Raw genomic sequence first — 71,709 nt, forward strand, 5'->3', positions numbered from 1 at the left:
GAAGATGAACGTGGACAGCGAGCTCTCAGCGAAATCAAGCGGTTGCAACAGGTCGGTCGGAGGTGCAAGGAGCAGGCATAACTGGAACACTACTTTTTTGGGGCTATCTTGCGCTGAGGAGGAGAGGGGAGCTCGCCGGAGTAGAGACAACGGCGTCGGGAAAATAGAGGGAAGGAAGAAAAGCGAACGGCGATGTCTGGGCTTTATAGCGCGGCTAGGAGCGCGCGGAATCGACATGCAGCGTGCACCCCGTGCCAACGCGAAGCCGAGGGCAGCCACGGGCGCGCCTGGAAGGCCGGAGAAAGGACGCCGGCGGTGGAGCGGTGGCGCCCTGTTGCAAATCTTGATTTTTGAAAAATTTACAAAATTGCCACTGCGTTTCTTTTGCAAATTACTCACAATTTTTCTAAAGAAGTTGAAAATCTCCAAAAATGAAAGTTGCTCAACTTTTCAAACTCTACAACTTTGCTTCAAGGAACATTTTCAAATTCTAACTCCATTTTGAAATTTGAATTTGGGGTGCATTTGAGTATTTGAATCATTTCAAAATTACTCCAAATTTTATATGTAAACTTGAAAAACTTTGAATACCAAAGTTGATCCTTATAAAATAATCTTCAACTTTGCTTTTTGTCACAACCCCAAATTCCAAATGGATTTTGAATTAGACAAAAGGGGCAAAAAGGACTTTTATGATTTGAATATGAATTCAAATTTGATTTGTTTACCTTTTTACTTTAACTTTGATTTTTGACCAGTAACATGGCCCATTAGGGTTATTTGAGTCAAATGACACATGGCCTCACATGATCACATGAAATTTGACCCTTGTGGTCATGATCTTTATTTAGGGTTTTGAATCACATCACATAAAATAACAACATTATGAAATAAAGCTTATTTAGTGAATGCATTCAAAATTTTTCTACTTTATGAATGCTTTGCAATGCACATGATGACATGTCAAGTTTTAGTGCTAGGTCAAAACACCAGAGGTGTTACACCCAATAGGCTCTCGAAAGCCTCAAAACATCCCTGACGTCAGCCTCAATCCTTGTCGCTCCTAAACGGGGAGAACCCCTCCTCCTTTACGTCGTGGCAAGTAACCAAGTGGTTAGTGCCGCCCTAGTCATTGAGATGGAGGAATCGGGACACCAGCTCAAGGTACAGCGACCCATATACTTCATCAGAGAAGTACTTACCGACCCCAAGGTCCAGTACCCTCAGGTGTAGAAACTCCTATACGCCGTACTAATGGCGACCAGGAAGCTCCTACACTACTTCACCGACCATGAAGTCACAGTCGTCACTTCATACCCGCTCGAAGACATCATCCGCAACTGCGACGCCGCGGGACAAATCTCCAAGTGGTCACTTGAGCTCATGGGCCATGACATCAGATATAGCCCTCGCACCGCTATTAAGTCTCAGGCTCTCGCAAACTTTGTCGCCAAATGGATGGAGGTCCAGCTGCCGACTCCGGACGTCACCCACGAGTACTGGACAATGTACTTCGACGGGTCCGTAATGGCGCCCGGCTCAGGGGTCGGAGTGGTTCTGATCTCCCCGGATGGGAGTAGGCTCCGCTACGCCATCCGCCTCCACTTCTCAGCTTCAAACAATGCCACGGAATACGAGGCCCTTATCAATAGGCTCCGCATCACCGTCGAGCTCGGAGCTACACGACTCTACGTCCGTGGTGACTCGGAACTAGTCGTTGATCAGGTCATGAAGGAGTCCTCCTGCAAAAGCCCCCTCATGACAGCATACTGCCAAGAGGTGCGTAGGCTCGAGGACAAATTCTAGGGGATCAAACCGCATCATGTCCCCCAAAGGGACAACGATGCTACCGATTTCCTCGCAAAACCGATCGCCAGGCGGGAACCATCCCCAAGCGGGGTCTTCATCAATGATGTCCACGAGCCATCCATCCGCATCCTGGGAGGTCCGACCCGAACACACCCTGACGCCCCACCAGCACTCGGGGGCTTCGACCCCAACGCCCAACCAGCGCCCGGGAACTTCGACCCCAGTACCTCTACGTCACCCACGAACGTCATCGTACTGGCCCTCGATCAAACTGACTGGCGAGTACCACTACTCGCCTACCTCCTCGATGAGGTTCTCCCACCTGAAAGGGATGAAGCCCAATGGATCACTCGACGCGCAAAGACCTTCATCGCGCTCGGTAACGAGCTCTACAAATGGAGCCCATTAGGAGTACTCATGAGGTGTATCCCCACCGACTAAGGAAGGCAGCTCCTCCTCGAGGTCCATGCTGACATTTACGGGCATCACGCGGCCCTAAGGTCGCTAGTTGGAAAAGCCTTTCGTCAAGGTTTTTACTAGCCAACCGCGCTATGAGATGCGGAGGAGGTCGTCCACAGGTGTGAAGGATGCCAGTTCTATGCTCGGCAAACCCATTTGTTGGCATAGGAGCTCCAAACCATCCCCATCACCTGGCCGTTCGTGGTCTAGGGCCTCGACATGGTAGGACCCCTCAAAAAGGCCCCAGGCGGTTTCACTCACCTACTCGTAGCAGTCGACAAATTCACCAAGTGGATAGAGGCCAAACCCATCACCAACATGCGGTCGGAGGAGGCAGTCAAATTCTTCCTCGACATCATCTACCGGTTCGGTGTTCCTAACTATATCATCACTGACCACGGGACTAACTTCACCAGAAAAAAGTTCCTAGACTTCAACGACGGATACAGTATCAGGATCGACTGTGCTTCGGTTGGACATCCATGAACTAACGGTCAGGTCGAATGTGCCAATGGCATGGTCCACCAAGGACTTAAGTCACGCATCTTCAACCGACTCAATAAGTACGCTGGGCGTTGGGTAGCAGAGGTTCCAGCAATCCTCTAGAGCCTAAGAATGACCCAAATCGATCCACGAGATTCACACCCTTCTTCCTGGCCTACGGGGCTAAGGCAGTGTTGCCCTCCGACCTCGACCACGGCGCACCAAGAGTGAAGGCTTTCAACCACGACTAAGCTGCGGAGGGTCAACAAGACGTGGTCGACCTACTCGAAGAGGCCCATGAAACGATTGTCATCCGCTCCACTCGCTACCAACAAACCCTCCGTAGGTACCACGAAAGGAAGATCATGGAAAGGATACTCGAAGTCGGCGATCTTGTGCTCTGGAGGACCCAATCAACGAAGGAAAAGCACAAGCTCTCTCCACCATGGGAAGGGCCCTATACGATGATCGAAGTAATCCGACCAGGCACCTACTGACTGGAGGACAACAACGGCAACGCTCTCACCAACACTTGGAACATTGAACAGCTACGTCGTTTTCCCCCTAAATATGGTCTAAACCACTTTTAATTAAAACATGCTCCCGTAAGAGCACCCCTGTCCGAAACACTTTCAGCCCGGGTCGCTCGGGGGCTCCATAAGGGTACAATATTGTATATTTACCTCTTTTTTCTTTTGTCATCACATAATAAATAACTTTGCCCCCGAACGGAAACACATTCCATGTCCTTGATTACCCTATGTAACTCTGTTCTTACTCCCAACCGAATGCACCCTGCCTTTCCCTACGGACGCGAGCGGTCGAGCCCCGCGGGCCACGCCCCGGACTCCCAAGGTCGCACTCTACGGGACAAACGGGCAGGTACGATAGAGAAGGGATAAAAACAAAGGTTATGCTAGGATATAATTAGGGAAAGGAAGCGAAGGGACGCCCCATGTAGGCCATGCCGACTCCGTCGCGAACAACGAGCACGGGTCCCGGTCGGACTTTTTCGACTGAGGCTCTCCGAGCCCCGTCACTCCAGTCGTCAAGGTAAGTACTATCAAATCCCCTCTATTTCTTTACAAATCATTCATACATCCATACGCGCATTCATCTCATACACCTGAACCCCCCGGACGGTTAGGGCATGAACCGCCCGGGGGCTCGGGAACTAAGCATCGGACGTGCAGCGAAATGCACCAGAACGCTCCGTGTTACGCCACAAAGCGACATTTGCCTCATTCGACATGAGCAAACAAAAGAGCTAGGGGAGAAAACCGTAGATGAGCACCGTGCGGCCTTCGCCCGGTCTGGCAAACCGGGTCATCTCAACCTTCTTGTTCGATCCTGAACCTCTTGCCAAGCCTATAGAATCTCTATCGAGGGGAGGCCATTAGGCCACTCGGATCGCTCTCCAGAACGACCTAGGCATCTACCGGGTTGCAGGTAAAGGAGTAGTGGAATGCCACAAGAGGGCTATACCGACCCTGTCATGAACGACGGATCCAGATTCCGCTCGATCACACCAGTTAGCAAGCTCACCGAGCTAGTCTTCGAGCCCGAGCGATCGGGACAGGCGACGAAACTCAGCCCCTCCGGTTGTGAGGAACCGGATGGGGTAGCGCAAAACAACTCACATCGACCCCCACGAAGGCCCGACAAGGCTCGGGGGCTCAAATGCCAAAAACCTTGGGACCGTGACTCCGAACTCGCGTCGACAAGATCTATGACATCCGGCTATGGCTTGGGACCGCGACTCCGAACTCGCGTAACAGCTTCACTTTTGACTGCAAAAAAAAATCCAGGGACCGCGACTCCAAACTCGCGTAACAGCTTCACTTTCGACTGCAAAAAAAATCCGGGGACCGCGACTCTGAACTCGCATAACAACTTCACTTCCGACAAAAACCCTAGGACCACGACCCTGAACTCGCGTCGATAGGATCTACGACGTCCAGCTATGGCCTAGGACCATGACTCCGAACTCGCATAACGGCTTCACTTCCGACTGCACTCCAAGAAAACCTGGTCAGGGACCACAACCCCGAACTCGCGTAAAAACTAACTGAACTAACTATCTCGGCTACCCAGGCCGCACCAACATCAGGACCCACGGGCTCCGTCTTGTCCATCTCCAAAACTAACCATTTCAAAAACACGGCGCGCACCGACACCATGATCAGTAAGTTCTGTTTCAATCCGATCTTCGCGCCTAAAACGCCTCGACTACACAACGTCACCTTAGTTGACAAAATTCCATCTCAGACTAAAAACACGCACACACGCCCGCTAAAAACTTAACCCCCCAGACAGTTCTGCCCGAACCGTCCGGGGGCTCAGGGGCTACACCCGCGGGTGTGCTCGCGCATACCCGTCGACAAGACAAAAATCCCCCGGATGATTCAAACCAAATCGCCCGAGGGCTCGGGGGCTCCTGTCGGGTCCATAAACCCGGGGTCCCTTGGGGACCGGCTTCTACGCCAAGGCTCGGCCCAAAAGTCTAAAAACAATAGGGCAAGAGGGTGGTCCAGCAACCGACCGGAAGACCAGGCCCAAGAAGAGCAACGCCCGCTCATCGGCTACTTCGGCCCACCTATCCGATCGGATCGCTCGATTCGGGCTCCAGCCGGCCTCCGATCGGAAGGCCTGCCCCCAGCCCTACTTCCGACTCCGAACCCATGACCGGGGCTCGTGGGAACCCTGCTCACCGCTCTTCTCCGACCGGCGCACTCAGAGCCAACTAGAGCCATCCGACTGGGGGCGCCCCGTTCGGTAGGAACCAGAAGACGTGCGGAGAAAGGCAAGGCAAGGCTCACAAGTCAAAACCACTATACCAGGGACCATACCCTGCACGAAATAGTACTCTGCAGCCACCATGACACAAACAGTATTGTAGGCGCCGACATCTCCCCCTATAGTATTGTAGGGGCCGCTAAAACTCCCATATGGTAAGCCCCCCGCGTGTCTCTGGACATCGATCGCGGTATGGGCACCAGGATTTGCCGTACCGGGTGAACATAGCGCGACTCCTCACATGCCACTAGGCATCAAATAGTATTTGCAGGTACCGGCGTCCATCCTTCCTAAAGAAGATAGCACGGCCTCCCGTACGCATCTGACATTCTACAGCGACATCAACAGTGTTGGGAGCACCTACCATTATCCAATCCTCATCAGCGTGGGCAGCAAGGCTTAAAGACATCCGTACCCTCTCCCTCTCACCTGTAGAGCCATCCCCTTCATCTATAAAAGGGGATACGCTCCCTTCAACAAGGGGACGGATGAAAAGGAGGTCAGAGTTCCTTAGATCGACATCGACACCTCACAACCACACAACCACCAAGTTCCGACCGCAAGCACACGCTCGAATACCTAGCTCGTAGCGAAGTTCCTGTCACTCTCGGCCCTTTCGGTCGGAGCCGACCGGACCTCTTGTACACCCCATCTTTCTACCTCTCGTTTGTAACCCCACTACAAACTTTGAGCATCTAGGCTCAGGAATAAAGTCATCGACCGACCCTGACTGGACATAGGGCACGTTGCCTGAACTAGTATAAATCCTATGTCATTGAGTGCTAGGCCACCTCCGATCACAACATACAGTAAAACTACAAATATTCACTAGTTGGTCACTTTCTGCACCGACACTATGTTTCTATCTATCTACATATCTAACTATATGTATGTACATATGTATCTATGTTTCTATCTATCTACATATCTATCTCACTAAATCACTAACTAAATTAACTACCTAAGTCATCACATTAACTAGTAAATAATAAATAATCGAACTACTACATTACAATCAAAGCTAACTAAGCAACTACATTGTATATTCACAATTTTTATGGCCTATTTGGAACGGAGGAATACCAAACAGAGGAACGGGAAGAAACACAGGAATAGGAAAGGAATGTATGTGCATAACCGAGGAATGGAAAACATAGGAATTTTAAAAGATTTGGTGTTTGGAACAAAGGATTCTAAGTAGCATAGGAATTTAGGGGTTAGTGGTAAACATGATTACTTAGACTAAACAAGAATTGGATAAATATTTTTCTTAAATAAAGCAACATATATTAGTTAACAAAAAGAATTTCAAAATATTCTGATCAGCCATATATGGCGTGCTGATGTTTGCACAGACCATGGACCCTACTTTAGTGTTAATCAATGAGTGCTTTCTCCTTTGTCTTCTTGAAAGCCTGCACCAATTAGTATTAGTGAGCATGAGTGTCTTGGACTTCGTGAAGGAATGGAAAATAAGATATAACCGTTAATGTTTTCATTCCTGCGTTTTCTAGGTGAAAGGAAGACTTTCCTTTAGAATGGTACAGCTCGTTCCTTTGATCCAAACACCACATGACGTCATCAAGGTAAAGGATTTGCATTCCCGTGAAATTCCTTTGCCTATCCTACGTTCCAAACGAGCCCTTACCTGCCGTGGGCGCGGGCGGTGATGTCCGCCGAGGGCGTGGGTGCGGGCAGGGACGGTCGTCGAGGGCGCGGGCATGGCCGGGGACGGTAGGCGCGTGCACGGTGCCGCCGTGGCCCCGGGCGCGGCGGCGCGGGCGCGCGGGCGGGGACGGTGCGGCGGCGGAGGAGAAAGAGAGAAAGGAGCCCCTAGCCCATACGTAAGAGAGGGCTTGACGCCAAGATTGTTGGCGCTGAGCTCGGCGCCAAGATCCACGGCGTCGAGCTGGCTACCATGTCAGCGTCCATGGTGCCAACGTGGCTCCAAGCTCGGTGCCAGCAACGATGGTGCCGAGAGCAACGATGACGTCGAGTTAAGAGTCCAGATTTTAAAATCATAACTTCTTAAACATATTTGTGATTTTTTTTAAAAAAACTAAAAAATAAAAAATTCGGTCTGCCGGCTCTGCTTTCCCTAGAGAGTCGAGACGGCGAGCGGGAGAATAGAAAGAAGACGTCAGCACTGAACCGTCGCCCCTCCCTCGCAACGCAACCGCATCTCTCTCGGCTCTGGCCCCTTCCTAGTTCCTAACCACCACCGCCACCGCCGTCCCAAATCCGCAAACCCTAGCCCTCGTCACCGGCGGCCATGGCCGAGACCGTCGACGACAAGGTCAGCTACTTCCAGGCCGTCACCGGCATCTCCGACACGGACCTCTGCACGGAGATCCTCGCCGCGCACAACTGGGACCTTCAGCTCGCGGTGTCCTCCATCACTGCCAACCCCTCCTCGCCCTCCGCCTCGGCCTCCACCTCCTCACGCGGCGACGCGGCCCCTTCCGCCCCGCTGGCGGCTAATGCGGAGTTCGTCGCGCCCCCGCCGCCGATGCCGCTGCCGCCCCAGCAGCAGCAGCAGCCGGGGATCGCGTGGAGGCTGGTGACGCTCCCCTTCTACGTGGTCTCGGGCGGGGTCGGCCTCGTCGCCGGCACCTTACGCCTTGGCGCCTGGGTCGCCGGGGGCGTGCTGTCCCGCTCCCTCTCCCTCCTCGGCCTCGCTGGCCAGGCCGGCAGCGGCGACCGCCTGCTGGAGTTGCCGCCGTCAGCTGCCGAGGCGGCCGACTTCGTCGCCGAGTTCGAGCGCGAGTTTGGCGCTGGCCGCGGCCCGCGCTTCGTGGCCCAGGGGTTCGCTGATGCGCTGCAGCTATCGCAGCGGGAGTTCAAGCTTCTGTTCGTGTACCTCCACTCCCCTGATCACCCGGATACCCCTGCCTTCTGCGGTGGCTCCCTCTGCGCTGAGCCCGTCGCAGCCTTTATAGATGAGAACTTCGTTGCGTGGGGTGGTAGCATCAGAAGGACTGAAGGGTTCAAGATGAGCAACAGCCTGAATGCGTCCAGGTTCCCGTTTTGTGCTGTGGTCATGGCTTCTACGAACCAGAGAATCATGCTATTGCAGCAGGTATGATGTTGTAATGACTTTTGTTACGTCTGGAAATAAGTTTAAACATTCATCTAGGTTGGATTTAGCTGTTGCATTTGGTAGATTTGTGATTTTGGGTAATTTTGGTTACCACACCACATTAATTGCAGTGAAGGTGTTTATGTGAAACCAATAGATCCTGTGGACTTAGATCAGCAATGCTTAGTATTAATAAAAGGCTTTTTTGTTGTTGTTTGGTAGTTTAGATTAGACTTTAGAACCTTTAATTGCTGATGTTAGCCTATTGTTATCCTTATGGAGTTGGTGCTGGATATAATAAGAAAGGAGAGTGTTATTGCCTCCAGCAAGATAGTGCAAACGCTAAATTAGGTATTGGGAGTGTCTGCAGTTTATTTTCTTCTTGAGTTAAAATGTAAATTTCCTATCTGAGATGGCAGCTGTAATAACTTTCATGCTGCCCCTCTGTAAGAGAATACTTTATACTGTCCCTTTAGTTAGGCAGGTATGCATATCATGAAATGGTATTCACAAGATTTTGATCTGCTTGTCACTTTTGGATATGTTCATACTATGTAATGGTAATTGAAACCAAACTTCGGAGTTTGAGATCGGATGAATATAGTTTGCACTTCTATCGCTTAACCGGTTAGCATGAGGTTTGGGTGAGAATTTTAGTAGGTGTTGTTTTCAAGTTCAATTTCCAATCGCTTGAAACAATTGATAGGATCCTCGAGAGTAAATTTGTGGGAGTTGCACTTACCAATTCCAAATCCTGAAACCTTATCTTTTACACAATCCCAGCATATTTTAAGATCACTAGATGCAATCAGATGATTGTTCTCTATTTATATTGGACTTTTTTGCTATAATCTAATGAATTTTGGCTATGACTGTTCAAGAATCATGATCTGAAAGCTGATGTGGTGATTTTTTTTGTTAGAAGAATTTGACCAAACTGCTGCAATTGTGGCTTCTTACTAGTATTTGATTTGATTGTGCGTCCGGTTATAATTATTGGCTATATTTTCTCTAGAAGGCTGAATTTATATATGTATATAAAAAATCTGGTTCATGTCATCTGCTTGGTCCAACCGTCAGAGTAGCTATGGCTGAATACATTGCAACCTTTTGGTAAATAAGTGATTAGTGTCATTGTTCGCACAGTCAACAATCCTGTAATATAGGCACCCAAATTCTGATGATGCAACTTTGCTTCATTTTGAATTTCTGATGGATGATGCTACAACTTGTTTGTTTTGGTATGATTTTTGTTAGCATGACTTGTATATCTATAGCAAAATCTTGTTTGATATTCTTATGTGTATCCCTTTCCTCCATTGTCACTGGGGCTCACATCATTTTATTCAAAAGATTGATCATATGTTATGGTTGAGTGAAATAAAGCATCTAGTGAACACTACTCATTAGTCATTAATCGATCCAACCCCTTTAATGCTTTTGGTATTGCTATTGTTTATTTAGAAATATATATGACTGTATGGTATATGTTTTGCCTATAAAGCTGTTGAATGCGCTTCTTTTACCATATAGAGTTGATCAGCATTGTGGTATATCGTATATCAGCATTGTGGTATATCGTATGTTTGGCTTGTAAAACTGTAATAGTTTTTATTTATCAGTATTGCTAATAAGTTATATATTCATGTGCCAAAGGTTGAAGGGTCTAAATCACCTGAAGAGATGATAACAATTCTTCAACGTGTTGTTGAAGAATGCGCTACATCACTCGTTGCTGCTAGGATTGAAGCTGAAGAGAGACTAAACAACCAACGTTTGCGTGAGGAACAAGATGCTGCTTACGGAGCTGCACTTGAAGCTGACCAGGTATCTTAAGCTATATGGGCAGTGTGCATCACTGATTCTATTACTTAATAGTAGAAAAGTACGTATGCTTTATGTGTATAAAATAAAATGAATGTATGGTGGGGATGTTCATGATGTGGGCAGTGGGCTGGAAGGTGGTTATGTGGACAGCTCTTTGTGACTGATGACATTTCAAACTTTTATATGTTAGAATAGGCGCCTATGGGCTGGCCATGGGCCTGGCGCCCAAGCCTATCGGCTGGGCTGCCTCTAGGGATTATGGTAGGTGATTATTGATTAGGCAAGGATCACCGTTGATTGGGTGTTTCTATAAACCCTTCCTGATTCTTGCCTATATAATGTACTCCTTGTACCCATATCAATCTATCATAATTTCCCGAGACCTATTCACTCTCATGGTATCAGCTGCCTAGGTTTAGGTCTTCCCTTCTGCTGCACACCCCTGCGCGCTGGCCTCTCCTCTGCCGTGCAGCGCCATGTCTCCCACTCCCCCGCCCTCTCCTAGGTCTGGGGATGTTACCGCTGACGAGATCGCGGCACGCCAGGCCAAGGAGAAGGCGAATGACGCTGCCGCCGCCGCCCAACTTCTCGACAAGGAGCGCCAGGCCGCCCTGGCTCGCGCTGCCCAGGCCGAGGAGGAGGCTGCAGCCGCCGTCAAAGATCGCGATGCGGCTACTGCCCGCGCCAGTGAAGCCCTGGCGCGCGCAGCCAAGGAGCGCGCAGCCGCCGCCGCCGCCGCCCCCAGTGCACCTGGCGGCGCATCCTCCAGCACATCTTCAACGTCTCCTCCCGACCTCGCCTCAGCCATGCTCTCTCACCACAAAGGATACCGTTGCCTTGACCTCTCCACCAATAGAGTCATCATCTCCCGGCACGTCATCTTCGATGAAACGGCCTTTCCCTTTGCTGAGCGCAATGGTCCTAGTATTCCGGCGGACTTTGAGTTTCTTGATGCTACTGATGTTGTGCCCGCTCCTATTGGACCGTTGCACAAGTTTTTGTCTGCAGGAACACCATCCAACACCTCTGTCGTCACCAGCGCCCCTGTCGGTCCATCTGAGACTGTGCCTGGGGTGCCCCCGACGCCTCCGGTGGCTGCTACTAATCCCCCAGCGGACACTGCTGATCCCCCGGCGCCTGCGCTCTACATCCCGCCTGCGCTGCGGACACCAGGGACCCCTCTCGCGCCACGCGCGGCTCAGGACGCGCCCAACACGATTGAAGGCGCTCCACCTCGCCAGCTGTACATCCCGCCAACGCTTCGCGCGAGCTCGTAGTCTCCAGCACCGACCGCGGGCTCCACAGCGCCGGTGTCACCTCCTCAGGCACCCCGCGGGCCCTCGCCCGGGTTCCCGCCTCTTCGTCCAGATCGTGCTTTCGCCTACCACTACACGCGCCGGCCTCGACCACAGCCTGCTCCAACTGCTCCTGTCAACGTCGCCCCGGCTGCACCTGCACCAGCCGCGCCGCTCCCACTGCCCAAAGGGGCTGTTGTTGTCCCTCCTGTGACCAACCAGCACGCCATGGGCACACGTTCGAAGAGCGGTTTTCGGATGCCTGCTGCGTACCACGCTACGTCTATGTCACCGATACCGAAGACCTTCCGTAGCGCTCTTGTCGATCCCATGTGGCGAGCTGCAATGGAAGAGGAACACAGTGCCCTGCTGAAGAATCACACTTGGGATCTCGTGCGTCGCCCCCCTCGGGCCAACATCGTCACGGGCAAGTGGATCTTCAAGCACAAGTTTCAGTCTGATGGCTCCCTCGAAAGGCACAAGGCGCGCTGGGTTCTCCGCGGCTTTACCCAGCGGCCTGGTGTGGACTTTGATGAGACATTCAGTCCCGTGGTGAAGCCTGCTACTGTTCGCACGGTGCTCTCCCTGGCTCTCTCTCGCCGCTGGCCCATTCACCAGCTTGATGTGAAGAACGCCTTTCTTCATGGCAACCTGACAGAGACAGTTTATTGTCAGCAGCCGTCTGGGTTCGAAGATCCAGCTCATCCGGACTATGTCACCTAAAGAAGTCACTATATGGTCTCAAGCAGGCCCCTCGTGCTTGGTATAGTCGCATGGCCACACACTTGCTGTCCCTTGGGTTTGCTGAAGCCAAGTCAGACACCTCGCTCTTCGTTTACCAGCGCGGATCAGACACAACCTACCTGTTGCTCTATGTTGATGACATCGTCTATGTTGATGACATCGTCCTCACAGCCTCCTCAACCGGCCTTCTTCGGCGGATCATCTCAGCCCTTCAGTAGGAGTTCGCTATGAAGGACCTTGGTGAACTGCAGTACTTCCTCGGTATGCATGTTCAACGCAGTGGTGATGGTCTTCTTTCTCAGCGACAATATATGATGGACATTCTTGATCACGCCGGGATGGCAGTGTAAGTCGTGTTCGACTCCAGTTGACACCAATCCGAAGATTGCTGCCGCAGATGGCACTCCTGTCTCTGACCCTTCAGACTTTCGCAACCTCGCTAGAGCCTTACAGTACCTAACGTTCACTCGGCCGGATATTTCATATGCTGTGCAGCAAGTCTGTCTTCATATGCACGACCCTCGTGAGCCTCACCTTGCAGCTCTGAAGCGGATTATGCGCTATGTTCGAGGCACTCTCCACCTTGGTCTTCTGCTGCGATCGTCTACTTCGGCTGATCTTGTCGTCTACACCGACGCTGATTGGGCTGGTTGTCCAGACACCCGCAAGTCCACCTCGGGCTATGCTGTGTTTCTTGGCGACAATCTTGTCTCCTGGTCCTCAAAGCGCCAGAACACGGTGTCAAGATCTAGCGCTGAAGCTGAGTATCGCGCGGTGGCCAATGGAGTTACTGAGGCCACCTGGCTGCGCCAGCTTCTTCTAGAGCTGCATGCCCCTCTCCGGCGCGCCACACTGGTGTATTGCGACAACATCAGTGCCGTCTACATGACCTCCAACCCGATACAGCATCAGCGAACCAAGCACATTGAGATTGATCTTCACTTCGTCCGGGAGCGAGTCGCCATTGGTGATCTTCGTGTTCTGCATGTTCCCACTTCTTCACAATATGCGGATATCTTCACCAAAGGGCTGCCTTCATCAGTGTTCACGGAGTTCAGGTCCAGTCTAAACGTGTAGAGTGGCTGACGATTCGACTGCGGGGGCGTGTTAGAATAGGCGCCTATGGGCTGGCCATGGGCCTGGCGCCAAGCCTATCGGCTGGGCTGCCTCTAGGGATTATGGTAGGTGATTATTGATTAGGCAAGGATCACCGTTGATTGGGTGTTTCTATAAACCCTTCCTGATCCTTGCCTATATAATGTACTCCCTGTACCCATATTAATCTATCACAATTTCCCGAGACCTATTCGCTCTCATTATACTCCCTCCGTTCTAAATTATAAGTCACTTTGACTTTTTTGGTTCATCCATTTTGCTATGTATCTAGACATATTATTATATCTAGGTGCATAGTAAAATGGATGTACCAAAAAAGTCAAAGCGACTTATAATTTGGAACGGAGGGAGTAGTTATTAAGGAAATTGCATCTTCAAGTATTACATTTGTGCATGTTATATTATCGCATAATACATCAACAGAGTTTAGAAACATGCATCCTGATTTTGTGCTACTATTGGTAGTGACAACACTATCTAATCGCATTTTTTTTATTGGAAAACCAGGCCAGGGAACGTGAAAGGATAGAGGAACTGGAAAGACGTGAAAGAGAGGCTGCAGAGGCTGAGAGAAAGCGCAAGGAAGAGGAGGAAGCTTTAGCAAGGGCAGCCCAAGAAGCAGCTGAAAAGGAAGCTGCTCTTGCAAGGAGGAGGCAAGAGAAGGCCATGGCTCTTGGAGCTGAACCTGAGAAAGGACCAGGTGTTACTCGGGTATGTCTAACCCTCTATGCTCGTGTCTTCTAAACTACCTTTTTCCAATTCTTACTGCAAGATAACATGCTTCATGTCATTCTGATCTCAAAGGATGTCTATTTGAGTGCATCAAATTTCACTGTTGTACCTGCAAATTTCTGTTTCATATACGATATGTTATACAGTAATTGCAATTAATCCCTTGTTACTATCTCAGAATTAATTGTTAATTTTGGCTACATAGTGCCTGTATTTGATGTCTGCATACTCTGCATTCTCTAGAACAGTACTCTCTCCGTTCCAAATAATATGACGTTTTGGCTTTTCTAGATACATTGCTTTTAGGATGTATCTAGATGCAGTGTATATCTAAGTCCATAGCAAAAGTTGTGGATCTAGAAATACCAAAACGTCTTATAATTCACGTATGCAAATTCTTGTGAAACTAACTGGTAGACGCTCTGATGATGTTGCAGGTTCTCATAAGATTCCCAACTGGAGAGCGCAAAGAGCGGAGATTCCACAGTTCTTCAACCGTCACTTCCCTCTATGACTACGTCGATTCTTTAGATTGCTTGAAAGCAGAGAAGTACAGCCTAGTTTCGAATTTCCCACGCGTCACATATGGTCCAGAGAAGCACTCCCTGACACTGGAGGAAGCAGGCTTGCATCCACAGGCGAGCCTGTTTATCGAGATAGAACAATGATGCTGTAAGTTGAGAAAACCAAAACTCGAAAGTATAGGCGCTCCCTTTTCGCATTTGTTCAGCAACAGTTAAGGATTTCCAGATGTATTACACCACAGGTGCATCCTTCTTGTGTACTTGTTCATGAAATAAAATTCGCCTTCACCAAGATCAGTTGACTGCAGCCAGGTCTTGTAATTTGTTAAGAATTTGTGACTACGTTTCTCAGCCCCTGCAGTGCTTCAGGGAGGTAGGCAAAACTGAAAGGCTTGTTCCTTGGGTCGTGAAATATGTTGTGGATTCTGAAACTTCATAGTTAACGCAGTTTCTCTGATGCTCTCTATCAGAGCTGGGTTGTTGCAGCAGTCAGACCTGTCCGTATCATTGCCACGCCGCAAGTTAGAGACAGGCAAGGTTTTTAGACGCAAGTACAGTAACAACCCTGCCAAAGTATGATGATGAAGTATTTGTTTCCGTAAATGGCACTACTGTTAGTTGACCTGATTTGACCATTCCATACATCTGTTACTTGACCTGTTTGACCGCATCAGTAATTTTGAAGGAGGACCAAAATGCCTCTGGCCAACAAAGCTGAGGGGCGCGGTGGAGGCCTCTCCCAATAGCACCCTAGAGTAGTAGAGTGCTCGCGTGGGGCATGGTGCGGAGGGCGCGGGCGGCCTCGCCCTGGGGCGGCCCGTCCTGCTCCCGGCGGGGGCTGCGGTGCGCGGCAGCCTTGGGCCTCCCTCGCCTGGTCTCTAGCCCTTTCCGGTGAAACGGGCGAAGTGCGAAGGCGAGCGGTGCCCCTGGGCCGTGGCGCTGGTGAGAACGGACCTGGATGAGGCATACGAGCACGCTCGTGGTGGTGACGTTGCTCCCAATACACCGCTTGCAACCTCTCTGCTCCCGTTCCACAGCCTGTACTGTATTGTGGGTCGCCGGCCGAAGGCAACGACACGTACCGCAGCAATACGACATGATTTCTTCGATTCAGCATTCAACGAGTTTCATTTGTTTGCTTTGTTTCTGTTAGGTTCTGCTAGATTCAGCTACTGATTTTGCTTCTGAAATCTACTGGCAAATGAAATCAGCTATCTGTTCTTGAAGTTGTACTTGCAAAATGTTAATTTTCTGTTGTACGAAGTGGAAGGCTATTTTATATGCTTCTCCTATTGTAGATTCAAAACTTTCAGCTTTTTCGGTCAAGTTTGGTAAATTTCGTGTAATCTTAGAGACACATTCAAATTGGTTTGATCATCTTTTGCACCGAATTTTTCAGCTTAGTATTTAAAGTTTATTGAGTATTTATTTGTAGCCTTCATTTGTCAAAAATCCATGTGTTTATTTCAGAAGAAGTATATTTATGATATTACCACTATTCTCTTCCTTATTACACAACTAGGACATTCATGTTTTCCTTATTTGACAAAATATAGTTCTGATACAGAGAAGAGCATATGGGTCATTTTGACAGCCAATTAACACCGTTAGTAGAGGAAATGGACGGTATTGCCATTTAAGGAAGTAAATTTCAACTCGGTGTTAATAGGAAACTTTAATTTAGGGAGTGCCTTGGAAGGGAGGCCGACTTTTTCTCAATGCCAAATGGAGATTTCTCACAATACCATTTTATAGTTTGGGGCATAGTGATCGATTTATTCCATAATTTACAGAAATTAAAATATTTATTCAAAATAGGCGCTGCTTTTACATAAAGAATGTGGACACGCGACATCAATGCTAATTTCCACTATCAACAATTTTTCTCTTTCATCTGCATATCACATCTATCATTACACTTCACAGTTCTTCTCGGCGTTCCCACAAATGGCATTGAGTAAACCCCTATTTTGGGAAAACAGGCTCAAAAATAACTCTGGAAATGTGTCTATCCACCATATGTGGTGGACAATGAGTAGCATAGTAACAACTTTTCACAATACTCAAAAAGGTTTGCCTGGTCTCGCTGTTATTGGGTTTCTCACAGAATCTCAGAAGATATTGAACAAATTCTCGCATATGCAACTTTATTTCATCATCAACACGTCTTATTAATTCTCCATTCTTCTTGGGATCCTACAAAGTCATATATACATCATTAGTTCAGCACCTGTTCATATGAAAAAAGTGAAATAAAACTAGTATTGCAGAAATCTTAAAACAAAATTTACATGATCTAATTTTTCAACAAATGAATAAAGTTCCTCATTAACAGCATTCTCTCATTCTAATCAGGTATATATGTCCGTCCACTTTGTATTTTGTTTGCCAAGGAATTGTTGTTTCTACCATTGTATCCTTATTCCATTCAACATGGACCAAGTACAAAAAAAATGAAATTGGAAATACACTTTAATGATCCACAAAATCTATTGAAATATAAATTTATTATTGCATAGTTCTTAGTTCATTGAATAATGTGGTTAAGGCTATTATGGAAAATTTAGTGGTAAAATAATAAGCATGATTTTTGTCGCATGGAACTGTGTCACCCTCAATTATTGTAGTTGGTTATGAAGTCTAATTTTGGAGGTGATAATGAAGCTGATATCGAAAACCTCCATACATCGTCGGTGTGCTAGGCACTTATTGTTTTTTATGTTCTTGTCTGCAAGGAGTAGTCCTTCATACTTCTTCCATCAGAAGCAGAAATTGAAAGATGGGAAGCTAATTATTGGAGAAGACCTAGGGATCAGTTGCCCTTGGAACATAAACAAAAATGATCTAAAATGTAATATGTCAGGAAAAGTCTATTTTTCTAACTTCGACTATCCAATTTGTCCACTTAAAGACCTACACATCAATTCCCAAAGTTATTGGGACTACTTACACATTAATGAAATTTGTTTTTTTATTTCTCGGTGTAGTTCAATTCAGGTTTAGATTTTGTAATTGATAATCAACATCATACACTAGTAACGAAAATGCCAGAATTTTATGATTATTTTTGTAGATATGAAGCACCATGCAAAGTTCATGAAAATGCAGTTGCATTATGCAAAATTATAGAAAAAATTGTGTCTTATCCAAGAGATTTAAGGTACGACACAATTGCGTTTCACAATAATTAGCTTGCTAGTTTTTTTTTCTTGAAAACTAGGAATCCTAGAATTCATCGTATAGTATATAGCTATGTACAAAGGGTGGAAATAAAATTACTGTAATATTTGTTACCTGAGATAGTAGCATCTTTTGGTTAAGACTGTCACATATAGATCCTGTGAGTTGAATAATTCGATCACCATTTTTGTTGTTTATCAATGATCCAGCCTCACCAACTCGCCCAGCACAAATCTCAACCATTTGAACTAAAAGTAAACATGTTTGCTTGTCATGAACCATGCATGATCCTTGTTTCACAGTATTGGATTCATTATATACGTTGTCTTCTATATTTGTCTTCTCCGTTATCCATTCGGTCCACTAGAAAAGTTCAGAGAATGGTATTAGGATGACGGTTGAACAAAACGATATACTTGCTAAGTGCATTTTTTTTTCTGTTTAACTTACAGCTGATCTCAATAGTTTGTGGATGTACTCTGGACCTTCATGAATCGGTTGCGCTTCTTGTGCTAACGAATCAGTAAGCTGCAGAAGTGCCCTCACAAGAATAGCATCATTTCCATTTGTGTTAAGCCTGGATGCACCATTGGTCTCAGATCAATATGTATATATGCCATTAAAAAGAAGGTAGTGGTCAAAGTTTAAAATTTTCCATCAGTTGTAATCATTAAAATAATTGGTATGCATATTTTCATAGTTCATTTAGTCATGCATTACTAGAACCATTTACTTGTTTCCATTTTTCTTGCTCTTAGAAGAAAAACATCGGCTTGTGGGGCATGCTATTGATTGATGATTGATCGCTTGGATATAAATATATAGTGGATAACCAATATACAGAACTTACCCTGATCCATCCCTTTCTTCATAGGGACAATGCAAGGAACGTTCCAAGCATTCTCTGAATGATGAATTGTTATGAAGATGAGTAGAAATGGTGTTGGCAAGTATTGCCACTCTAGCCCATGCAAGTCGCTCCGTGGCACGACTTGGTTCATAAATGGAAGCGGCGGCCAGAAAATAAGCTCTCAAAACATCTTCTTGTGCCACTCCAAAATCCATAAGGCGATTCTCATTGTACCATCTAGGTAAAATATGAGAAGCCTTATCAAGGTTGATGCAAATTTTTTTTGTATTGAGAAATGATAATCACAAAAATAAATACCCAACCGGTTGTAGATCATTTTTTTTGCTTTATGCTACTTAAGATACTTTCTATATATATTTTTCTCAGCTGCATATTCACCAGCATGTCAATTTGGCCAGCCTTTTGTACTAGTCCCCATTAGCAAAAAAAGAAAGAAAGAAAGAAAAAAGAAAAAAAAAGTGCAACTACAAAAGAGGGCTGTGTCACTGTCACCATCATTCCCTTGTATATACATACTTTTTCAGCCCTTGCCACTCAAGCCGATGAAGAGCTTGGCAATAATTGAAGTCCATTCTTGCCAACTCAAGATATACATTGTTATTCACAAGAGGCATCCTGCCAAAGGTCGGTCATCACATTGAGGTAATTTGACTTTAATTGCATCAAAGAACATGAAGCATAGCCATGGGCCAAATTATTTGATCTGAAAATCAGCAGATAAAGTTACCTGTAGAGCATCTTTCCGATCCAGACATCATCACCACCACCATACTGTTCTAGATAGTCTCTTGCCTCTACACGTGGCAAGTTTCCATACCAAGGAAAATCCAGTGTATATATTACCTATGATCAGATTCAGCATTTCTGTTAGTTTATAGAAGACATTGAAACAAATAACTTTTAAGAAGTTATTTTAATGACACAAAAACATATTAATAGGACCAACAAATATTGACTAATAATGCATACTGTTGTGTTGTTGCAATCATTATGCCAGTCTCTCAAACATATTTCCTTCTTCCAAATAATCCTACTGAATTCTTTTGAGAATCTTGCAAGCTCAAGGTAATTTCTGGAGCTTCTGATATTTTTTATGATTCATAAAACATGATAATACTAGTAGATCAAAGGTGTAGTAGTATGCTATGTACTGATAGTAGATTGTAGATATACCATTACACCTAAGATAAAATAGAACTCAAAATTGATAAAACGAACAAGAATGCACCAATTAACCTGTACATCTAGTATATTCAGTTTTCAATATACAAATAATATCTGCCAATGCTAGCATGGATTGGACTACCTCGCCAGGTAGATCCTTAGATATAATCCATTTGTCACGAAGCGCTCCTTCGGCTTCTCTTTGCCTAAGAAACTCATATGAGAAAGTCCCAGCACGGTGCAAAATATCCTCTCCTGGAAAACTTATCTGAGAGGCCCTATTGAGGTCATACATCCCTGTGACTGCTTGAGTCGACTGCCCAACAACGCAAAAGAACTCCCCATCCTTCTCAAAGTTCTTGAACACATCTACAAGCAACAGCACATATGTTAGAGATGCAATATATGGGGAAAAAAAGTGAAATGGTTCAGGAGGACATGCACGAATATGATCTGTTTTGCCTTTTTACCTGGTGACACACTATATCCATGAAGCCGTAGCAGTCGGAAAGCCATAGCTGTGTCATCCACTTCCTTCACATCAGAGTTCCTAGCCCAGCAGATTCCTTCTTCAGTAAAGTGCCTATATAAAATGGGTTTATATATTTGTTATGTAGATAAAAGAAGATCGTTACTCGGAGTGACTGGGTTTTGCCACGCTGCATCTTCAAATAAAAAATAGTTTGAAAAGTTGCAAAGAAAAACCTGTTCACATAGTCCATGCATTCTTCAATCTCTTGCTGAAAGTAACGAGAGATCCCGAGACGCTCCAATCGATCAACAGCCCATATGGGCTCAAAAAGATCCACAGGGTAGACGTTGGGCACTGAAATGGCGAAGACAAACAATTAAAGAGAATGATGGTACAAAATGCTAAGCAATCTCGTGGACAACGGTGCATGATATGATTTATGCATGCATTTATATATAGCCATGGATGTAGCTAACCTCCTCCATTGAATTTCTTCACTGTCCTATCAATATAGTCGAAGCACTTCTTGTCACCAGTATTCATAAGAGCATATGCAGTGGCTGCAGGAGAAAACAAGAAGGATCCATCGCTTGATTGCAGCTTTAGAAGCTTTGCCCAGTCTAGTCCAGGCATTCCTTCAAGGCTATAAAGAATTGTTGTAGGAACTGTATGCATCACTTCCTTAGGAATCCTACATTATGTACAAAATTATTTTACTTAGAAAGGAAACCTAGAAAATTATCTCTAGGAAACCATCACATTGTATATTCTATATCTATATAGGAGTGTGTGTATATATATATGTACCTCTTCGTCTTGATTTCTCTACTCGAGTATATTCCCTGTAGAGCTTGGTGATCATACGGGAAGTCAACGCCCAAACTCTTTGCTATTTCAATGAGAGAAGGGAATGCAAGCTCGAAACCAATCGGCATCGACTCTTCGTCTTCCACCGCTAACTTCCACATGTTCTGATTGAGAAAAGAGAGCCCTAAAAGTAAAGCAGCACGCTATTTAGCAACGCCCATCATTCAGTTGAATCGAGGGTGCCCAAATTTGGTTCACTATACATACTCTGTATGTTGTAAATGGGTACCCAAATTAAAATTTTCTCAGTACCTTTGTTGCACATTTCAGGCTCAAGAGACCATTTTGTGAGCGTGACAACACACCCAAGCGTGTTTATCAGACGGTCGTAGGCGGAGAACAAGTCTGCATCGCCCCAGGAGCCATCCGGGAGCTGATTGTTTACGATCCACTGGACGGCGGCCGGAAACTCGGCGCCCTCGCCGCCGTCCAGCCTGGGTACCAAAGCAACCCAAGCCGTGTCGTATGCTGAGATGCTGATGTCCCCATCGTTCATTGATCTCAGCATTGCCCTAATCTGATCGATCAGTGGTCCAGCGTCTGTCCCATGAACCTGCTGATGCAATTTGTCATTTGTCAGCAACAATTAATATCTGGCAAATTAGTTATGCTTATGCACCACTAATATCGCTACGGAAGGAAGGTTCACCTCAGAAATAACTTGGTGGTTATCAAGGTCATGCAGATCCGCAGGCCATTTCACGTTTCCGATGATGGGTGTTAGTGAACCTGCAGGTGCATGCGTTACGTTGGAACTTTTTGCACTGGAATTAACAGATCACCAGCTAGGACTAGCTAGGATGATCCCAGCTCAAAGTGGATCGGAGCGATCGACGACGACTGATACCTTTGGCGACGGCTGATTCGCTGGTGTCCGGCACTTGGGCCCGGGCCCTCCACCGGCCGGCCATATGCACACCACATCGTTTTACATCCTTCTTGATGCGGGAACTCCATGGACCTAGTTGAATCGCAAGAGGTGAATTGAAGGTGGTGAGAACCAGCCAATTGCCTTGTTACTTGTTAGTCAGTAGCACGTACGATATATATAATGTAAGATGAAAGAGGAAGGAATCACAAGCAATACATACAAATATATAATGCAGAAGTGTATAATATGCGCAGCCATGCATGCTGGTTCGCCGATTCGTGCGTAGGGATCAGGAGAACCAACGCACAAATTCCATGGCTCTCTGCATCTTGTTTGAAGTACTTTTTGCTCTCTACTTGTTGAGATCTAACGATTGTTTTTTTTGGCAGAAGAGATCTATAAATTTTCCCACAGGAATTAAACGCATCAAACTATAAATTCAGAATCGTCTGAAAATTCTTTAATTGATACTCCTACTATGCTGACGAATGCTGAGCTGTTTAATTCATCATATATATGTCACGTGTTGGATGTATGAAATTAAGACCATCAGGTACGGAGTAGAACCATTTATGCATGCGTTTCAACATGGCACGTTATTTTCTGTTACTTTTCCAAAGGGAGGCCTGGGCGTGACGATGATTCTAACGCAATACCAAATTAAAATATCTTAAGTTTGATTAATATCATATATAAAAATATTAATGTTTATAATATCAAATCAGTATCATGAAATATATTTTCATAGTAATATCTGTTTGATGTTATAAACATTAATATTTTTACATATATATTTGGTCAAACTTTAGATATGTTAAGAATTCACTTAGAATTGCATTCTTTGTTAATATCTCATAAACATCAAGCATATAGCACGTTGATGTCTTAATCCCTCCTTGCAAAAATAGTGCAATTCTAGCATAGCATCGATTCAAACCATTTTAAGTTTGTAACAAAGGTATCAATATTTATAGTTGCTTGATTATTATCATCATTCGATCATTTGGCTCGGAGTATTGCCTAGTCTTTATATGCCTGTTCTTGTTGATATACATACTGATCGATAGGTCTTATCCCTAGTACGTTTAACATATTGCCAGAGTTTAAACAATTTTCTTTAAACTGCCACATAGCTTAAAAACTGGCAATGTCCCTTAGGAGTTTGGAAGGTTGGCTAGTGCTTATTGAATAACCAAAGGTTTCGTAAATTTTGACAACATTCTCAACTATTTAGTGAGGGTGTATTATGCATCCATGCAAAATTTTAGTAACAAGATAAGGATGTGGGTTCCATAGTTTACAGGTTTGTGGTGAAATAGTAGATGTGATCAGTGCATTTTTCTCCCTTTTTTTTTACTAATTGCATGAATTGTTTTCTGTTTTTATATACCTTGTAAACCTAGTCGGGTTTATTCACTGGAATTTCTCATGGAGGTAGATTTTCCCCGAAAAGTCGGCAATAAGAGCTTTGCCGAGTCAATTTATTAGAAGGAAAAACAAGAAAAGTAAGGCACACATGATGGTCCTAGTCCTAGCTAGAAAATTAACCTAGGGGGAATGGTGATTTCTGCCACTTGAGGGGAGAATTCCTGGTTACAGGTGAGAATGCAAAAAATAATAAAAATGAAGCCACGTAGGCGTCAAAAGTGGCAAAAAAAAAAAAAAAAACACCAGCATGCGAGAACGAGCAGGCCATACAAAAGATTTATGTTAGTTGGACGTAAATAAATGAATGAAAATCTGAAAGAAGCAGCAGGCATGGGCGCATGGCACGTCGGTACCGACAGAGGTCGTCGCGTCGTCATTACCTGCGACAACCGTACACCACTGTGATCCGCTGTTGGCCGTTGCCTTCGCCGCCGGCAGCATTGGCGATCGAAGCCCCATGCTTAGCTTGCAAACTGGTCTCGATATATATATGTATCCGTGTATTTTTGTAGTACAATATGTTAAGAGAGGAGGACACAAGAGAATATACGTACAGGGTACTAGCTAATCACTGAAATAAGCTGCAGCAACAGCAAATTAAGGGAAAGAAATTAAGGGCCGGGCCGGGGGTCATCTGAAGGCTCGTCTATGCATGCATGTATATATAGGGGGTGCGTTTGGCTTCAGAGTTTGTACCTGGCCTAGCTAGAGTAGAGCTCAACGCACTGCTTCCAGCAATCAGTAGAGCCACAGTTTCCCGAAATGTGCGGCTCCCCTGCATGCCATTCTATATTAAGATTGCCTTAGCAGCCATTCGTCATTAAGATTGGCTTAGCAGCCATTCGTCATTAAGATTGCCTTAGCAGCCATTCGTCATTAAGATTGCCTTAGCAGCCATTCACTAAGATTGGATTCCCTTGGCAGCCTTTCTATATTCCACATCTTCTAGGAGAGGAGATGGTAGGTAAATTACTATCACATCCGGTACCAGCTTGGCACCTTCTAAGGTTCTACTATAAGTACAGCGTACTTAACAAGAGTGAGTACACCGTACTTAACAAGCATATATATATATATATATATATATATATATATATATATATATATATATATATATATATATCAAAGCAATGCAATCTGGTCATCTCAAATGATCAATAATATATCATCTTGTTGTTCAAAATAGCATTTGTAGAAAAAGTCAAGTTTAATTTAAAGACACTACTATCACTTGTATCTTGAGAAAGAGCCACCCATAGGTTCCCGTAGGCTCTAATCCAAGAGACATGACATGAACTTATGATTTAATCCTGCGCAGGTTTGTATTACTTTAGCCATAATTACCTTGACTAATTTTCCATCGCACTTCCCATGGTGCGACTCATGGTCAAGATACCGAACTTTCCCCATTTCGTATAATTATACATCAACATCTATCACTACTAGAAATGTGTTCATCAATGACGATTCAGTCGTGACGCTTACAAATTTCGTCATAGAACAAGCGCTTTCTATGACGAAATTTCCAGCTTCGTCATAAGTAACAAGTGACGGAGCTTTGGCATGAAGAATAATGACGAAAACAAAAGAATCGTCATAAAACAACAAAACTAAATCGTCATAGATCGTTTGGCTCGTGTACCACCTCGAGGACGTGGCGCCGTGGTCCCACCTCGAGGATGTGGCGATGTGGTCCCACCATTGGGTCCCAACCTCAAAGACATGGCGATGCGGTCCCACCAACGGGTCTCAGCCCGAGGACGTGGCGGCGAACAAGTGGGGCAGCGTGGCCCACACGGTCCAGCTGGACCTGCATCTTTCCGCCTCCCTTTTTTTGCCAAAAAATAGCGCACGCAGGGAGATTCGAACCCGCGACCTGCTGCTAGACATGTTGGTGCGTTACCACTGGAGCACTCGCGGTTTTGTGATAAAGGCATGCATGTTTTTCTATTTGTAAACGTATAACATGATAATTGAAACTTGGTTCCCTAAATTGAATTGATCACAGTTCATGGGCCCTAAACCCATGATCACATGGACGTGGGCACAGACAAACCCTCACGCCGTGAGAGTAGCGTCGGGCGAGCACAGCAGATCAGCGCTGGCGATCGTCGGGCGGACAGAGCAGCGCCGGCGAGCGTTGGGCGGGCAGAGCAGCACCGGCGAGCGTGGGGCTGGTAGAGCAGCGCGTGGCACGCGAGCAGAGGAGCGTGGGGTAGCGGCGGCGCTCGTGGGACAGAGCAGTGGCGGCGCGCGTGGGTCAGTGCACCAGCGTCGGCGATCGTGGGGCGGTCAGAGCAGCGTCGACGATCGTGGGGCGAGGAGAGCAGCGCCGGGCAGCGGCGACTTGCGTGGGACAGGGCAGCGGCGGTTTGCGTGGGACAGAGGAGCGCCGGCGATCGTGGGACAGAGCAGCGGCGGCGCGTGGGACAGAGCAGTACAAGGTTTGATTTGTTTTTGAATTTCTTTATATATATGCATGTGTTGGATGTGTTTTTGAATTTTGTTAAGTTTACTCTAATTTTAGGACTGAGTGCAAGGTTTATTTTACTCTCAAAACAGATAGATAGAAGCTGGATTTATGGGACACAATTCACACCTGCATATGTGAAAGGAGTTGAAGAGTTCATGAAATTTGTTAGTGAAAGATACCCCAAAGACAGCCACATACTTTGTCCGTGCAGCAAATGTCTTAATCAAAGTTTAGGGCCTCAGGATGATGTAAATGACCATATACACATTTATGGAATGTCAGCTGCATACACCAGGTGGATTCATCATGGGGAGTCGACAGATACTGTAGTAGTTGAAAATTTGGAGCAGGAGGTCGAAGGAAGTGATCATGGCTTTCGGATACATGTGGATGTGGCCGATGATGATTATGATGAGGATCACGGAGTACCAGAGATGATAGGAGATCTGTATGCTGCGGCAGAGGCTGATGGACAACAACCAAGGTTTGCAAGAGTCCTTGAAGATGCGAAGAAGTCACTTAGCCCGGGATCTAGCCATTCAAAATTCTCTTTTCTGGTGAGGATGTTGTATATCAAGTCTCGTTATCGAATTGGCAATACAGCGTTTTCCACAATGCTGAAGTTGTTGTCACCAGGATACCCTCAGAGTGAGTTGCCAAAATCATATGATGAGGCCAAGAAATATCTTGGAGAACTGGGCCTTGGTTTCGAAAACATCCATGTGTGCAAGAACAATTGTGTGTTGTTTCGGAAGAGGTATTATAAAAAGAATGTGTGCCCAGTATGCAAGGCATCTAGATGGCAAGATGAAACTGGGAACAAGCGGGTTCCACACAAGGTATTGAGGCATTTTCCACTTTTGCCAAGGTTGAAAAGAATTTTTGCTTCAAAGCGCACTTCTGAGGAAACACAATGGCACAAGAAAACGAGGACGCCAGTCGACAATGTAATGAGCCATCCAGCTGATGGAGAAGCATGGAAGGAGTTCGACATGAGGGAACCAACCTTTGCAGATGATTCGAGGAACCTGAGGCTTTCCTTAGCTACCGATGGATTCAATCCATTTGGCAACATGAGTACGCAGTACAGTATGTGGCCAGTGCTTCTGACACAGCTGAATCTCCCACCATGGGAATGCGTGAATCCAGCAAACTGCTTTATGTCTTTACTCATCCCAGGTCCAAAATCTCTAGGAAAGGATTTTGATTTGTTCCTTGAGCCCCTAATTGAAGAACTGCTCGATCTATGGAAGGGTGTCAGTACCTATGATGCATGTACTGGTCAGAAGTTTAACCTTCGTGCTGCCGTGCTATGGTGTATACCTAATCGAGTTCTGCAAGTTTCTCAAAGGTATCAAGTTTCCTGATGGATATGCGGACATAAGTGAAGATGGTTTGAAGGTGCAGGGAAAACTGAAAACACATTCTTGCCACATACTCCTGCAAAGAATCATACCTGCTGGCCTAAGAGGAATGGTGAGGAAGGATGTATATGAAGCAGTTGCAGAGCTCGGGACCTTCTTCAGGGAACTATGCAGTAGAAATCTAAGGATTGATGTTGTCAAATGGCTAAAAGAAGAAATTCCATTGATCCTATGCAAGCTTGAGAAAATCTTTCCACCTGCCTTCTTTGATGTCATGGTGCACTTGGCTATCCATCTTCCTGATGAGGCACTGCTAAGAGGACCTATTCAGTACGGATGGATGTACCCAATAGAAAGGCGGCTAGGCACTTTGAAGAATTTTGTAAGGAACAGGGCTAGGCCAGAAGGATCAATTGCTAAGGCATATATGGCAAGTGACACCTTGACTTTTTGTTCTAGGTATATGGAGGATATTGACAATAGATTTAACCATGATGATGGTAGTGATGGAGAGATGCCATTGCCTGATGACATCTCTGTTTTTAAGCATGGTGTTACTCTTGTTGGATCTAATAGGAGCCAGTACATTGATGATGTTGACCTCAATAAGTTAGTTTGGTATGTGCTAAATAATTGTGAAGAAGCTGAGGAATATTTGGAGTAAGTATCTATTAGATGTTTTGAGGATTAGTTTTTGTTTTATTTCTAATTTTTCAAATTATTCTTATGACTTAACTTTGCCCTGCAGCTTGTACAGGGACGATCTTGAGCAGCAAGGTGCACTTGATGTTGATAAAATGGTTGAACAAGGATTTGCAAAGTGGTTTAGGTGCCATGTAAGTCACTACACATTGTGTTTCTAGGTTCAGTAAATGCATTAGTATCCATATGTAATTGGTTAACTGAGTACTTTTGTTGCAACAAATTGAGAACAAACACAAGGAGAATCCAGAATCGGTTAGCGAAGGATTGTGGGCACTGTCATGTGGCCCAGATCTGCGAGTTAAGACTTGTGCAGCTTGCAAGGTTAATAGAGTGCGGTATAGCACTGTGGATCGTGATAATTTTCTTCTGACACAAAATAGTGGTGTAATGACTGAAGGTTCACATGATGGGAACAACATAGATTTTTATGGAGTCCTTAAAGAGGTAATTGAGTTGCAATATAACTCAAATCTTCAAGTCCGTCGGACGGTGGTTCTATTTCGATGCGATTGGTTCAAGCAAGAAGGCAAGACGATAGGCCTTCGAGATGACGGACATTTCAAATCCATCAATGTGCAGTCATTATGGTACAAGACTGATCCTTTCATCTTAGCAACTCAATCGAAAAAGATATTTTACCTGCAAGACACATCTTTAGGTAAAGATTGGCGAGTTGTGCAGAAATTTGAACATAGGAATATTTATGATGTCGCTGAAAAAGATGAGGCCAGTCATGATGTGCATCAGGATGATTATTGTTCTGATACTGAACATGTAGTGCAAGCAGGGACTGATAATGAGGTTACGCACAATATTCAAGGTGGAGAAGCCAGTATAATTGAAGGAAATTTACAAGACCTTATAAGCAGCAAGAAGCAACCTATTATTCGTGAAGATAGTGAGGATGAGGAGGAAGATGAGACAGTACTGCAGTACTGTAGTGATGGTGGCAATGATAACAATGATGACATGTCCCTAGACGATGAAGATGATGATTTCTAGTATGGACCTTGACGTACTGTTTTGATTTCTAGTATGGACTACTGACATGTCCCTAGACTGCACTACTGTTTTGTTTTCCCTAGACATGTTATCTGAACCTGTAATCTGAACATGTAATCTGGACATGTTATCTCGGCCTATCATGTTGTCTGGACCTATGTTACTGTAACTTAAGTGCTACCTATCTATTGTGTGAACCTATATGTCCAAATTCTATTAAAATTGTATCCACTTTCATGCAGAACTGCATACAACCAGTGAAAAATACTCTATCAAAATTATTCCTAAATTGTAGCATGACTCTTTCAAATCAGACCACATGAACTGTATACAACCAGTGAAAAATACTTGGTGATTTCTGAAAACGATCTTCATTTCATAGGATTAATTGTCATTACATCATTTCTAAACAAATACTAGGACTACAATTACAAAGCTTGTCCATCTTGCAGTTCTGAAAAATCGTCTCATACAAAGCCGACTTACAGGCAACCATAACAGCAATCAAGACACCTACAAAGCCCACAAAACAAGGAAAAATCGATCACTATTTGCTTCGGCTCATGCTTTGGCTCCTTAGCCTTCACTGTCATCAGTGTCCATTCTTTCCTCATGTGCATTTTCTTTGGTTGCCCCTCCAGTAACTCCTGCTGAGAGAGTATCATCTTTGAACATGACCTATGACCTCATCCCTTTCTGATTACGGGTGTTCTTTAAGAGCTCAACTTGGTGGCCATTCCAAACAGCAACACTGCATTTGGAATTGTTCAGCCATCCTGCAAACATATTGCATCAGATATGCATTGCTGCTACAATTCGTTTTTAGAAACAAAGAAGCTCAAGACTGGAATATCATAGCTCGAATAAATGTGCCGAATAAACCACAGATACACTGAATTTACAACAGAAAGGAAGTGAGGATTTGGAAGCCAAGCCGAATAATTCCCTCGACCATTCACACAGTCACTGCAATACACATAAGTCTCTGAAACTGTGTGCCTCGTTCAGTTCCCCTTCCTCGTTCCATGTTCAGTGCAAAACCAAGGTGATCATCAGCATCAGCCAAATGCACTAAGGAGCAAATCAAAAACACTGTGAATATGTGGTTTCAATTGGCAAATTGGCCAGAACCTGGGAGCCAACAGAAGCTGACCTGGTTCGTGCAGCAGAGGCAGACTGGCGTGGACGCGGCTGCAGCTTCGCGTGGACGTGGCGGCGGCCCGGAGGCGGACTGGCGTGGACGCGGCTGCAGCTTGTCGTGGACATGGCGGCGGCCTGGTCTCGATCTTGGCGCGGACACGGAAGCCAGCGGCCTGCCGTCGATCTCGTCGTTGCAGCGGGGGCGGATTGACGCGGAACCCGACAGCCTAACGCGGAATCCGGCGTCCGGGCGCCGGCGGTCCGCGATCTCACCGGGGGCAGCGGGGCCGGATTGACGCGACAGAAAAGGGATACGGTTTAGGGGTAAAACGGGATCTCATAAGCATGGGCGATGCGGATCTCGTAGAGTTTATCTAAAACTGCGCTCGAGTACTAACGAACCCACTTGAATAGTGCAATGGTTTGGCCCTTTGAGTTTGACATCGAGCTCCCAGGTTCGAACCCTGTGGTAGCCAAATTTTTTTGCAACATTTTTTATTAGATATTACGTTCTGTGATTTTCTAAATATTAGCAATAATATGACACTATCTTATTAGTTTTCTGATTTTCTAGGTTTCACAAAAATATCTAACTTTAATATCAAGATTTCAGTTTACAGTTTGATTAATTAGTTCAACTATTTCAAGTTATACAATAATAACTCATTTGTAATCAAATTATATCGACAACTTAAAAAATAGAAATAATTATTTATTGTAGGTAATTATTTTATTTTATCTTTATAAGAAATAAAATATTTGAGTTACATTTAAAAAAATAAAAATATCATAAAAATAAAAATGAAATACTTGAGTTATTTTCAAACTTCTTCCTACATTTTTAGCTATTATTGTACTTATTTGTTGAATGACTAAATGATAAAAGGTACAATACCTTAAGCTAGGTAGAAAAATCTTAAAACTTACATGGACACCTCATTTTGGAGTATAATGATGACAACAAAGTTTCAATTGATTCTAAGAATGTGGTCATGCACATCCTCACAACGGCATACTCCCTCCGTCACGTATTATTAGTCGTTTTAGACTATGAGCAAGTACGATAGAGATTCCAAATATCTGGACTGAAGTTCTTTACAGATGTATAATACCACTTTGTCGAAATCCTTTTGAATTTTTCATGTCATGATCATACACTAAAATAAGGTGTCCATCCAAATTTTTAGATCTTTCTACCTAACTTAAGGTATGGTAGCTTTTATCCTTGAGTCATTCAATAAATAACTACAGTAATAGCAAAAAAATTAATAAATAGTTGAAAATAAACGAAGGTAAATCATTAAGCTATATTGTACTAATTAAAAATCTGGCAAAAAAATGAACATGGAGAAATAAAAAAAGGAATAAACACAATAAATGTTGACAAAACCCAAAAATTGAAAAAACCCAAAAAAATTGGCTATCATCGGGTTCGAACCCGGGAGCTCGGGATCAAACTCAAAGGGCCATACCATTGCGCTACTCAAGTGGTTTCATTAGTTCTCGAGCGCAGTCTTTGATAAACAGATCCCAGCAATGCCAAAAAAAAGAAGACCGCAACCTCTCGCGCCTCAAGGCGCCAAAACAATTTCCCTCGTCAAAAAATTCCGCCAAAAACACCGGTATATTTACTCATTTCCCTGCACTCGTCACCTCCTCGGCCACTCGTTCTCTCTTCCCCCCATTTCTCCAACCCTATCCACCACCGCCGGGACACAACCGCCGTCGACGAGCTGCATCCCCGCCCACGAGCTGCGTCCTCGCCGACATCAATCGCCGCATCCCCCTCTCTCTCATCGCCCCATGCACCTATCTCGCCCCATCCACCTCTTTCTCGCCTCAACCTAACCCTAACCACTGTCGGATTGTGGGTCATCACCGCACTGGATCTGCTTCCCCGTCGACTAGGGTTCACCGCACCAGGGTTGCTTCCCCTTTGACGACCACCGACGACGAGCACCTGGTCTACATCCGCAACCTAGCCACAACCGCAATGGTGGCAACAAGGGGGCAAGGTAGGAAGCGACCTGCAGAACAAGAACAAGGTAAGCAAAACTCTTCTATATTGATGAATTCTGTTGTACAATTCTATTGCCCTGGTATCTAGTTAGCTCCATAAGCAATTCTTTTGCAGTGCCTCTAGCTGTGGGACTACCACACACTGTCCCATATGTGCCTGTAAAAATGTAGGTTCAGTTCAGACTTAGTTGTATCTGGTGTGTCAGACAATCAATCCTTGTTTTTGCAAGAGAACCTGATCTGTTTTAGTTCCTGAATGAAATGCTTTGCTGAATGAATCTTGGTTTGCTAACCATTCAGTCAAATTATATGAATAGTACCCACTGTCCCATATCTGCCTGTACATGTGTGTTGCTATATACTCTGCTGTGTATGAATAGTACCCAGTCTTGGTTTGCTAACCATTCAGTCAAATTGTATTCTAATCTTGGATATGTATTTATGTATTGATGTGCAATTAGTAATCTATTTTGCACTTGTATTTGTCTAAAATAGAAGCAGCAGTGATGTTTTCTTAAAGCAATTGTAGTACAATTCTGAAAGTAGCTGTGACTCTTGACTTCAAATAGATTTTGGCGTGGTCTGTTTGACCATTTTAATGATCTAGATTTGGATGTAGCAGAGTGCATGCATGTGTGTTGATAGGAAAAGAGTAGTTCAGTACAAGCTATCTTCAAAATTTTCAGATAATTTAGAGTATTTGTGCTTCAGGTACAAAAAAAGTTGTACCTCTTACCTCTGACCTATTACTTGTTGCTTATAACCTATCACCTCTTATCCCTTAGCTCTTCAGCAGGCACTACTAGCTCCTACCTCTTATCTATCTAGCATCTAGTATTACTACCTCTTAGTACTTAGTTCACTCCTTTTTATTTTCTAATAGACACAATTTGCTTGTTTTTGTAAGAACCTCCAAAAACTGATTATGAGAGACGCCGGGATACACGCGTGGCGAACAATTTAAAGATGATGCAAGAATTCGGCCTGAAAAATCTATCTACTGAATTTAATAACTCTGTATCACAATCTGCATCAAAGAAGGGGGAAAATCAGCAAACAAGAAAACAAATAGTGAAGATTCAGATTCATCGGAGTATCTCCTTCAAGATGATGATCAAGGAGATAGTGATGATGATGACACTGAATCTGATGAGCAGCCACAACCCCTAGCAACTAAGGTGCTTCTTCTATCTTCAAAGTACTGGATGGGGAATATTTGCATTGCATTTGACTGTTTTTAATCTGTTCTTTAATATATGCCCTTGCTTTTAGATGCATCTTGTTTCTTGCATACCTGTTCTTTAATATATGGTCTTGCTTATTAATGCACATGACTTACTTGATTTTTTTTCCACAGTATCCTGCAGGGCATAGTCAGAAAGTCCTAGCTTCAAAGAAGAAGAAGATAGGTCCCACCATGGCGCCAGGAGTTAGGGCTAGTAAGAGAGTGAGGGCATCTCAAGGATCACTAGGTGCAACCTCCTGAATCCTAAACAAGATCATCAAAAAGGCTTCAACCTTCAGCGAGAGATGGCTAGAATGTAGAGGATCCTATAGATGGTCATGATGAAATACCACCACAAAGGTCTTATATAGATGCAGAGGAAGGCAATGGAGCTGGTGGTCAGGACAATACAACTGTAGAGGAAGTCAGTGGAGCTGGTGCTCAAGATAGTACAGGTGCTGATGAAGACAATGTAGCTGGAGAGGAAGACACTGAAGGCAAGTTATAGTTTCTTTGTCATTCAAATATGTCATCTGTTTTGCTTATCTGCATGAAACTAAATCATTTTAATGCAAATTCTATTTTGTAGCTCCTGCACAGCGAGCCCCAAGGAGACCCAGGCCACCCACCAAGGGAACACAGCTGGACAGGATGACAAAAGCTATGGGAAGGAGAATGCCCATAGCTGTTGCTGAAGGCAAAAGAAGGCCTCATGAACCTGTTCAAGCAGCCAAGTTTGCATCTGAGGCTGGTGTCATCATTCGGGATAAGGTTCCTATCCTACCTCATTGGAAAGAATACAAGAGAGACGATCAATATTACAAAAACTTTGTGGGAAAGCTCTCTGTAAGTGCATTACTATTTCTATGGTTAACATGTATATCTGTTTAACCTGAATTGACTAACTAAATATGGAATTGTCATATGACTAGGGGCGCTTGGCCATTAACCCTGACGACAAGCCAACAGAGGAAGCTTGCACCGATATCCTGCGCTCTGGGGTGCGATAAATGCGTTATCGGCTCAAGAATAAATACTTCAATGGTGTACCTTGCAAATGAGATTAGGACAACTTCTCCAGTTGCATGCATGACTGATGAACAGTGGAAGGCACTAGTTGCAAAGTGGTCTGATCCAAAAAACATGGTATGGGTATCTTCTCATATATTCTTTCTCATTCAGTTTCCAAAGGATCTTCTCATTTTAAACATATCATCTCATCAATCCTTCTTGCTATACCCAGGCCCTTCAATGAAAAGCAGTGTAACACATAAATATTTTCAAACATAAAGATTCCCTAAGCTCCTAAATTGGAGCAATTAGCAGAATGTACTTGGGAAAAAAGGTTGGTCATATATATCCTGCAAACAAAAAGGATTACAAATATGCCCTTAAATATCAATCCATTCATCAAAGGATAGAATAACATATTCTAAAGGACAAAATCATGAACAGAACAATAGAAAGGCAGTTCATGGTGAGCATTCAGACAATTTGAGATGTACATTTCATAGAAGTTGTATAGGGGCATAAAAGAGTAGACAACTCTGCAGTAGTTGAAAAATTACCATCTTACTGTTTTTCAGATAAATAGGTATCTTGTCATATATTCTTTCTCAATCAGTTTCCAAAGGATCTCTCATTTTAAACCTATGATCTCATCTGACATGTTCATTATCTTGTAGGAATCAAGTGAAAAGAACAAGCAGAATCACCGTAAAGTCAAGTATCATCAAGCTACGGGTTCTCGCAGCTATGTGGCACACTTACATGCATATGTAAGTAAAGAGTACCCTGTACATATTTGCACTAAACAACTTATTTTGCATTTCATCTGAGAAAACTTTGCTGTAATTGGTTATCTATGAAACAGAAGAAGAAGAAAAACAATGCAGAACCAAGCACAGAACAAAATGAAGAACTTGATGCGGTGGAGGCCTTCAAGACCTGCCATACCAGCTCCAAACATGGTCTGACTGAACTAGCAAGAGAAGCAGTTGTAAGTCACGACATCTGTTTCGCTGTGCCAACAACTATTCATTAATTGGATAATATGTCTTGTTTCAAACATTTTGTATTCTGTCTTTTGCTCAAAACTGGTCATAATCCAATATAGCTAGACATACTTGCTAAATAATAATCCTATGTTGTTGACTTCTACTTGTATTCAGTTACCTGACAACAAATAAATGACTCATGATTGCATACCTATTTGGCATCAGTTTCTATCAATGCAGCATAGGTTTTTATTTTTTAAAATACATCTTGTGTGATATTTCCTCCTCAAATTAATGCAATAAGTATCAACTAATGATGGGTCATTGCTGTTTCAGTCAAATATGGAAGCTTTGAGGACAGAACCTGTTGCTGAAGGTGAGATAGCAGTGTCCTAGTGTGCAGGTTGTGTCCCTAGGTGCTCTCCTAGAACAGCTCAAACCTTTTCCTAAGAGTGTTGGCATCAAACCAGTGCCATCCTCCAAATCATCATCATCAAATGAAAGCGAGCTTTGGGAGCAACTAGCAGCTGAAGCTACGGCTGCTGTACAAGGTGAAATCGATGAACTCAGGAAGAGAAGTGAAGAAGCTGAGGAAAAGCTAGGCGAGGACACAAAAGGAGATGGAGGAGTACAAGAAGCTGACAGAGATAAACAACAAGGCAATGGAGGAGAACAATGCGCTGCTCAAGCGTATCTTGGCCATCAACAATGCTTCTTCGACATGAGCGCTGCTCGTAGCTGCTGGTTCATTAAGCAAGGGGTCTGCTGGTGATTTTGTTTATGTAGTAACTTATGTTGCTGGTGGTTGGCAACTTTTTATTATTTCCTGTGATGTTAATGTGAACTGAGATGAAACTAGTAGTTCAAATGTGATGTCTAGTGAGTTATGTGAACCGAGTTTAGAATTGTTGGTTAAGTTGTTGGTCATTGGAATATTGGATCTGTTAATTTATGGAAGCTTTTGGTCATTCCAGTATTATTTGCATTCTGTAATGAAATCAACATGTGCACTTGTGATGAATTATCTAACCTTTCTGTGACGATTTGGTAATTGATTCTATGACGAATTTCTATTTACTTCAGTGACGAAAATGAGGACCTATCACAGCAAGCCTTGTGGCCCAATAAAAAGTGGACACGTGGACCATCCACATCACTAGCCACGTCAGCTGCCACGTGGTCGGACACGTCACCTGCAATGTGGACGCGCCACGTGGACAAGACACGTCAGCTGCCAGCGTGGCAGACGTTGTCTAGCCGCCTAATAGACGGCAAGTCATGACAAAAAGGGGCTATATCAATGACGAAAATAGATCGTCATAGAAAGAATACACTTCTATGATGATGGCCATTTTGTCATAGAACAAATGCACATCTATGACGAAAATAGACATTTCGTCACGGTAGGTAAAATATGACGCACATTCAATGACGAATACCATATCGTCACAAATTCATCATAAAATAATATATGTGACGATTTTGGAGTCTTCAGTGACGAAAGAAGAGCATCATTGATGTACACATCCCTAGTAGTGTATCCATGTACGCTAATATATGCGCCTGGGTGTGCTTCATCAACACCTAATTGGGGATTTCATCACCTAACCCTCTCCTCACTTACCATAAGGATTATACAACAACTAAATGGGTACTTGAAAGTGTATTTGCCCCCTATGTGGGTTTTGGTGTATTGATGACATCCAAATTATGGATGAATGAGATCTTAATGAGATATATTGCCGCTTTAGTCCTATGAAAGTTTTAAAGAGTTGATCTAAGATAAAATGGTATCCCTCAATTCTTGAAATTGAAAAGGCGGACAAACTCAAAGCGCTCTCCAAAGTTTTTATTTTTTGTTTTGAGTTTAGGTTTCGTCGTACTATAAAGAGAGATGCAAGTTTAGGTGGTCTGAGGAAGATAGAGTGCTCAAGCATAAAAATAAAATCAAAAGAGTAACACTAAATCACCTCACGAACACCTAGATTCTAGTTGTGGACTTTTTATAGTTGAAAGTCCCGGCGCGAGCTGGAAGTCCCGGTAGTCGGAAGTCCCGACTCCCGCCGGAAGTCCCGACGCTCTTGGACTTAGTCGCCAGGCTCGGCTGACCGTCGGAAGTCCCAACGCGAGCCGGAAGTCCCGGCAGCTGTAACACCATCGGTGTTACACCATAAATCATCTACTAAAACATGTTATGAGCATCATACTTGTGTGTTAATGCATGTGGTGAAGTGAGTAGATAATGCATTGCAACTAAAACGATCAACAAAAATGCGAAACGAAAGTTGCTCCACGATTTGTACAGGTAACAAGTAGGGGTGTAAACTAATTTTTATTAAACAAAAATGCTATAGAACATGTATGTGACACTTAAATAAAGTTTGAAATGTGAACTTTGTAGATGACAATGAAATACTTGGTATTGAAAAAGAATATTGCTAAGCAATATTTTCAGTAGCTTAGAAATGCAATCTGAAATTAAGATTAGCTCAAACGCTTAGAAAATTTCAAAGCTTATGGACAGCTAGATGCTGCTATGTTTAGCAATTTATTTGGAGAGATTGGGTTCAGGAGTGGTGTAGTTCTATGATTTGATTTAGTAGTTCCATATGCCATCTTGAGTGTAGTGAAGCCGATTTAGGTTTAGGAGCAACGGTTTGGTCGTGATCAGCGCTTTAAAATTCGTGCACGTCATAGCTTTGTGGCCGACCCGCGTCGCCGCGTGGTTGTGCCGTGCACGCACGTATGGCCGCGCACTGGCTGGCCATGGCCTTGCCGCGGCTTGGCCGCTTAGGCCGCACCGCTAGGCTGCCGGTCCGCTCTATGCCCGACTGCCCCTGCCACCGTGGCTGACGCTGGTGCTGCTGCTGCCACCGCGCCCACGACGCGATGCCGCCGCTGCCACCACTATCGCATCACCATGTTGCGTGCCTGTAGCTGTGCTATGCCGCTAGCCTGCCTTGACGCTGTGCGCACGTGGCCGTGTCGCCGTCGCCTTGCCATTGATGGCACTGCGGCGCGCGGGTCACGCCGGTCACGAGCGTGCATGTCTGTCGGCTAGTGCCTGGCCGCAGGCTGCGCCGGTCATGCCAACCACATCCCGCCAAGGCACGCCCTTGCCGAGTCACTGGCTGCCCCTCCCCCACCACTCCCTCGCTCTCTCTCTCTGTTCTCGTATCCCTACCGCCATTGAATCGCACCGGCGCCGCAGCTGCGAGGGGTCACCTCTCATCAATCCCTCTTGTTTGCTCCTCTGCCCTCACATCCCCTCTCTAGCCGCCCCCACCCTGCTTTGATTACGGCTGAGCCGAGCCTCAATTTTGGGGCTTCGCCTTGCCACTGCACCGTTAAGACCCGTCACCGCCCGCGCCATGGCCATCCTCCACCACTTCACCCCACGAAAATTCTTTTGCACCACTAGATCGCCTTGGCTCCCTCTCCACTGTGCGCTAGTGGGAGCGCTACCGCCTCCCCGCCACCACTGACGCGGCCGTGTCCACCGCGGCTCGCCGTCGTGCTACGCACGTGGCCAGCCCTGCTCAGGTAGTCATCGGCCAAACCACCACTTTGGCCGGGTTCACGGTGTGGCCTTTGTGCCTATCCCCTATCTCTACCATCCTGTTAGCGCTGTAGCTCACCGTGATGACCGCCGCGCCGTCGTGGGTGACCGCACGCAGTGGCAGCTCGCTCTAGTGCGCCCTGTTGCTCCATATCGCCGCTTAGGGTAGGCGTTAGGGTCGTAGATGGGGTTTGGCTCATTAGTTGGGTCGGTGTGAGCCTCGAGTGGCCGGCGTACCGCCTAGTGACACCACCCGCCGTGCCGGCGAGCGCGGGGCGTATCGGGGACCTCTCCAGTGCGAAGGTGAAAAGATACGAGGGCTCCGTTGCAAAGTCGTTGTCTATAGAAATAGTACGTGTAGTGTTCGCGTTATTGTCTGATAACGCGAGGGCATTTTTGCAAGAGTGCCAGCGCGCACGCGGGCTCCCCGCCGTGGGCTGCCTCCGCGCGTGGGCCGCGCCCCGCGTGGGCCGCGTTGGGCTGAAATCGGCTTATCTTTTTCATGGAAAATAGAAATAGCTTTTCATTTTAATTCTGAGCTGAACTTTGGTAATTAATATAAAATAATGTAGATATCCAAAAATTATGAAACTAATTTTGTTAGGTTCCCAAAAACATTGTCTACCTGTTCGTATATTTAGTTCATACATATCTGTGTGGTTGCTAAGGAGCATTAAAATAGTTGAGATGCTTAGTATTATTTCGATTAATAATTGAAGGAATTTTTGTGGTAGATTGGTCATAGAAAATACCCTAAAATTTTTATAGTAGCTTCATTGTATTATTATGTGATCACCGTAATTTTTGTAGCCCTAGAATAGACTACTTAATATGGTAGCTAAATACCCATTAAGGCTAAAGGAATAATGGCATGATACTGGTTTATAAAAGTTAAGCACTTGTAGGGTGAGCTTGAAATCTATTTGGTAGAGATAATGATTAGCTTAGTATCTTAGTCATTAGAGCTAGCTTAGTAGCTTAGAATGTGTATTCTTATTTTAAGAGTTGTTGTTGCCAAAATACTTAGTGTTGCATCATCATTGCATGCATGCAGAGAACGAGTTGGTGGAGTTCGTGACTATCGGAGAGCAGGAGTACAAGGAGGTGATCGAGGAGTACGAGGAGGAGGTCCTCATATAGGAGGAAGCCTTGGAGCCACCGACGACTGACATAGCTGACAATCCACCTGCCCAAGGCAAGCCCTGGTGCCATTTACGTTATAGGATTTATATTGAAACTATATGCATAGATAAACCTATCTATGAGTCCTACTAGCATAGGTCGAGTAGCTGCTATGCTTAGGCTATCGGTAGCATGAGTAACCTATCATTACTCACAATAGATGATTATTATTATTACTCTCATGATAAAATGGTAAAAGGAAATGGAGACCGGGTAGGGATAAGGTACGAGTATTGGTAGGTGTAATAGATTGTGTCCCACGGTCAACGGGGCATAGCTTGGTTACACTGTTTTCCCTATCCGTGTCATTTGAGGACTGTCCATTGCTGTGGATGATAGTCAGGTCATAGACTTATTATCCTAAGCACATACTTGCTTATGGGAGCGGGAAGGCTCGTTGCTCTCTTATCGTGGGTTCCTACTCTTTCTAGACCGACTGATTAGAGACAGGGATGGTGGAGGTCTAAGCACCACACTGAGTCTAGGACTCAAGAGTGGGGGCTTGGAGTCCAAGTTTGGACGGGGACCTAGACCCCTTGACAAGAGAGTGGTGGGTTGGTCTAGCTTATGCCTAGGGTACAAGTGGGGCGTGTGTTTCGGGGTACCTAGCTGGGATACATTGGTTCATGAATCGCCATGTGATATGGTATGACTTGGCTATGGTCTAGCACCGTAGTAAGAACTGGAAGGTGAAAGGGGATGAATGGATCTGATTGCTCAACTCTTGCTTGAAAGTAGAACAGGTGCTTACATAGAATGGTTAGCTAATGAACTAATCATGACTGCTAGTAAAACACATACATAAAGATTCACTACTAGTAATGCTTTTCGCAAAAAGGAAACCCAACAAACCATAAAGATTATCATATCCTCTGGAGTCAGGAAATTATTCCCACTAGTCGGGTAAGTCTTGCGAGTACATTGTGTACTCAGGGTTTATTTACCCCTGTTGCAGGTGCAGCTTGAGGAGTGGTTGTTGTGTGGAGGATTCTTCTGGTGGGCATAGGCGGATCCTTGTATCTTATCGTTAGATGTTTATTTCAATTCCGCTGTTGAAATTCCGCACTTTGAACTTGATATTGTAATAATGTATTTCCGAGAACTCTTGTTGTATGAAATAGACTAAGTATTGTAAACTCATTCTCATTACTGGATTCTAGATGAAAAATGTGGATTGTTCGAGTTCTCCCTTGGGGTGTGCTCGACGGAACCACCTAGTGTAGCTTACTTTCGAGGTGCTTAGTGTCTAGTGAAAGACAAGCGCCTCCGAAGGTGTGTTATTTCGGGCGGTTCTGCCACACGTCGTATCAGAGCCAATAATGAGTTACGAGTTTTATAACTCTTTTCAAAACCTAAAATTTGACCAACAAAAGTTTTGTGAAAAGTAGGATGCAATAATTTATGTAAATAAGTATAAGCCCTTACAACATGGTCTATCTAGGATAGCAGCACTGGTTTTATCTAATCAATTTTCTATAGGTACACTAACTTATGCTACATAAGAATTGTTAGCTTACGGAAAGTGAGTGTGCGATGTGCCAAAAATTTTTTGCGAATGCCGCTATATTTTGGCTTGAGTGAACGGGTAGTGTCGGGTTCATAAACCCGGGGTCCCTAATGAACCTGCTTCCTAGCAAAAGCTCAGCCCAGCAGACAACATTGCGAACAACGCGCAACTTCTAGGCTGGCCCAGATACCCAATGATAGGCCAGAAGGGCGATCGAGTCATCGACTGGAAGACCTGGCCAAGGAGGAATGACGCTCGCTTCTGACTCTGACCCACCTCCCTGACCAGGAAGGCCTAGCCAAGGAGGAATGATGCTCGCTTCTGACTCCGGCCCGCCTCTCCAACTAGAAGGCCTGGCCAAGGAGGGACGACGCTCGCCTCCAACTTCGGCCCACCTCTCCAATCGAAAGGCCTGGCCAAGGAGGGATGACGCTCGCTTCCGACTCTGACCCGCCTATTCGACCGGAGGGACACCGAACCTCTACTTATATCTCTTCTCTGACTATTGCAGTTGGAGCCGACTAGGAAACAATCGAACGGGGACGCCCGCTCAGTAAGGACCCAAAGAGTCAGGCAAAGCAAGTAAGGCAGGGCACTGAAGTCAAACCGTAATGCCAAGGACCGTACCCTGCACACCTACGAGACAGTACTATCAGGTCATGTTAGAAGTGTGCTCCGCAACCTTCCAGACATGTCAGAACACGAACAGTGTTATGGGCGCCGACATTTGCCCTACAATATGGTAGGTGCCGACATTAGCCATACTAGAAGAACACGATGGAACCAACCTCATGCATTAGGGCATCAATAGTATTGTAGGCGCCGACAAACCGCCTTATACCCGACGGCGTGTGCAACAAGACTAGGTAGCACACACACTCTCTTTCTCTACACTCTCTCTCTTGTAAAGCCGTCCCCTTCTATAAAAGGGGATGCGGTCTCTCCAAAGGGAGGATTCGAACAATCGACGATCGATTCACATAGGACCTGAACAACCAACAGACGGTTGATTCTAATTATCTCTGCTTGGCTCTAGAACTCTAAAGCCAGACAGAGCATACGTTCGAACACTTAGCGCATGTTGGAGCTCCCATCACTCTTGGCCCTTTGGTCTGGAGTCTGACCAGACCTCTGATACCCCCATCTTACTCCCTCTTGTTTGTAACCCCATAGCAAACTTTGAGCACCTGGGCTCAGGAATAAAGTCTCCGACCGACTCAGACTGGACGTAGGGCACGTTGCCTGAACCAATATAAACCATGTGTCATTGAGTGCTAGGCCACATCCGATCACAACATATGGCAAAACTACAAATATTTATGTGTTGGTCACTTTTCGCACTGATAGTTGGCGCCCTCCATGGGGAGGACGCCGTACGTTCACGCTTTTGGTCATCGGATGGCCCACCTTTCCACCATCTTCGACATGGTGGGCTCAAGCGATATGACTCGCTTTAGCTCGCTGGAGTTTCCCATGCTCCCACCTGTTGGGATGTGGGTTCCTCCCTTCTTTGAGCCATCCTAGGTCTTCCTCTTCGGAAGCCTGGACTTCGTCGCCGATCGGCTCGTCGTGCTTCACCTCCACGAGGAGGCACTTGTCCCGGCACCCATCAGAGGAGGAGCGCCCTCCGTTGGTGCTGGGCCACCCGGTGACCTCAATGACAAGATGCCTACGGTTCGCTCCGAGCCTACGCTGGGCTCAAACCCCACAATGAGTAACATACATACTGTTCTTTACTCGCTTTTTATATTTTTTGGCCGACTCTCCGGAGGGACCCCGTTGTCCTTACCGTGACCGCCATGTGACCGGTTCCCCTACGGCCTCTCGTCCCCCATGGACACGTATGCACGGGGGCTCCGAAAGAGGCTGGCGCCGCCCCCTCTCACATTCAAATTCATATGGATGGCGGGCTACGCTCCTGCCTCTTTTCACGGCCTCATGGATGACAATGTTGAGAGCGATGGCTCCAGCATCGGTGATGTTGTGGCACCTAGCCACCCTCTGTCCCGAGAGTGCGCTATGGGACATTATGGCACCTAGCCACCCTCTATCCCGAGAGTGCACTATGGCGGATGCTCTGGGACAGCCGCCAGTGGTGGCAGAGTCTCTATAGACCCACACCCTCCGGACCCTCGTGTAGAGGCCCTCGCATGTGCGTAGGAGCACAGCAAGGAGCTACAACAAAGGTGGCAGAACTAGCTGCCACCTGTGTCGGTAAGCTCGGCGCAGCACGCTATGCTATGCGCACATAACTCGGTGAGCGGTGCTTAGGGTCATACCCGCCAGGTCCAGCGCGACATCATGGATGGGGGGAACGATCCCCCACAATTTGCTTGGGCTGGCCAGAACATCACCGCTGCAGCGATGCTTCTACGTGGCCTTCCAAAGCCTGTCGACCCCCTAGAGCAGGCAATCCACCGGAACCTCCGAACGCTGGTGGAAACCATCGTCGTTCAACAGGCGGAGAGCTCCATGTCATGGCACTAACTCATGACCTCTCTCCCCACCAGGGGAGCGGGGACGTAACAGATGCATCGCTCCATCCGCTCACCTCTACAGCCACCGGGTGTGGAACAGGAGGACGCAGCTGCACCACATCCTAACCCGACGCTCGCTCCACACCGACCCCCTGTGCGTGAGCGGCTCGGGCCGAACCGAGATGCTCGTAGCATCATCAACAACCGGCATCAAGCCCAGCATGATGATGACGTCCATCGAGGGGCAGTAAGAGCAGGCGACATGGGCCCTGGCCGGACCATCAAGGGGAGCGGTGAAACACGCCCTAGGCATGGTTGCTGACCCGATGACTGGAGTCCTAGCCCAGATGGCGTAGGACCATAGTCCTTTGGATGACGCATCCAGAGAGTGCCATTCCCGTAGCGCTTCTAACCGCCTACCAACATCACCAAATATACTAGGGAGACGAATCCCGGTATATGGCTCAAAGACTTCCGGCTCACCTACCGAGCCGAAGGAGTGGATGATGACCACTTCATCATTCAATACCTCCCCATTTGCGTGGGGGAGCATGTTTGAGCGTGGCTCAAATTCCTCCCGCATGATAGCATCCACGACTAGGCGGACCTCAAGAGGATCTTCATCGAGAATTTCCAGGGGACGTATGTCTACCTAGGGAACTCTAGGGACCTCAAGAGCTACTAGCAGGAGCCCAACGAGTCCCTATGGGACTACATCTGTAGGTTCTCGAAGCAGTGCAACTCCCTTCCTGATGTCATCGATGCAGACGTCATCAGTGCGTTCCTTTCCAAGACAACCTGTGAGTCCCTGATCCACAAGCTTGGCTGTCTGAAGCCCCGAACTATGCGCAACCTGCTCAACGTCGCCATGAACCATGCCTCCGACGAGGAGGTGGTTGGAGTGGTCTTTAGTGGTGGTCGGGACAAGGGAAAGGCCAAGCATGAGGACCAAGATGAGAGCCCCTCCACATAGAGGGGCAAAAAGAACAAGAAGGATCGGCGCCGACTGGCCAACTCCATGTTCGTTGCCGTGGCTGATCATGCGGGCAAGTAGCCCTAGTAGGGCTAGCCTGACCACTTCAACAAGCTCATGGATAGCCCATGCACCAACCACACTTACCCCATCAAGCACCTCTACAAGGACAATGAGCTCCTCAAGCACTTCCTGCGACAGGCCGGTGGGCCGAAAAAAGGAAAGGGCAAGGAGGCAGCAACCAAGAAGGGAGGCATAGCTGGCAAGGATGGGGACAACTTTCCTGATCCCAAGGAATGCATCATGATCTTCAGGGGATCCGATGCCATCTACTCCAAGCGCCATCACAAAGTGCGCTATAGAGAGGCATGCATTTCCGAGACGGCCGACCCCACCTTCCTTCACTGGTCAGAATCTCTGATCAGTTTTGATCAGAGGGACCATCCTTCCCACATTGCTAGACTAGGTCGCTACCCGCTCATCGTCGATCCCATCATCCACAAGAAGTGCCTCACCAAGGTGCTGATGGATAGAGGCAGCGGCCCCAACATCCTCTACATTGACACCCACGATGCCATGCGCATGCCCTAGTCAGAGCTCCGCCCGACGAGCTCTCCCTTCCACGGCGTGATGCTGGGGACACAGGCATACCCACTTAGGCAGATCGACCTACCCATCATGTTTGGCGACCGAGCCGACTTCTGCTCGGAGGTGCTTACCTTTGAGGTGGTGGACTTCCCGGGGTCTTACCACGCCATCTTGGGGTGGCCAAGCTACGCTAAGTTCATGGCGGTCTCCAACTACACCTATCTGAAGTTGAAGATGCCAGGACCGAATGGTGTCATCACTGTGGTAGCACCTTTTCACACACCTACATGTGCGACTGTGAGCATTACGAGCTCGCCACTGCCATCATCAACTCGTTAGAGCTCCCATGGCTCGGGGAGTTGCCGACTCCAGCAGTCCCGGACAGCAACAAACCAACCTCCTTGACTGCCTTCCACCCACTCGAGGAAACTAAGGCGGTGGGGATCGACCCCACTGACCCTACCAAGACGGTGAAGATTGGGACCTAGCTCTCGGCCAAATAGGAATACGAGCTCACTGACTTTCTACATGCCAATCATGATGTCTTCGCATGGAAACCTTCTGACATGCCAGGCATACCGCGGGAGGTCACTGAGCACGCACTACGTGTCATCCCAGGCTCGAAGCCCGCCAAGCAACGTCTGTGTCGCTTTGATGATGAGAGGCGCAGGGCCATAGGCGAGGAGGTCGCCAAACTCCTAGCAGCTAGATTCATCAAGGAGGTATACCACTTCGACTGGCTCGCCAATCCTGTTCTTGTTAAAAAGAAGACTGGGAAATGGAGAATGTGCGTTGATTATACTGGCCTCAACAAGGCATGTCCGAAGGACCATTTTTCTTTACCACGCATAGACCAGATAGTCGACTCCACCTCAGGATACGAAATCCTCTCCTTTCTAGATGCCTACTCAGGCTATCACCAGATCGCGATGAAAGAGTCCGACCAGCTCGCGAGTTTGTTTATCACTCCATATGGTTCGTACTGTTACATAACCATGCCTTTCGGTCTAAAGAATGCTGGTGCCACCTCTCAACGGTGCATGCAGCAATGCTTCGTTGATCAAATTGACCCGCTCAATCAGCCTGACCAAGTCGAGCAGCCAAAACCAACAATTGCCGTCTATGTTGATGACATAGTGGTCAAAATGGCTCAAGCTTGCGACCTGATCGCAAACTTGGCCACAACGTTCATGAACCTCCAAAGGTTCAACATCAAATTGAATCCTAAAAAATGTGTTTTCGGGGTTCCAAAGGGGAAGCTGCATGGATACATCATGTCCAAAAGCGGCATCAAGGCCAACCCCAAAAAAATCACGGCCATCTCCAACATGGGCCCTATACGCAACATCAAGGGCGTACAGAGGCTCACCGGCTGTTTGGCCGCCTTGAGCTGATTCATCTCCTGGCTCGGCAAACGGGGGACGCCTCTCTACAAGCTTCTCAAAAAGATGGACGCTTTTGTCTGGATTGAGGAAGCACAGTAGGCTTTGGACAGCCTCAAAGCATCACTGACATCGGCCCCAATCCTCGTCGCGCCTGAACGGGGAGAACCCCTCCTTCTCTACGTCGTGGCAAGCAACCATGTGGTGAGCGCCACCCTAGTCGTTGAAAGGGAGGAGCCGGGACACCACCTTAAGGTCCAATGACCCGTATACTTCATCGAGGAGGTACTCACCAACCCCAAGGTTTGGTACCCCCAGGTGCAAAAACTCCTATACGCCGTGCTGATGGCAACCCAAAAGCTCCTGCACTACTTCACCGACCATGAAGTCTTGGTCGTCGCTTCATACCTGCTCGGAGACATCATCTGCAACCACGACGTCATGGGATGAATCTCCAAGTGGGCACTCGAGCTAATGGGCCATGACATTAGGTATATCCCCCGTACCGCTATTAAGTCTCAGACTCTCATAGACTTTGTCGCCGAATGGATGGAGGTCCAGCTCCCGACCCCAGATGTCACTCACGAGTACTGGATGATGTACTTCGATGGGTCCGTAATGGTGCCTGGCTCGGGGGCTGGAGTGGTTCTGATCTCCTAGGATAGGAGTAGGCTCCGCTACGCAATCTGCCTCCACTTTTTGGCCTCAAACAATGCCGCAGAATATGAGGCCCTCATCAACGGACTGAGCATCGCCATCGAGCTCGGCGCTACGTAGCTCTACGTCCATGATGACTCAGAGTTGGTCATCGACCAGGTCATGAAGGAGTCCTCTTACAAAAGCCCCCTCATGATAGCATACTGCTAGGAGGTGTGCAAGCTCAAGGGCAAATTCCAGGGGATCAAGCTACACCATGTCCCTCGAAAGGACAACGATGCCACCGATTTTCTCACAAAATTGGCTGCCAGGCGGGTTCTGTCTCCGGATGGGTTCTTCATCAATGACCTTCATGAACCGTCTGCTCACATCCTGGAAGGTCTGATCTAGACACACCCTAATGCCAACCCGCCATGGTAGCACTCGATCAAGCCGACTAGCGAGCGCCGCTACTCGCCTACCTCCTCGAGGTGGTTCTCCCACCCAAAAGGACTGAAGCGCAACAGATCGCTCGACACGCCAAGACATTCGTCGCGAACGGTAATGAACTCTACAAACGAAGTCCATCGGGAGTACTCATGAAGTACATCCCTACCAACCAAGACAAGTAGCTCCTCCTTGAGGTCCATGTCGAAATCTGCGGACATCATGTGGCCCCGAGGTCGTTGGTCAGAAAAGCCTTTCGCCAAGGGTTTTACTGGCCCACCGCGCTATGAAATGCAGAGGAGGTCATCCGCAGGTGTGAGGGATGCCAGTTCTATGCTCAGCAAATGCACTTGCGAGCACAAGAGCTTCAAACCATCCCCATCACCTGGCCGTTCGTGGTCTGGGGCCTCAACATGGTAGGACCCCTCAAAAAGGGCCCGGGCGGCTTCACTCACCTACTCGTAGCGGTCGACAAATTCACCAAGTGGATAGAGGCCAAGCCCATCACCAACATTCATTCAGAAGAGGCGGTCAAATTCTTGCGTGACATCATTTATCGGTTCAGTGTTCCTAACTGTATCATCACTGACCATAGAACTAACTTCACCAAGAAGAAGTTCCTGGACTTCAGTGATGGATATGGCATCAGGATCGACTAGGCCTCGGTCGGACATCCGCATACTAATGATCAGGTCAAGCGAGCCAATGGCATGGTCCTCCAAGGACTCAAGCCACACATCTTTGACTGACTCAACAAGTACGCCAGACGATGGGTTGCAGAGGTCCCAGTGATCCTCTGGAGCCTGAGAACGACCCCAAACCGATCCATAGGGTTCACACCCTTCTTCCTTGCTTATGGAGCTGAAGCAGTGCTGCCCTCTGACCTCGACCATGGCGCCCCAAGAGTGAAGACCTTCGACCATGACCGAGCCACGGAGGCTCAACAAGACGCAGTCGACTTGCTCGAGGAGGCCCGCAAGACGACCGTCATCCACTCCGCTCACAACCAGCAAACTCTCCGCAGGTACCATGAAAGAAAAATCAAAGGGAGAATCCTCGAGGTCAGAGACCTCATGCTTCGAAGGACTCAATCAACCAAGGAGAAACACAAACTCTCTCCACCATGGCAAGGACCCTATACGGTCACCGAGGTGATCCGATCGGGCGCCTACCGACTGAAGGACGACAACGGCAACGTTCTCACCAACACTTGGAACATTGAACAGCTATGTCGTTTCTTCCCTTAAAAATTCGGTCTTACCGCTTTCTTTCATTCTATGCTTGCTCCTACAAGCACCCCGGCCCAAACACTTTGTAGGGTCGAGATGGCGACTAGAGGGGGGGGGTGAATAGTCATTTCTAAAACTTAATCGCGTTGGCTAACCAAAACAAGTGCGGAATTAAAACTATTGGTCTAGCCAAGACTACACCCCTCTATCTATGTTCTCTAGCACCTTGCAAAGATCCTAATTAAGCAACAAAGGTGCCGGGCTAGCTAGAGCTCACCTAACCAATTCTAGGAGCAAGGTCACACAAACCTATGCCACTAGTATTTCAAGCAATGAGGGAGCTCCCACATATGCTAATAAGCAAAAGCACAAAGCCAACTAAGCTCACTAGCAATGCTCAATAACAAGGCAACCAATGCCAAATTAGAGAGCGCAAATACTTAGCTACACAAACTAAGCAAAGTGACTAACAAAGTTACACAAACCAAATTAGCCACGCAAGGGAGCTACTTCTATGCTACACAAGCAAGAAGGTAACTAGTGAGCTACACATGCTAACTAATTACAAGAGCAACTACACAAGCACAATGTATATAAAAGTAATCACAAGCTTGTATAAGGGGATTGCAAACCAATGGGAAGAACAAGGTTGACACGGTGATTTTCTCCTGAGATTCACATGCTTGCCAACACGCTATGTCCCCATTGTGTCGACCGCTCACTTGGAGGTTCGGCGGCTAATTGGCATCACCTGCCAAGCCCGCACGTCGGGTACCGCAAGAACCTTCCCTGAAAGTGAGGGTAGCTCAATGACACGCTCAATTGAGTTGCTCTTCGCGGCTCCCGCAGGGCGAGCACAATGCCCCTCACAAAGCACTTCTCCGGAGCACCGCACAAGCTTCTTGCGGGCTTTGATGGAGACCACCACCAAGCCATCTAGGAGGTGGCAACCTCCAAGAGTAACAAGCACCACCGGCTTGCAACTCGATCACCTAGTGCCACTCAATGCAATCTCACAATGCAATGAACTTGAATCACACTCACTCGTAATCGATTCGCACTCTTGCAAGCACAAGTGAGTTAGAGGGCATCCAAGCACTCCTACACAAGCCACATAGGCGTGAGGGTGCTCAGCAACCAGCCCAAGGTCGGCCACACACTCCTTTTATAGCCCCAAGGTCTAAAATAGTCGTTACCCCTTCACTAGGCAAAGCGTGTACTGACCGGACACGCATGTCATAACGATCGGACGCGCAGATCGCAGAGTCCGGTCACTTATAGAGAGGTTCCAGAGACGTTTTTCAGTGACCGGATGCATCCGATCATCACTGACCGGACTCTCCTAGCGTCCGGTCGCTTCTGGACATGCTAAAAACACTGACCGAACGCTGTGACCGGACTCGCAGGTGCTGACCGGACGCTGAGGTCGCAGAGTCCGTTCATAGACCTTTTAGCTCTAAAACGGCTATAACTCTTAGCTCCGAACTCTGATTTCGATGATCTTGGACATTTTGGAAAGCTTACTCAGAGGGCTACACATCCCACATGCTTACTTGATCCAAATAACAATGGATCAAAACAGTATTCCAATCCAAGGACCATCCTATAGTTCGGAGTACACCAAAAAACCTTTTTCTCTTCTCTAAGTTGATTCACAACAACTCTAACTTCTTCTCCTTTGCAAATGTGCCAACACCACCAAGTGTGCACCACCATGTGTATGTGTGTTAGCTTTTCACAAACATTTTCCAAAGGATTAGTCACTCAACTTGCCACACCACTCGATCCTAGCGATGATGCAAAGTTAGATCACTCGAGTGGCACTAGATGACCGATATGCAAACAAGTTTGCCCCTTTTGATAGTATGGCCATCTATACTAAACCCGGTCATCAACTTCTCTACACACCTATGACCAGTGAAATGAAATGCCCTAGGTTATACCTTTGCCTTGCGTATTCCATTCCATCTCCTCCAATGTCGATGCAACATATGCACCAACATGATCGACAATGATATGATCCACTTCATATCATCACGTGATCATATTGGTTCATCAATCTTGACTTCACTTGCTTTTCACCGTTGCCTTCGTCCATCGGCGCCAAGTCTTGCTCAAGCTTCACCGCCATGCGGTCCATCGCTCTAAAGCCTCCGACTTGCCCTTCACGCTTGCAACCGGTCCATCAAGCCAAGTCTTGTCTTGATCTTCTCCACCTTGATCACATGACTCAATGTCATGTCTCATGTGCAATAAACTCCTTCATCATCACATGTGTGAGCTTTGCAACATCTGCAAACCATTTTCACCTTCACGGCATATGTTGCTCACACACATGTACTTGTGGACTAATCACCTGTATATCTCACATAAACATAATTAGTCCACCTAGGGTTGTCACTCAATTACCAAAACCACACAAGGACCTTTCACACTTTCGGCTCGGGTCGCTCGGGGGCTCCACGGCGGTGCGATACCACCTCTCTCTTTTACTATCATATGGTAAATACCATTTTACCCAAAAAAGGTAGTCCGTTCCTTTAATTACCCTATGTAACTTTGCTTTAAACATTCCGACCGATCGCACCCCACCACGACCTATGGTTACGAGCAGCTGAGCCTCGTGGGCCACGTCCGGGTTCTTAAGGTTGCAGCCTACGGTTCAAACGGGCAGGTGCGAAAAAGAAAGAATAAAAAACAAAGATATGCTAGGGTAAAAATAAGGAACGGATGGGACAAGATTCCCCTCATGAAGTGATTCCATCACAAAACAAAGTCAATGTATTCATGGATAAAAAATGTTTACACAGGGAGTCCCCCATGAACTTATCCCTTACATATATTGACTATTTTTCTACTCTAAATACTAGTGTGGCTACCAGCTCAGTCGACGAGGATAAAAGCTGCTTCGTCTCTGACAGGATGAGGCTTGGCTCAGTTGGAGGTGGGACGACGTTCGCTTCCAATCTGGGCCCCACTCCATCCATAGGATGGGCAACGTCTTCTTGATGCACGCCTTCAGCCACGCTCGCACGGCGAGCCTCCATCACCCACTACGCGAAGACTTGCTCGGCCACCAACTGTGCGTGTGGTAGCAAGCTCTCCCTGAGGGCATGGATGCGTCTGGGCTCCAGCCATCGGTGTACCCACTGCAGATGGTGGCGAAGTCCAGGTCCGGGTGGTGCATCGCCACCGAAGTCAGCACCCCCGATGTCCCGTAGAACATCTCGTTGGAGATAAGCGCCCGAACTTCATCTATGACCTCAGCTAGTCAGATGGCGGGTGTGCTGGTGCTCAGCGTCGACCCGAACACCTCTGAGGCGACAACCTAAGCGACGTTGCGGATCTGGTCAAGCTCCCCCTCGAGAGCACGTCGCTCTTCATGGGACTTGGCCAGCGCCTCCGTGCTTCGATCAATCGCTGCCTTGGCGGTCTCTAGCTCCCGCTCCAGCGACCCAACCCTTCCGCCTAGTTCTGGAAGAAGGATGACAAGCTCAGAAGCAAGTTAAAGAAAAAACCAAGACATCAACCAAAAGCAGAACAGGTACATACCGAGGTGGGTGTTCTCAAGGATGGAGAGTCCTTCCTCCTGCCGAGTCACCTGCTCGCGCAGCCTAGCATTCGACTCCTCCATTCCGAGCACCTGGCCCCGGAGCACGAGCACTTCCTAGTCGACCTCCTACTGGGCCCTCCGCTCTGACTCTAGAGCCTCCAGGGACTCCTAGAGCGCCGCCTCGGTCTCCGCCAGAGACTTCTGGAGCGCCGCCTCAGTCTTTGCCTGGTGGACCTTCGCTGCATCAAGTCCTCGCTCAGCGGCAGTCGCTCGCTCCACCGTGAGTAGTTCCGCTGCCTATGCTTCCGTTGCCTCAGCCGCCCGGTCTTGGCACTCACAGCGGGCGGACTCCAGCTGGCGCTCGAGCTCAGCGACCCGCTGCAACACCGTGGCCTCCCGCTCCATCTGAGCGTGTTCTTCCAGGAGGAAACGGGACTTGCGGCTCGACATCTCCTCCAGACCCTGAAAAATGAGAAGCAAGTGTGCTGAGGCAATCAGCAAAAGACCAAGGAGTCAAGAACAAACGCAAAAAACTTACCTTTGCGACGCAGGGCAGGTCAACCATAACTGCCTGATGGACGACTTTGACCCACTCCAAGGCCTCCTCTAGCCTTGCCCTAGTTTGGGCGAGATCAGACTCCATTGTGAGTCCTCTCCCCCAAGTACATGCTAGAGCTGCACCTCCTCCTCATCCCAAAGGATGAACCAAACCTTCCTCGGGTCACCGGGGCAGGGCCACACCAGGTCGGTGGTCGCCCCCAACCCGCTGGAAGGCCCAGCCGATGACCGGATCGCCGCTAGCTCCTGCGATGGTGGGATGGCCGGTAGCTCCACCCTAGTGCCTACCTCACCGGTGTAGGGGATCTCCACCTCCTCGACCTTGTGGCCCACCAATGGTTGTTCTGCCTCTGGTCTGGCCGTATGTCCTCCTAACCCCGATAGCTCCGACCAGGAGGGTGAGCCGTGCGGTGAGGCAGGGAGCCCGGTCTCCCCCCTCTCTTCTGCCGCTACCGATGCGGGAGGGATCGCAAGGGTCACCTCTGACCTAGCCACCGCCGTCACCACAGGGATTACTGCCATCACCTCCGCTGCCGCAGCCGCTGGGCCCACAACTGGCCGGGAGGGCGTAGCCCCCAGAGGAGAAGACCGCACCACCGCCAGCCTGCTCTCCCCGCCGCTTGTTGTGACCTGCTATAGGCTGGGCCTCCACTCTTCCCACATGGGAGGTGAGGCGATGCTTAGTCCTGTTAGTATTTGGACGCTGTCAGAAAGTATAGGTCAGTCGGGCTAAAAAAACTCAAACTATGAGATCAAAAAGAAACAAAGAATGCATACCGGGACATAAGCGGCGGGGCACTGAAGCCCCGACCCGCTGGCAACGGGCCCACCAAACGAGGGCCACTCACAGGTCGTGAGCCATGGCCCCCTCACTTTGATCGAGGGAGGGGAGTCAACCCGACCGGCTCTCGATCGGCCCACGAGTCACCACGACCGTCGGCTCGAGGCACGCGCACCGGAGCAGCTGGCGGGGCATCCCCCCATTGTGGGTCATGCGCACGCACCAACCTTGAAGACGCAGGGGTGTGAGCCCGCTCCTCCGATCGCCTGGCCTACCCCACCACGCCCGGAGCAGGTGGGGTGTGGCAGAACCTCCTAAATTATAGGGCCCACATGCACCTGTCACTGTCCAACGACATTTGACATCTATGCATATGTTCCCGGTAACTTAAGAAGACTGTCGGGTGTCCTCGGAGAACCCCGAATCATCCACGATTTCCGAGCAGGATCACATTACAGAGTCATTGCAGTATTACAACATTTATTCAAATATCTACACCAGAGTAAATCAGCGGAAGTCTTACCATAACTTAGTTTACAAACCAGTTGTTTCAAACTTTACAAACAAAGTTCGATAAATATTACAAACCAAAGTAGTGGAGTGGCATTATAAACATAATACAAAACACACAAATAAAGTGCCCTGCCCAAGGGCCACACATTTACTTACCGTCATCGCATTGAACAACAGTCATGCAGCACGGTCCAAAGCAGACCTGCTCATGAGCCTCACCTGCAACAAGGGTCAACGAACCCTAAGTACAAAAGTACTCAACAAGACTTAACCAAAATAGAAACTGATAGAACACAGGAATGCAGGCTCAGGGATTCAAGGTATGGCTTTAGCAATAATCAAAGTTCTTTTGCGTAAAAGCATTTTAACAAAATTCTTTAATTCAACATTTAAAACTTCACAAGAACCATATATGAATCTGCCATGATCCGTAATGAGATCATGAACTTCATATCAAACTCTATCTCAAATCTAGCTCAAGTTTTATTTATTAACTACGATGATAAACAGTGAGTTGAGTCTCCATAACCGAGGAGCAATGACGATTCAAACCGATTAAACCCAGCTGGGGATTCCAGACCACACGACATATGTAGGTCCCCGACTTACATATATCAACCTACCCTCGGATCCTCTAAAACAAGAACGGGTCCGCGCCACCTGAGAATACAGTACTCCACCAATCCAGCCCATTGCCATGTGGGTACACGCCATTCCCGCCATCTCTTCACTCCCAGTGCGCGAGTAGCCATTTTCGTAATGGAATAGCCAAATTAAGGCTTATCGGAGTATGTGGTTAGTACTACAAAGTCTCACCTCATGCAGTTCAACAACGGACGGACCTTAATCGACACAGGCAGAAAGAACCTGCTCACAAGACCTCCATGTCTTGTGGCTCCCATACCCCGAGTCCACCCGATCTAGAGTTATTACTCCACATGCTCAATTTTCATGATCACATAAGTAACCAAGCGTAACCAAAGATCCATTTAAAATTCGCAGGTGATAGGTAATCACCCGACTTTTATCTGTCTAAGCATAGCTAAGCATAACTAGGCAATTACAAATTAAAACTAGTAACAAGGTAGATGGGGAAAAACAAGGTTGGTAATGCACCAATTAGGTTTTCACTTAACTCCTAATCACTTAATGCAGTACTTGAAAGCAAAAGCGAGATAAATTTGTAAAACACAAGGTAGGTTTAAATGCTTCCGGGGCTTGCCTTGATTAACGGAAAAGTCCGGTTCCGGAGATGTTCCACAATTATCCAATCTGACCTCAATAGACGGATTAACTTCCTCCGCAACTTGATTAACAACCACGTGCTCACCTTCGTTCACTACACGTAGTAACAATGCCATGTTTAACATGATGCGAGATACAAAATATGATGCTCGATGATGGATGCAAAATTAACAACTTGAATACAACTTTCCTTCGCGGTACAGTTACAAGTCAAACTACCGAACCCTTTTTCGTAACACTTACTTCAATTGCCAAGGATCATTACCAACTAATGACCTAAGGTCATCACTCAATCCAAAAATTCAAACAAAACCTAAGTCATTAAAGGTTACTATTTGTGTTTATGAATTAATTATTTAATTAAAAATTATGAAATAAATCAACTTGTTCCGATTGAGCTCAAAATTTTTGTAAAGGTTCATCACATGATAACTAAGTGGCAAAACAATTTTCATAATTTTTGGATAATTATTTAAGCCTAGAAAAATCATGGAAATTCATTTATTAATTAATTGAGAAATTTTTGTCACATTCAAAAAGTACTGAAAAACAACATTTAATATTTTTATTAAATATTATACATCACAAAGAAGTCACACAAAAATTTTCATAATTTTTGGAGCTCTAAATAATTCTATACAAAAATAACAAATCACATCACTATTCATTCAAATCTGCAAAATAGAAAAATCCATTTTCAACACTGAGCCACTGACAGGGCGACCCCACCTGTCATCCCCGTCCTCCCGCGCTCAACAGCAATGACCGTGGTTTGACCACCAGTAACTCACTGCCGGTGAGGTCTCCGGCCAAGGCGAAGGCACCAACACGTTCCCTACACCACGGCGCATCGATAGGAGGTACTAACTACGCCAATCTCGGCTTGGACCGAGCTCGTCACTGGCCATGGGGGGTCGGCCGAGCTATGCACGGCGGTGCCACGACGTTCAAGCTACTAGAGCTTGCTAGAGCTCCCTAAAACTACTCGCGAAGCAACAGAGGCTCACCTAGATCGTGTTAGAGCGTGCGGTAGATGATGAGCAGCAAAGGTTGCGTCAGGCGACGGTGATGGCAACGGCGGTGATGGCAAGCTCGACTTCTGGTGACTACAGTGGAGGAATGGTTCGATCAAAAGGTCACAGAGAATCATGGTAACATGATGAAGCTGAAGGGCTACAAAGCAAGGACAAATACGCATCGTGGAGCACTGGCCATGGTGAGGCGAACGCGACGGCGGTGTTGCCGGCCGTGAGGAAGAAAGGCAGTGAGCGGCGTTCCTCGGCAAAATCAAGTGACCAAGGCTGGTTGGCTAGGTGCACAAGGAATAGGCGAAGCTGGGACAGGCTTTGCTGAGACGACAACGGTGCTAGGTCGACGGCGAAAGCTCGACGGAGCAGCGGCGGCGACGGGAAAAGCAGAGGAATTGAAAAGGTGGAGAACGGCGACGTCGTCGGCTTAAAACGCGACTAGGAAGCAAAGAGAAGCCACACAGGGGCCTTCTCCACGCCAGTGCGACGCCAAAGACGGCCACGAACGCACCTAGAAGCAGAAAGAAGATTGCCGGCGGTGGGCTGGCTTCCATGGCTACTGTTCACCATAATTACAAAATTGCCACTTGATTTAAAACACAAATTGCTCCCAAATTTGTATGGTAACTCAAAAATCTCCAAAAATAAAAGTTGTTCAAAATTCAAAGTTCTACAACTTTTATTTTATAACCACCCCCTAATTCGGTTTACATTTTGAAATGCAAGTTTGAATTCAAAAAGGGGACATTTCAAGAATTTACGCCTTTTCAATTTACTTCAAAATTTATAAAACAACTTTGAAAACTCCAAAAACCAACTTTGTACCACTCAACAAGCTCTACATTTTTGCTTTCAGGCTCAACCCCAAAATGTACTTCGATTTTGAATTAGGTTTTTCGGGGTAAAACAAATTGCTGGAAATCAGGGTTTTCGGAAATCCAATATACACAAGTGTTTTGAAATTGCTTCAACCATACAAGTCAACACATACAACATAAAGGTAAACTTGTTTTAGTGTATGCATATCAAAATTTTTACTGAGACCAAATGATTTGCAATGCATATGATGACATGATAGGTTTTAGTATTTAAAACACTCGAGGTGTTACATGGGGGCAAGGCCGACGATGCCTCCGAAGGGCGCGGCGACCGCGTCCACTTCGCCTCCCGCTCGCCGACGGCGTCTAAGATCGCAGCATGCTTCCTTGGTGCGGGAACATCGCCATGCCTCTCTGCCTCCCACCCACCGCCAGCGGACGCAGCCATAGGCTCGTGACGCTCCGCCAAAGTCGTGACGACGCTTTGGCTACCCTCATCCTCAGAAGAGCTCGCGTTGCCACCCACCTCCGTGGGGTCCTCCGACTCAAGCTTCGCCTCCATGTCACTCCAATTCTCGCCGACCCGCACCCACCAGGCGATCTCCATCTCCTTCCCTTGCTTCCTCCGAGCCTTCTCAGCTCTCTTCTTCTTCTTCACGACCACCGCCTCCTTTAGGGTAGCTTGCCAAGCCACGCCCTCTGGCCCCTTCAGGAGATGCGGCTGGGATTTATAACCGGTTAGTCCCTGCGAAACGGACGACTTGAAGTCAAATTACAGGACAACAAGATCAAAAGGGACACAGAATAAGGAGAGGAGAATGTACTAGATTGGGCAGCTTCCCAGCGTGGAGAGGTCCGGGCTTTCCTTCGAGGGTCTCCTAGGCCTTCAGTTGCAGCACCTGGTCGAGTTGGCTCTAGACTTCGTCCTCCGCCAATTCCACTAGTGACGTGCGATCAGGGTCCGTCGGGCCGGAGTACAGCCACACCGGCCGTGTCCTTTCCACCAATGGGGCGACCCGATGGTGGAAGAAGGTGTGGAACACCCACACCCCATCGAGGCCATGCTGCAACAGCTTCTAGAGCTCCACCTTGATGATCCCTAGCTTATTTTGTTGGCTGGAGGGGCCCCACAACTAGCTCTCCCGCGTCTCTGGCCTCCTACCGGTGAACGGCGGGAATGGCGCCTCCGTCGGGTTCTGGATGTGGAACCACTCCCCATGCTACCCCCGATTGGAGTCGCAGGGGGTGTATGTGGGGTAGGAGCCCGACGAATTTGGCTTCTTTTGCAGGGTGAAGCCCCTAACCGACGTAGTCCTGGGTGGCTTCCCCTCCGACAAGGCTCGCTCGGTGAAGGTCAGCCAAAAGAAGTCCACGTGCGGCTCCATCCTGAGGAAGGCCTCACAGACGGTCACGAAGCCAACGACGTGCAACATCCTAGTCGGATTGAGGTGCTATAGCTCTAGGCCCCACTCATTGAGGAGCCTGCACAGGTACCAGTGCGTAGGGTATCCTAGCCTATGCTCATGGAAGGCGAGGAAGGAAACAACCTTGTCGGCCCGAGGCCACGGAAATGCCTCCCCCAGAGGAGCCCTCTAGTGCGCCACCTCCTTCGGTGGGAGTAGCCCCTTCTCGGCGAAGGCAGCCAGCACCGTCTCATCAACGTTGGATGGCCTCCAGCTCGACATTGCGCTTTGGATTCATGAATGGATCTGTGAGTTCTCCTCTCCCTCACTCTACCCTTTTTCTCCTAGGAACCGCCGTGGCACAGGAACGCTCCTAGCGAGAAGGAAGAAGGAGGGGCAGCAGTTGGGGAATAGGCAAAGGAGTGGGACAAAAACCCTCTCCCTTCCCTTATTTAAGGAGGAGACACAGTAGTTGGAGAAAGGCGAAGGGTTGGGGTGAAAAACCCTCTCCTTTCCTCTATTCAATGCAGATGGGAATGCAATGGGATGCGTCCAGACCGATGGGATGCGCCCTGCCCGATGAGATAGTGCCTGGTTAGACGAGACATGGCCTAGGCATGGCCCACCACTACCGCACGCTGGGCGTAGGAAATAAGGCGCAACCGCTTGCAGGCGGCGCTCCGCCTTCCCAGGCAGGACCTAGAAGGGCCCAACAACGGGATCTCCACCAAGGAGAGACCAATGGGCTTCCTAAGTCGATCGGACAGCTCAGGCGAATGCCAAGAGACAAGTAAGGAGCAGAGGGATGGCCCGTGTGGGCCATGCTGACTCCATCACGGATGACGAACATGGATCCCATTCGGACATATCCGATAAAAACTCCTCAAGCCTATCACTCGAGTCGACAAGGTAACTCTACCAATCCTCCTTACTCTATTTTTCTAAATACATGATCATTCATTCATCCATTCTCATACACGCATTCATACATTCATTCATACAATCATTCATTCATCCCATACATCCAAAGCATTGCATATGTAGCTAAATGCATCACAACGCTTCGTGTAGCGTCACGAAATGGTAGTTGCCTCATTCAACATGAGCAACGACCGACCGGGGTTCGAAGGCCGGCCCACGAAGGGCTCTAGGCTGCCTCGCGTCAAACAAAGCTAGGGGAGAAAACATAGATGAGCCCTAGCGGCCCTCACCTGATCTGCTCAGAAGCAGACATGGTCATCTCAACCTTCTCATTCGATCCTAACCTCGAGCCATGCCCATAGAATCTCCATCGAGGCGAGGCCAGTGGACCACCTGAGTCAGTCTTAGAAATGACCTAGGCATCTATTGGGACACGGGTTAAGGAGCGGTGGAATGCTACATGAGGGCTATGCCGACCCCGTCACGAACGACGGACGTGGATTCCACTCGAACGTGCCCGTTAGCGAGCTCACCGAGCACGTCGCTCGAGCCATCGAGGCAAGCAACGTTAGCTTAGCCCCTCTAGTTGTGAAAGCCACGGATGAGTTAACGCATGAAACTAGACCAACCCCTGACGAGCCCAACGAGGCTCAGGGGCTTAGGTCACTCGACATCGACTCTAGAAATCAACCGATCGCGCAGGTCGCGGGTAGGACAAACATGGGTGAACACCCCAAACGATAGTCTGTAGCCCTAGGAAAGAGTACCAAGATGCTTAGCCTCCAACTAACTCACCGGTTGGATGCAGGCTCGGGGGCTACACCCTCGGGTGCGCTCGCGCACACCCGCTGTCAAGACAAAAAATTCCCCCGCTAGCAAAACGAAAAACCCCCTAGACGATTCTACCCGAATCACCCGGGGGCTCGGAGGCTACACCCGCGGGTGCGCTCGCGTGCACCCGCTATCAACATAAAGAATTCCCCCGCTGGCAAAATGAAAAAATCCCTAGATGATTCTACCCGAGTCGCCTAGGGGCTTGGGGGCTACACCCGCGGGTGCGCTCGTGTGCATTCGCTGTCAAAATGAAAAATCCCCCAGACGATTCTGCCCGAATTGCCCAGGGGCTTGAGGGCTCCTATCAGGTTCATAAACCCAGGGTCCCTAATGAACCTACTTCCCAGCAAAAGCTCGGCCCAGCAAACGACATTGCGAACAATGTGCAACTCCTAGGCCGACCCAGATACCCAACGATAGGCCGAAAGGGCAATCCAGTCACCGATCGAAAGACCTGGCCAAGGAGGAACGATGCTCGCTTCCAACTCTGACCCACCTCTCTGACTAGGAAGGCCTGGCCTAGGAGGAACGACGCTCGCTTCTGACTCCGGTCCGCCTCTCCGACCGGAAGGCCTGGCCAAGGAGGGACGACACTCGCCTCTGACTCCGGTCTGCCTCTCCAATCGAAAGGCCTGGCCAAGGAGGGATGACGCTCGCTTCTGACTCCGATCCGCCTCTCCGACTAGAGGGACACTGAACCTCTGCTTACAGCTCTTCTCTGACCATCGCGGTCGAAGCTGACTAGGAAACAACCAAATGGGAATGCCCGCTCGGTAAGGACCCAAAGAGTCAGGCGGAGCAAGTAAGGCAAGGCGCTGAAGTCAAACCACATTACCGAGGACCGTACCCTGCACACCTACAGGACAGTACTATCAGGTCATGTCAGAAGTGTGCTTCGCAACCTTCCAGACATGTCAGAACACGAAAAGTGTTATGGGCACCCACATTTGCCCTACAATATGGTAGGCGCCGATATTAGCCATACCAGAAGAACACGATGGAACCAACCGCATGCATCAGGGCGTCAACAGTATTGTAGGCACTGACAAACTGCCTTGTACCCGACAGCGTGGGCAACATGACTAGGTAGCACGCACACTCTCTTTCTCTACTCTCTCTTGTAAAGCTGTCCCCTTCATCTATAAAAGGGGATGCGCTCTCTCCAAAGGGAGGATTCGAACAACCGACGATTGATTCACATAGGACCCGAACAACCAATAGACGGTTGATTCCGATTCTCTCTGCTTGGCTCTAGAACTCTAAAGCCAGACAGAGCATACGTTCGAACACTTAGCGCACGTCAGAGCTCCTGTCACTCTTGGCCCTTTGGTCCGAAGTCCGACCAGACCTCTGATACCCCCCATCTTACTCCCTCTCGTTTGTAACCCCACAACAAACTTTGAGCACCTAGGCTTAGGAATAAAGTCTTCGACCGACTCAGACTGGACATAGGGCACGTTGCCTGAACCAGTATAAACCTTGTGTCATTGAGTGCTAGGCCATATCCGATCACAACGTACGGTAAAACTACAAATATTTATGTGTTGGTCACTTTTCGCACCGATAGGTAGGCCGACGCATGCATCATGAAAAGAGAATCTTGCTTAAATAAAACTCCCCCCATACATATAATTTGGATTAGTGAATTGATAGGATAACCTAAAAGAATGCTTTAATAAAAGCCTTACCATTTCTCTAAGTCTCTTGTTCCTAATCTGAAGGGTTGTCCCTAATGGTTGGTTCTTATCTGTTTATAGATGAACCTAAGGTCTGATCGGGGGAGTATCAGCGCTAGGGCAGACCAGGGTGATAACAGTCGAGGTGAGGATAATGGCAACACCAATGGGGACAGTCACAAGGCCCCACTTCTGGCTCCTCCTCCTCCTCCGTCACCACCACCTCCGATGACCCATGCGGAGATGATGGCGGAGATGCTGGCTGCTCGGTGTGAGTCAGCTCGTGCCTTAGAGATGCTTGCCTAGGCTATTGGTGGCTTCGCCCGTGGAGGCCCCGGTGGCAACGGTGGGAACGGGGGTGGTGCTCATGCTCCCATGGGTCCCTGTTCCTACCAAGACTTCCTAAAGACACACCTGTCCATGTTCACGCCAACTGCTAAGCCTCTAGACGCGGAGCATTGGCTTCATATTATAGAGCAGAAGTTGTAGCTGCTCACTGTGACTAACAGGCAGAAGGTGCGCTTTGCCGCACGGTAGCTTCTGGGTGCTTGGTGGGGCACTTTCAATGCCATGCAGTCGGTGGACTACTATGTGACATGGCAGGAGTTTACCACTGCTTTCCTTGAGTACTATATTCCCGCTGGTTTGCTGAACAGGAAGCTGACTGAGTTCATGGATCTGAAGCAAGGGAGTATAACTGTGATGGATTATGTGAACAAGTTCAACCATCTTGTACAGTATGCTGGGACCCATGTAGACACTGATGAGAAGAAGAGGGACCATTTCTACCGCGGCCTCTCTTGCATCTTGCAAAAGGAGCTGTACACTGGGAGCTATTAGACTTTTGGTGCTTTGATGAATGCAGCCACTGCTATGGAGGGACTTCAGCATGATTATTAGGCAGAGTGGAAGCGCAAGTGGGTGATCACTGGATCTTCAAGTCACCCATAGGCTCAGAAGGTACAGGTTGTCAGGAGGATGTACTATCACTCTCCGAGTGGACAACCGTCCTGTTAGTCTCAGAAGGCTTACCAGGCACCTCCCACCCAGTATCGTGCACCTACTCAGCAGGTGCAACAGCAGCCTTAGGGACGGCAGGTTCTGCCTCGTCAGGGATAGGTGAAAGGTCCTAATGGCTAGAGGGGGGGTGAATAGCCTATTAAAAATTTCTACAACAACACTTAACAAACCGGTTAGACAATTATGAGACGAAGCATGTGTTGCGCTAGCCTACTAAAAATGCAAGTCACCTACCACAATTATAGTTTATATAGTTTTTATCCACACAATGGCTATATCACTATACTAAGTTAGTGTGCTCTCAAAAGCTAACTAAAGAGCCACACTAACCAAACTAACAAGCTCTCACAACTAGCTACACTAAAGAGCTTGACAACTAGTTTGCAGTAATGTAAAGAGAGTGAGCAAGATGGTTATACCGCCGTGTCGAGGAAGGAGCCAATCAATGACAAAAATGAATACCAATGAAGACCAATCACCTCGAAATCAAATGATGACACAATGATTTTTTACCGAGGTTCACTTGCTTGCCAGTAAGCTAGTCCTCGTTGTGGTGATTCACTCACTTGAAGGTTCACGCGCTATTTGGCATCACATGCCAAACCCTCAATAGGGTGCTGCACAACCAACACAAGATGAGGATCACACAAGCCACGAGCAATTCACTAGAGTACCTTTTGGCTCTCCGCCGGGGAAAGGTCAAGAACCCCTCACAATCACCACGATCGGAGCCGGAGACAATCACCAACCTCCGCTCAATGATCCTCGCTGCTCCAAGCTGTCTAGGTGGCGGCAACCACCAAGAGTAACAAGCGAATCCCACAGCAAAACACAAACACCAAGTGCCTCTAGATGCAAACACTCAAGCAATGCACTTGGATTCACTCACAATCTCACAAAGATGATGAATCAATGATGGAGATGAGTGGGAGGGCTTTGGCTAAGCTCACAAAGTTGCTATGTCAATGCAAATAGCCAAGGGAGTGAGCTAGAGCCGGCTATGGGGCTTAAATAGAAAGCCCCCACGAATAGAGCTGTTGGACTCCTCACTGCACTGAACACGGGGCGACGGGACGCGCCTGTCGATGTGACCGGACACAGGACCTCAGCGTCTAGTCGCTCGATGCTTGCCATGTGTCATCGGTTACAAACGCTGATCGCCCGATCTCAACGGTCATTAGTACATTTAAGTAGTGACCGGACACGCTACTCAAAGTGACCTGGATGCACCAACACCAGCGTCCGGTCGTTTCCAGTAAGGTACTAGAAGCAAAAAATCACGACCGAAAGCGTCCGGTCAAGCCCGATCGGACACACCCAGCGTCCGATCACTCAACGTCATCATTCATCATACTGACCAGACTCAGGCCCTGAGCGTTCGGTCATTTCTCGCACCAGCGTCCGGTCATGAGACCAAAACCGCACCCTCATAGCTACCACTGACCGGACGCGCCGGTCCTAACGAGACCAGCGTCCGGTCACTTACAGTGACCTCCGTATTTTCTATATAGAGTGCCGATGAAGTTCCTAACCCTTACTCAAATGTGCCAACCACCAAGTGTATCACCTTGTGCACATGTGATGCGCGCTCTCTGCTGCCACTAACCGGATGCGTCGGTCCAACTGAGACCAGCGTCCAGTCACTTACAGTGACCTCCGTCTTTTCTGTCTAGGGTGCCGATGGCACCATCGGACTGTCCGCACTCTACGGGCAGACACTCCGCCGGTGAAGTTCCTAACCCTTGCTCAAATGTGCCAACCACCAAGTGTATCACCTTGTGCACATGTGTTAGCATATTTTCACAAACATTTTCAAGGGTGTTAGCACTCCACTAGATCCTAAATGCAAATGTAATGAGTTAGAGCATCTAGTGGCACTTTGATAACCGCATTTTGATACGAGTTTCACCCCTCTCAACAGTACGGCTATCGATCCTAAATGTGATCACACTCTCTAAGTTTCTCGATCACTAAAACAAAATGGCTCCTACCACTTATACCTTTGCCTTGAGCCTTTTATTTTTCTCTTTCTTCTTTTCAAGTCCAAGCATTTGATCATCACCATGCTATCACCATCATCATGTCATGATCTTCATTTGCTTTCACCACTTGGAATGTGCTACCTATCTTATGATCACTTGATAAACTAGGTTAGCACTTAGGGTTTCATCAATTCACCAAAACCAAACTAGAGCTTTCAATAGGGGAACAAGTCTAGCGTTTGTTTCAAGTGTGGTAAGGAGGGCCACTATGCTCGAGAGTGTCCATAGAACCAGCCTGCGCAGTCTTCCCAGCATTTAGACAACTCCCGTCTGGTTAAGAGGACGATTATCAAGAAGATGGTGCCCATAAGCCGCTCTGGACAAGTCAACTTCACTGAGGCTGAGGAGATTTTGTAGAATAAACCAGTGATGGCTAGTATGTTTACCATTGATTCCCACCCAGCTTATGTGTTGTTTGATTCTGGTGCATCACATTCATTCATGATCATGGGGTTTGCATAGAGGCACAATATATCTCTTATGGCTATTCCTATTGCCTATGGAATCAGTACTCTAGGTGCGCAGTTGTGCGTTAATACTCGGACGAACACAGTAAGATTAGTGCTAGACACTCACACTTACCGCCTCCAGTTCATGGTGCTGCATGGGCAAGGCATAGATGCAATTCTGGGTATGAACTGGTTGCGAGTTTATGGGGTAGTCTTGAACCTTAAGCAGAGAGTTGTTGAGTTACAGCTTCCTTCTTCCGAGGATAGGATGTATCTCCTTATGCCCTCATCTCCAGCCTTACCATTTGTTGCTCATGTTGAAGCTTCTCTTAATCTTGCTTCTATTCCTGTGGTCTATGAGTTTTCGGATGTCTTTCTTGAAGATCTACCTGGGTTGCCACCGGATAGGGACGTGGAGTGTACTATTGAGTTAGAACCTAGCACTACTCCTATTTCATGGCGTCCCTACCGCATGGCTCCGAAAGAACTAGCAGAAATGAAGAAGCGGTTAGAGAAATTATTGGAGAAGGGCTTTATCCGTCCTAGTTTTTCACCATGGGGTTGTCCAGCTATTTTTGTGAAGAAGAAGGACGGTACTCTGCAGATGTGTGTGGATTACCGCCCTCTCAATGCGATAACAATTAAGAACAAGTATCCTTTACCTCGTATTAATACTTTGTTCGATCAGTTGGCTGGCGCAAAAGTGTATTCAAAGATTGATCTTCATTCAGGTTATCATCAAATTAAGATCCGGCCACAAGATATACCAAAGACATCTTTCTCTACCAGGTATGGGCTTTATGAATACCTACTCATGTCTTTTGGCCTCACCAATGCTCCTGCATTCTTCATGTATCTCATGAATGCAGTCTTCATGCCAGAGTTGAATAAGTTTATAGTGGTGTTCATTGATGATATTTTGATATACTCAAAGAGCATGCACAACATCTTCGGATAGTACTGACTCGATTAAGGGAACACAAGTTGTATGCCAAAATCAACAAGTGTGAGTTTTGGTTAGATCGAGTGCAACTTTTGGGACATGTTCTGACACCTGAGGGTATCACTGTGGACCCAAGTAAGGTGCAAGATGTGTTAAATTAGAAGTCTCCAAAGTCAGTGCATCAGATCCGTTAGTTCCTTGGTCTTGCTGGTTATTATCGGCGCTTCATTCCTGACTTCTCCAAAATAGCCCAACCAATGACCAAGTTGCTCCAGAAAGATATCAAGTTTGTATGGAGTCCGGCTTGTGAAGAAGCTTTTCAAGCTCTGAAGCATTTTCTTACCACTGCTCCTGTTCTCGCCCAACCAGATATTGACAGGCCATTTGATGTGTATTATGATGCCTCAAGGACTGGATTGGGATGCATGCTTATGCAGGATGGATATGTGATAGCTTATGCTTCACGTCAGCTGAAAAAGCATGAGATGAATTATCCCACCCATGATTTAGAGCTGGCTGTTGTGGTGCACGCTCTAAAAATTTGGAGGCATTATTTGTTGGGAAATAAAGTACACATTTTTACTGATCACAAAAGCCTCAAATATATTTTCACTCAGTCCGAGCAGAACATGAGGCAACGAAGATGGCTGGAGCTAATCAAGGATTATAATTTGGAGGTTCATTACCATCCTAAAAAAGCTAATATGGTAGCTGATGCTTTGAGCCAGAAGTCGTATCAAGTTGAAGAAGCACCTTTGTCTCTCAACCATGCTGAGGTGCTAGCTCACATTGCTCTAGTTTCGGATCTACTTGAGCAAATTATTATTGAGTAAAGGCAAGATACTTCAGGAATTCCTCACATTAAGAAGTTAATCGCCAAAGAACGTGGTCCACATTTTAGTATTGATGATCAAGGTGTAGTGAGGTTCAAGAATAGATTGGTTGTTCCGTCAAGTGAGGAGGTTAGAGAAAGATTTTGGATGAAGCTCATAACTCTAAGTTATCCATTCATCCAGGAAGTAACAAGATGTATCATAATTTGCGTCACCTGTATTGGTGGCCAAATATGAAACAGGATATTACCAAGTACGTCTCGGAGTGACACTTGTGGAAGAGTTAAGGCGGACCGTATGTGTGCGCCCGAATTTCTACAGCCCTTGCCCATCCCTGTTTGGAAATGGAAAGATATTTCCATGGATTTTATTATGGGTTTACCCCGCACGTCCAAGGGCTACGACTCTATTTGGGCCATTGTGGATTGCCTTACCAAGTCCGCTCATTTCCTCCTGGTGGATACAAGGTATTCAGCTAGAAATATACCAAGTTGTATTTTGATCGGGTTGTGACCCTACATGGAGTTCCTCTTACCATTGTTTTCGATAGAGGGTCAGTCTTTGTCTCCTGTTTCTAGGAGCAACTTCAGAAATATCTTGGTACTAATCTCCTCAGAAGTTTAGCTTATCATCCGTAAACTGACGGTCAGACAGAAAGAGTCAATCCTACGAAAGAGACATAGTAAGACTTAGAATTACATGAAGGGGAGGTAGAAGCAAACAAAATGATACATCCGTCCTAGAATAATAAACATATATTGATTATAAAAACAGAAAATAGATTTAAACTTTTATTTCTGTTACAGTATATTATTATTTGCTAAAGAACTAATTTTATATTAGACCTAAATACAAAACTATTGCTACAAGTTTTATATCCTTAACCTTAACTTGTATATAATTTGAATAATTATTTATTGAAATTTACCTCAAAAAATTTTCTCGGACAAGACACGTCTATCATGCCGGGAGTGAGAATGTGAGATGAGACCGGTAGAAATTCTACGCCGACGCCAGATCAGGGATGCCACATCACGGACCACCAGACGCGCAAGGCCGCTGGCCCGCTGCCCTCGGCGCCACCGCCACAGGTGTGCTCGTGGAGTCGTGGGGGTAACCAAAGTCAGCAACGAGCGCCACCGGCTCCGCTCGTGATGTGAAGCTGGTTGGGCACTTGGGCTCTAATGGGCTTTTTCGTCCTCTGATGAGCGTTGAGTGGTCAAAGAATGACCTGCGTATTACCGTGGGAATTACATGTAGAAATTATAATACTTATATTACTTATATGAATGAATAAATATCATAATACATGTTAGGAGATGATATTTAGCATTCTGATATGGATAACAAAATACTCCCTTCATACTAAAAAATAAAGTCGTTTTGAACAGCGACACGGTCTCCAAAGCATAACTTTGACTACTTATTTTTATAAAGATATTTATCAAAAAGTGATATATGTAAATTTTTGTGAAAGTATTTTTTAAGACAAATCCATACATATGGTTTTCACATTTCCAAACTCAACAACTTAAAAGTTATTTATGATTTATATTCCCAATGTTTGACCCAAGCCTTGTCCAAAATGACTTTATTTTTTTAGTATGGAGGGAGTATATGTTAGTGAATGATGTGGTTTGCTGATGTGAATAGCTTGAATGAAGACGTAATGACATGTGTTAGTTGGATGTGTTAGTGGATGCTGATGTGGACACTTTATATGGCGAAATAGTTGCATACGTAGTGGAACGTGCTACTGGATGCTTGTCAGTGTTTTATAAACCAACGAGTGAATTTATGAGTATCACACTGCTTTAGGAAGACGATGGTAGCACTCAAAGACATAAGGAGTTATACTGGTTCAAGCCGGAGCCCTAAGTCCAGTCTCAGAGATGGTTGCGAGTTCGTGTTCGTCGATTCAAGTGCTCTGAAGTCTTACAATCTCGCATGCGTATGAGACAATCTCGCATGAGCAAGAAGGAAACTACTATGTGCTATGTTGCCATGCGTGCGAGCCAATCCATCGCTTGCCGCAGATCCGTCCGCAGATTATATATCTACTATACTTAAATAGGAGACGCCCGCTAACCTATTTTCAGCAATTTCGTGAAGCCACATCTTCTCATAAGCCCCACCAACTCACTAAGTTTTGTCACTAAATTGCTACAACAGTCATCATGAAATTAAGAGACAACGAAAAACTCCCAGCAAATAAATTTCCACTCCTGGCAATGGATGCAGATCATGAACTGCCAAGGAACCGAGGGGTCACTGATAGTATTTATACCGTCACTTTGTTGAGCAGATGGAAACATGGCATTGCCAATGATGCATCTTCGTCTGCAACAACGACACCACCTTCCACTAGTAGAGAAATGGCTTTTGATTCACTTCGAAATTTGGCTTTAGTCCTGGTATTTTTCGCGCCCGAGACTAGAGAGACCTTTAGTCCCGGTTCGTAGCTCCAACCGGGACTAAAGATCCCTGCCCAACAGCTACTGTGGCAGGCTTTTGCTGCAGGAGACCTTTAGTCCCGGTTGGAGCTACCAACCGGGACTAAAGATTAACTTTTACTTCCGGTTGGTCCCTCCAACTAAAAGTAAAAGTCTACTCCCGGCTGGAGGCTCCGTCCAGGATTAGAAAGGGACCTTTAGTCCCGGTTTCTGTCTCCAACCGGGACTAAAGGTCCCCTCCTATATACCCCTTGTTCTTCCCCGAGCCCGAGCCACATCGACCTCAGTGTTCTTGCTTCATCGCCGGCCTCTCTTCTTCCTCATCGCCGGTAATCACAAGATTTTCTTCGATTCCTCCATCGATTCTTCGGTTGTAAAGGTTACCAACTTTATACTCTCATGTTTCATCAGTAGCATATCTCATTTTGTGGACTAAATATATGTGGTTTTTTATGGTGGAATTTTTTTTATTTGTAAGCCATTTAAGCTCAAAATCACTTTAAAGTTTGCATATTTGGATGAAGGAAGGTTAAAGTAGTTATTCAAAACTAGTATTCAGCTTTCATTTGTAGCATGCATAGCACACTTCTTGGTTTAGAGATATAGAGAATTTTAGAGTTTTTTTAATTTTATTTGTTTATAAAATGAGAAATTTATATTATATTAAAATGAGTATAGAGAGTAGATGACAACTGCTTCCGGGTCCTCGGCCTCTCATCGGGTTCCAAAGCGACTAAGGCCGGACCTCCCTCTCATTGCATGCGGCAAATGTGAGGAGAAGATTATGATAGAGTACTAGGTGAGGAAGAAGTGTCCCAACAAGGACCGTATCTTCTACAAGTATCTGGATCGCAATGTGAGTTATTTTGTCGTATTTGATGATTATGGATAATTTATACTTATTTTCATGATGATTGTGATTAAAGTTCTAATTTTTTGTTTTAATTTCAGTGGGATGGCACTGGATGTTCAGGCTGGTACTGGGAGGAAGAGTATGTTGAACACGTGTAAAACTCT

General features: G+C 46.8%; 3 protein-coding genes and 1 pseudogene across 5 annotated transcripts; 3 read left to right on the forward strand and 1 right to left on the reverse strand.

Moving 5' to 3' along the window:
* The first annotated feature begins 7,694 nt into the window (after positions 1-7,694).
* On the forward strand, positions 7,695-15,161 carry LOC136493830 (plant UBX domain-containing protein 10-like). Its single transcript, XM_066489967.1, has 4 exons — positions 7,695-8,626; positions 10,283-10,453; positions 14,116-14,319; positions 14,778-15,161. The coding sequence occupies exons 1-4, from the start codon at positions 7,820-7,822 to the stop codon at positions 15,006-15,008; spliced, it is 1,413 nt and encodes a 470-aa protein (XP_066346064.1). The 5' UTR covers positions 7,695-7,819; the 3' UTR covers positions 15,009-15,161.
* A 1,564-nt stretch (positions 15,162-16,725) lies between these two features.
* On the reverse strand, positions 16,726-24,332 carry LOC136493840 (ent-copalyl diphosphate synthase 2, chloroplastic-like). Of its 3 annotated transcripts, none has more exons than XM_066489977.1 (15): positions 24,098-24,332; positions 22,266-22,379; positions 22,068-22,147; positions 21,671-21,971; positions 21,359-21,542; positions 21,028-21,242; positions 20,785-20,905; positions 20,550-20,662; positions 20,222-20,448; positions 19,643-19,758; positions 19,432-19,530; positions 18,895-19,131; positions 18,495-18,621; positions 18,159-18,407; positions 16,726-17,060 (listed from the first exon to the last, which is right to left on the reverse strand). In XM_066489977.1, the coding sequence occupies exons 1-15, from the start codon at positions 24,174-24,176 to the stop codon at positions 16,830-16,832; spliced, it is 2,493 nt and encodes an 830-aa protein (XP_066346074.1). In that variant the 5' UTR covers positions 24,177-24,332; the 3' UTR covers positions 16,726-16,829. The 3 variants fall into 3 exon arrangements, with proteins under 3 accessions (XP_066346074.1, XP_066346079.1, XP_066346084.1); XM_066489982.1 differs by lacking the exon at positions 24,098-24,332 and adding an exon at positions 22,510-22,584; XM_066489987.1 differs by lacking the exon at positions 18,895-19,131.
* A 1,411-nt stretch (positions 24,333-25,743) lies between these two features.
* On the forward strand, positions 25,744-29,261 carry LOC136463357 (uncharacterized). Its single transcript, XM_066462360.1, has 7 exons — positions 25,744-26,161; positions 26,245-27,279; positions 27,370-27,465; positions 27,542-27,896; positions 28,014-28,163; positions 28,303-28,390; positions 28,485-29,261. Exons 1-7 carry the CDS (start codon positions 25,744-25,746, stop codon positions 29,259-29,261), a joined length of 2,919 nt encoding a protein of 972 aa, XP_066318457.1.
* A 5,035-nt stretch (positions 29,262-34,296) lies between these two features.
* On the forward strand, positions 34,297-35,970 carry LOC136493861 (uncharacterized; annotated as a pseudogene).
* Positions 35,971-71,709: the final 35,739 nt, after the last annotated feature.

The sequence above is a fragment of the Miscanthus floridulus genome, chromosome 1 (genome assembly GCF_019320115.1).
Source record: "Miscanthus floridulus cultivar M001 chromosome 1, ASM1932011v1, whole genome shotgun sequence".
In the NCBI taxonomy this organism is placed as follows: domain Eukaryota; kingdom Viridiplantae; phylum Streptophyta; class Magnoliopsida; order Poales; family Poaceae; genus Miscanthus; species Miscanthus floridulus.

What these genes read in the sequence shown, in the direction of transcription:
- LOC136463357 (XM_066462360.1), top strand. Translation starts at nt 25,744, where the DNA reads ATGATCACATGGACGTGGGCACAGACAAACCCTCACGCCGTGAGAGTA. An exon ending in CAACATGAGTACGCAGTACA is followed by an intron (nt 27,280 to 27,369) that starts GTATGTGGCCAG and finishes TACTCATCCCAG; the next exon opens with GTCCAAAATCTCTAGGAAAG. An exon ending in CAAAGTGGTTTAGGTGCCAT is followed by an intron (nt 28,391 to 28,484) that starts GTAAGTCACTAC and finishes CAACAAATTGAG; the next exon opens with AACAAACACAAGGAGAATCC.
- LOC136493840 (XM_066489977.1), bottom strand. Translation starts at nt 24,176, where the DNA reads ATGGGGCTTCGATCGCCAATGCTGCCGGCGGCGAAGGCAACGGCCAAC. An exon ending in CGAATCAGCCGTCGCCAAAG is followed by an intron (nt 22,148 to 22,265) that starts GTATCAGTCGTC and finishes ATGCACCTGCAG; the next exon opens with GTTCACTAACACCCATCATC. An exon ending in GAAGAAATTCAATGGAGGAG is followed by an intron (nt 20,906 to 21,027) that starts GTTAGCTACATC and finishes TCGCCATTTCAG; the next exon opens with TGCCCAACGTCTACCCTGTG.
- LOC136493830 (XM_066489967.1), top strand. Translation starts at nt 7,820, where the DNA reads ATGGCCGAGACCGTCGACGACAAGGTCAGCTACTTCCAGGCCGTCACC. An exon ending in GAATCATGCTATTGCAGCAG is followed by an intron (nt 8,627 to 10,282) that starts GTATGATGTTGT and finishes CATGTGCCAAAG; the next exon opens with GTTGAAGGGTCTAAATCACC. An exon ending in CTGCACTTGAAGCTGACCAG is followed by an intron (nt 10,454 to 14,115) that starts GTATCTTAAGCT and finishes TTGGAAAACCAG; the next exon opens with GCCAGGGAACGTGAAAGGAT.